A 72,089-nucleotide genomic window follows, 5' to 3' on the forward strand; every position below is an offset into this window, starting at 1 on the left:
TAAATTCCTTAAAGCCTTCCAGTTAAAGAGCTGCCACACCAGCCCTAACCAGCCAATTTCCCTGTTTCACCATTCTAATGACTGAAATAATCTCTAAATCCACTCCAAATAAGCTGTATAATTCCCTCCTTTCACAGAAAACCTTTATATTTGCTGCCGACTCCCTCAATGTTTTCTCATAGCTTTTTTTTTTTTTTTTTTTTTTTTTTTTTGTGTGTGTGTGTGTGTGTCTTTCTAATATTCTCATTTGGCTTCTGTCTAACTGGTCTGCTTGCTATTTTAAACACCCCATGCAAAACTGGCTACATATTGAGGTCTCATCTGAGTGAGGAAGAAATATCTCCTATGTGGTGGTTGACATTGCATTAATGTACTTAGCATCGAGGCTTGCTGTTTTGTCTGTACTACTGTGTGCTTGATCTGTATCCTCTTTGTGGTAAAAACGTAAGTCTCTCTCTCTCTTTTTTATTTTTTTTTAAATTTATTTTTATTTTTTTTATTGTGGCATCACCAGTTACTTCCCATTTTGTAGTTGTATTTTCATTTTCTCTTTACCCTGTGTAGCACGTCAAACTTGCCTTTATTGAATCGCATCCTGTTGATTTAAAACTCTCTTTCCAATTTATCTGGTTCATTTTGGATTCTGATCTTAACCCTTAGCCTGCTCGAACCCTCCTCTCTTCATCTGCTGATTTTGTAAGTACACACGCTGGTATACCATCCAAGTCACTAATGAAATATTGAATAGAATTTGGCAGCTGTAGGATGATGGGTAGCCAGAGATGAGTAAGGCCAGAGATTTTGGACCCAAAAATGGGGCATGATTTTCTAACTACAGTAGAGAGCCATTACTTTGCTATTTCCTTTTATTTATTTATTTATTTTCCCCAGAGTGATGGAGACAGTGCAATCATTAGTTATGATGCAAAATGCTTTGATTTTATATGGTGCTTTGTATCCCAAGTTAATTTTAAAAAGCAATAAACACCTTTATCTCCATTTTATAGGCAGAGGACAAGGTAAAGCAACAGGCCAGAGGCAAAACCAGTGCTGGAGTGCAAATTTCCATGAGTAGTACTGGGGAATCCTGTTCTGATCTGCCTTGCTTCTCATAATGACTGCCTTCCCTGTGTTTCTGTCTACCCCACAGAAAAGTTGGTGTGGTAAAACAAACTAGCAACATCAAAATAGGCATGCTCTCCACCTTGAATAGTGTCTGTAAAATGCCAGAGAGTTGGTTAGTGATACTGATATTGTGAGCAGAAGAAAGACAAGGGTTACAAAGGAAAATCATATAGACTTACCACAGTGGTGCATATAACCCTGTAATTCCTTCTGTCTGTTCCCCAGCTGTAAATGGGTGATGTATTGCACCACTGTGGATGCAAGCTGTGTGCCCAGCTCTTCCCTGCTATTTATTGCAAATAGGTGAGTGCCCTGTACCGCTGATGTCATTACTATTGATTCAAGATAAGTGAATATGTCACAGCATGTGGATTTATCTGTTGTCTTTCAGCTCCCCCACTCATTGAAACAGGAAATATATTACGGGGTTGAGTTCAATGGGAAGTGCTAGGTTTTCAGGCATGTAGGGGGAGATACTTTCAAACCAAGTGAAATTAAAGACTTTGGTGTCTCCTCTCTGCCTAAAGCTGTTTGTGGAGTTCTGATGTTCTACTCTTGAATAAGGAGGGAAAAAAAAAAAAAAAAAAAAAGCAAGATCTATCTATCTATTCTGTTTGCTTTGCGCTAAAATTATCACCCTTTTTACCTGAAAAACAGTACTTGGAACCTCAAAGTAAAACGCACTTCAGGAATTATTTAACTGGCTGTTAAGCGAGAGTGGATGTTATTATTTAAGTCAGAATTAGAAAAGATTGAAATAGAATTGATCTTGGTGTTTTCACATACAAATACATTGCAACAGATGTTAAGATACCTCATAACTCCTAAACTCCACTGAGACACAAGTAGGCTTAGTATGAAAAAAAACAGTGATCTGGTGTAAGTCTTCCAAGATTTCTTGTTTCTTAGGCTATGAAGGGTAAAGATTAACCCTGATCCTAAAACTAATCCCAGGTATTAAAATCTGTGGCAGAGTTTGCATTCATCGATGCCAGGGAAACCTCCATAATCCCCCCCCCAAAAGGTTAGAGCAGTGAGGACCTGCTTAGAAATACAGTTAAGAGAAAGAAAAATGAGTTGCCCTTCATGCAACCTCACTGCAGTAGTCTGCAGATGCTAAATTACAATTCTTGCGTTTTTCAGCCAAAGGTTAAATGCAGAGCAGTTGTTGTGGTATCCTCAGCCAGAGACCCCATGAAGGGACACTGCTCAGGATGGCGCAGCATCCACCCACTTCTCAGTGGTGGAGCCAAGCAGAGTTGCTCTATAGCTCTGATCTGCAATTTTGGGGCTGACCTTTTTCGAGGAAGATCACAACAGGATGGCTAAAACGCTGACCCTCTCTTCTTTCTCACTGTGGTTTATTTATTGGAGGACTGCTGGGAGTTTCTTCAGCCCTGGCAGAGCATACTGCTGGCAGAGTTGACCTTAACAGAGGCGTGGACCTACTTTTTATAGGGATCTGTGCACGTGCAGCTGTCAGTAAGTTCAACAGGGATTTCCAGACTTTAATGTGTATTTTGAACTGCAATATTGAGGTCAGTGATGACCTTTCTTACTGCTGTCTCTAATATAAAGTAAGTGCTTGCTATGGGGAGATGGATGCAATATCCCTACTCCCATTGAGCTTGGATCTTTATAACTATTACAGCCATTTATTGTAGGGAATGGTAGGGTGCAAAACACCTAGTCCTCCTCATTATGGAAATATTTTTCCCTTAAGATATGCTTCTATTATGGGAAATAACTTTGTGACGATGATGTTGTGGGGCTTCAGGTGGACAGAAATTGTTTCTGTTACTAGAATATAACTGCAAAATTATTTTAGCTGAGAACTTGCTAATTTACTTCAGCTTAGTTATTTGAGCCTGAAGTTGAACCACCAAATCCTTCCTATCAGCTCTACAAACAGCCTGGCACTCAGCAGACTGGCTGCTTTCTGATTTATGGATTATGGATGGTAGAAAAGGTTTGGTAAGTCAAATGTTGTCCCAAGGTGAGGCTGTCATTTCACTTCTTCCATTCTACCTGACATGCTGCTAAGAGAGAGGGGAACACTGAGGACACTGCTGCTGAGGAAGCATGTGCCAAAGGGAAAGGGAGTCTTCTGTTTATTCCCCAGTTGCTAGCATTAAATATGGCCCTGAACTGCAGGGTGGAAAATGTCACTGTTTCACTGTCCCTTCTCAGAGCTTACCAAAACTGTTTGATAAACAACATTTTCTGCCTGCACCTAGTTTTCACAAACCTTATTATTTGGTTGTTTTACCAACCTAATTTCAACTTTCTCCTCCCAATAGAAAACAAAGCTGTTTATTTCCACACTGCCCACTGCTGCTCTCTCTGACTACCAAGGAGGCTGGTATGTTCAGCACACTTGAGGGTAGTCAGTGGCCAATCCCACCTTCTTGCTGTAGTTCTGGCCACCTTCCTTCCTAACAAGGGAAATGCCTACCATAAAACTGGAGTGTTTGGGGTATCCACATTAAATGAAAAGCAGCAACATTTGCAGGAAAATTAGAGAACTGTCCATGCTTCACTGTTCACTTTATTATTTATTGTTGTTGTTTTGGTTTTGGTAGCACTTCAGCTGCGAAGTAGCCCTGCCATGTCTTTAGAAAATAAACTTTCTTGGGTAAATATCTTAACATTCATTGCTGCTCTACTAAGCTGAATTAGTATTAAATTTTGCGTGCTCCACATTGAGGGGTAGCAAAGGATGTATGAAGCTTGGGTGAAACAAAATACTTCCTCTGTCAGCTCTTTTATTTTGGGGAACCAATGCCAATGCCATTTTCGAAGCAGTGGCCGGCAACAAAGAGGACACTCTTTATTGCCGGCAGATGCAATCTTTGATTGCATCTGTGCTAAGCTTGTCATAGTGCTGAGTGACAAGTAGGTTATGAGAATGTCCTCTATGCAATATTTGAATATTGTTAATCGAGGGGATTACACCAATCGTTGTTCCTGGTTAATGCTGCTGTTGTGTGTGGAGATCGGATATGTGATGCTGTTCAGTGTTGTAAGAAGCACAGCCCACGGAAGATCATAACACTTGGTAACGTGTTGGAGTAACTAGATGGTTACACAGTGCTATGTTTTTCACATAATGTCAGATCACAGGAAATAATAAACCACATGTAGAGCTCTGTTTGCAAAGCACTTGGTCTGTAGCTTCAAACAGGTTGCCAGAATCTAGGTCAATACATTGATGGTACTGAAGGTGGCTGTATTAGGCTGTTCAGATGAATGAGGCAAGCTGATGTCTTGCCTCAGAATATTTTGAACTGACCAAATGTGCAAGTTTTAACTCTCCTTCACATAGTCGTCCCTCACCCATTTTGTAGCAATATGTCTTGTTATCCACAGCTGCATTAGAGAGGTCATTCAGGGTGTTCAGAGAGTTAAACAGCTTTTAGACTTTTTCTCCAGCCCATTAGGCACAGGCTCTCTGCTGTCAGTGTCACATGACTGTCTTTTTGACTTTTTTCCTTTTTTTTTTTTTTTTTTTTTTTTCTGAAAATACACTTTTTTTGTGGGTACTGCAAGGAAAATTATAGTCCCTGCTAATGTTTAAAACCTGTTTGATGGCATCACAAAATCATGACTGTTTGGTACCTGCAGTATGTCTTTTTCTTTAGGAACACTCAAACGATAAGGGGAAGATAGTGGAGTTTATGACTCTGCTCCATCAGAAGTTTCCTCTCCTCTGTCCCTCTGTGCAGAGGTAGACTTATTTTACTGTTGCTGGTGATGATTCAGAATGACACAAACAGTTTTTTCTTCTAGCCATGTAGGTCTTCCCCTTTTTATTCATGTAAATCCTCCTGATTTAACAGGAGTAGGAAAAGCTGGGGTGAGTTTATTTCTGTATTATTTGAAATGAAAACATTTTATGCAGAACAAGGACATGTGATGATAATCTTATCAGGCAACATGACTGCTGAAGGGTAGAAGTTAGTTGAAAATACAGTCTTCCAAGAATCCCTGGAGTGCCCTCATTTGCTTTTGTTTCAGCCTGTTAGAAGACTTACAGAAGCCACCTCTCTGCTCCATCTAAGAAATTTTTAAGCTTGCTAGTAGGCTGATGCCTACTGTTGCCTACTACAATTGAGGTGGGGAATACAGAGAAAATAACTTATGTAACAAGAATAATAATCTTTTAGAATAAACACATTATCGACGCTGCTTCATATAACTTAGCTGTAATTTTTTTCATCTCAGTGGCTGTTTTACCTGTGTGCACTCTTCTGTGTATCAGTGGAACGTTGTGTCCTGTTGGACACTGGGTAATGTGAAATTCCCTGGTGAAGTTTAATTTCTTCCACCATTGCTACTATGGTTGTTTAACAGTGTACATCATGTTCACGTTGTGTGGCTGGCATGGTCACTGTTAGCTTCCCAAGTTATCGCTCTACAATCTGATTTTAATTCAGTTCTCCCTACTGAGAATGATTTCAAAAATAATTAAGTGTAAGAGCTAATAAAAGTCATGAGAAGCCAAATTCCTTTAATTTCAGTACTGTTCATTCTCACTTTTAATAATTCCCTAAATAGGAGATTGCTTACATAAGAGGGAATGAGAATAAATCCCTTTATAAAAAAAAATAGTAGAAAAAAATGTATTTTTCAGAGGCTGAGTATAGTGTGATTTTTTTTTTTTCACACTATACGATTTTTTTTTCGTCATTTTTTCTTTGCTCTATTACCACTTTGGAGTTTTGTCTTTGTGCTTTTCTTGGAGAACAGTGGCTTTTATTATGCAGTTCTCCTTGTTCTGACTGGCAGCGATTTGAAGTTCTCAGAAATATAAAGATCTGTGGGCTATCCAGCTCTTTTATTTCTTCCAGAGGTGATAATATCCACTGCTGAAGTACAGCGTGCTCTGTCTTGATGCTGTTCTTATTCACCAGGACTCATCTGTATCTTCACGCTATTGTGTTTCCCCAGAACCTCTGGGAGGGGGTTTGTCTGCAGATGAAAGTCTCTGAGGGGGGAGATTTCACTTCACTCCAATATTTTTAGACATGCTTCTTCAACTCATCTATTGATGCCTGATGGGTTGGAGTGGGGTGGAATATATGGTCTCCCAGTGGCAGTCATTAGGTTTCCCTGATCTTCTGCAAGCAACCTGAACTGCTATTTGCCAAAAATAATCCCAAGTGCCAAGTCGAAATCTAACACTGAGTTAGGGTTAGTGCACTTAACTGAAAGAAAGCCTACAATAGGCTAAATGTGCCCTTCTAACAGTATTCCTCCTCTTCCCCACTCCAAAATTAATTTGCAGTTATTTTCTATAGTGGATGACACTTCTGTAGCACATAAAATAGCTTTGATGCTTGTATGCTAAGGTATTTTGCAAAATAATGAATTAAAGCACCTTTGTAGGTAGGAGTGAGATTTAGCAAACAAGTCATTGAAGTAACTTTTGACTGATGACACATCACAGCATAATTTCCCATGGATTCTGCCAAGCTAGGCAACAACTGGCCTCAACAAGAATCACATATTTTTACTTAATTACATTAATGCTTTATGGGTCCAAGGGATATTTTTCCAGCACTAAAATATTAACTCTCAGATTCAGGCACACATGTATTTTTGGTGAAACTCTATTAGCATATGTAGAAATTCAGGCAAGTGTGCTACATGCAGCTCTGCACTGAGGACTGACATTCTGTACTAAACTATATTTTTCCTTCTGAATCTGACTATAAACAAATTTTCTGTTTTTCAGTGAAGAAAGAAGGATTCTTTTAGTATTTTTTTATTTTTATTAAACTATATGTTTAATTTTACTTGACTAGGTTTATAATAGCGATGGCAATATAGCACAAAATCAGTTTCAAATGAAAAACAGTATTGAAATGAGACACGTGATTTTTTTCAATGTAAAAACAAGCCATTACAGGATTTTTTTTTGGTGACTAAAGTCCTATTTTGTAGAATATAAATTTGTTGAATTTATCTCCATAACCTGATTAAAAACAATCAACGACAAACATTCTTTTGAAAACTCCTTGACCAATGCCTGTTCAGCATGCCAAAACAGAAGCATATGCTCCTTTTGTTCAGAGCTTGGTTCTTAAATTTTAAGAAGGAAGAGATCCAGTGGGATCTATTAGGTTTTCTCATATTGGATAAACTCTTTTAAATCTGACCCTCATTTGTAGGAGCTGAGTGCCTAGAATTGTGGCTCTGAGCTAAGCTCCTTCAGGTTATAATTCTTGCTTCATCTTCTGTCACTTCATACAGAAACATCTGCTCCTTTTTGGCAAGTTTCCATGTAATTTTCCTTCATTTCATAAAAGAGAATTTGATAAGGTTCTCCAGATTTTTACATATTTCCATTTTCTTTTGGGGTTAAAACATTATTTAACTTCTGAAACCTTCTGTATGTTAGAAAATACTCCATACATAAACACATTTAATCATTTAATTGCTCTTGAAAATTGTTGTATCTTCTTTACTCCTTAATTTTTCCAGGCATATTACTCCAAAATCATCATTATTCTCCAGCTCCATTTTTGTGATATTGAAGCACAGTTTAGAGTTGTATATAGATGATTTGTATAGATGAACTGTTGGAGAGTGTCCAGAGGAGGGCTACGAAGATGGTGAAAGGCCTGGAGGGGAAGACGTACGAAGAACGGCTGAGGTCACTGGGCCTGTTCAGCCTGGAGAAGAGGAGGCTGAGGGGAGACCTCATCACAGTCTACAACTTCCTCGTAAGGGGGTGTCGAGAGGCAGGAGACCTTTTCTCCATTAACACCAGTGACAGGACCCGCGGGAACGGGGTTAAGCTGAGGCATGGGAAATTTAGGCTTGACATCAGGAGGGGGTTCTTCACAGAGAGGGTGGTTGCACACTGGAACAGGCTCCCCAGGGAAGTGGTCACTGCACCGAGCCTGTCTGAATTTAGGAAGAGATTGGACTGTGCACTTAGTCACATGGTCTGAACTTTTGGGTAGACCTGTGCGGTGTCAAGAGTTGGACTTGATGATCCCTAAGGGTCCCTTCCAACTCAGGATATTCTATGATTCTATGATTTCAGTTTCAAACCAATGTATCTCATTTAAAGGCAGTAGTCAGTAGAAACTTCTTTGTTCTGATTAATGGTGTGCAGATCTGGATTGGTGTCTTTATCTTGTCAATGTCCATGTGGAGATCACTGACAAGTGGTGTCCCTCGGGGGTCCATACTGGGACCAGTACTGTTTAATATCTTTGTTGGTGACGTGGACTATCAGCAGGTTTGTGGATGATGCCAAGATGAGTGGTGTAGTTAACGCTTCAGAGGGAAAGGGATGCCATCCAGAGGGACCTGGACAGGTATGAGAGGTGGGCCCTTGTGAACCTCATGAAGTTCAACAAGGCCAAGTATGAGGCCCTGCACCTGGTTCAGGGTGATCCCAAACATCTGTACAGACTGGGTAACAAATCAACTGAAAACATCACTGCAGAAAAGGACTTAGGGTTACTGGTGGATAAAAAATCGGACGAGCCAACAGTGTGTGCTTGCAGCCCAGAAGGTCAAGTGCATTCTGGGCTGCATCAAAGAAGGATGGCAAACAGGCTGAGGACTTGATTGTCCATCTCTGTTCCACCCTTGTGAGACCCCACCTGGGGTCTGCATCAAGGTCTGGGCCCCCAGCTTTATAGAGACATGGACCTGTTAGAGTGGGTCCAGAGGAGGGCCACAAAAATGAACAGAAGTCTGGAAGAGTTATCCTGTGAAGAAAGGCTGAGACAGCTAGGGTTGTTTAGCCTAGAGAAGAAAGGGGTTTGAGAGGACCTTATAGTGGCCTTCTAATACTTAGTAAGGGTCTACAGTAGAGCTGGAGAGGGACTCTTTATCAGGGATTGTAGTGACAGGAAAAGGGGTACTGGTTTTAAACTAACAGAAGGTAGGTTTAGATTAGATATAAGGAAGAAATTTCTCATTATGAGGGTAGTGAGTCACTGGCACAGGCTGCCCAGAGAAGCTATGGATGCCCCCTCCCTGGAAGTGTTCAAGGCCAGGCTGGATGGGGCTTTGAGCAGCCTGGTCTGGTGGTAGGTGTCCCTGCCCATGGCAGGGGGTTGGAACTAGGTAGTCTTTAAGGTCTCTTCCAACTCAAATTGTATGATTTTATGATATACCTTATGCTGCTGCATGTGCAGAAAACTTTTTCAGCATTTTGGTCTAGGTTCTAGTCACAAACACTAGTTGTGTATAGAATACAGAGCACAAAAGAATTCTTTGCCCCAAAGCATCCTGAATCGGACAGATGCATTTTCTAGGGGTGCAAAACATTAACCTAAGTAATGGCTCTGTGGTGGAGGCCGGCCACCTCGGAGCCGGGGCAGCCGCAGCGCCCGACGCCGCGTTACGGGAGGATTGGGGCCGTGCCTCGCCAGGGGCGGCCCCGGAGAGCGGCGCGACCAGGCCGAGGCCGCCCGCACTCGCGCGAGAGGCTGACAGGAGGGGGCGCTGCCAGAGCCACGGGGGCACAGGGTTCTGTCCCTCCTCCCTTCCGAGTCTGCCCTGTTTGCTGGCGGTCCCTGTGACCGCAGTTTTTATCATGGTCTCCCCCAGGCAGAGAGCTTGCCCCAAAAAGGCTGTGGCGACCCAAAGGGAGGGGCTGTCCAGAATCACATAATTGTCGGGGTGGAAGGGACCTCAAGAGATCATCGGGTCCAACTCCCCTGCCAAAGCAGGTTCCCTAGAGCAGGCTGCCTAGGTAGGCGTCCAGATGGGCCTTGAGTATCTCAGAAGGAGACTCCACAACTTCCCTGGGCAGCCTGTTCCAGTGCTCCATCACCCTCACCGTGAAGGAAGTTCTTTCACATGTTGGTGTGGAACTTCCTGTGCTCCATTTTGTGGCCACTGCCCCTTTTCCTGTCAGCACGACCCCTTGAAAAGAGGTTGCCCAAATCCCTCTGTCTCCTACACTTAAGATACTTGTAATCATCAGTAAGATCCCCTTTCAGTCTTCTTTTCTCAAGGCTGAATGGACCCAGGTCTCTCAGCCTTTCTTCATAGGGAAAATGCTCCAGGCCCTGTATCATCTTTGTGGCCCTCCACTGGACTCTTTCGAGGAGATCCCTGTCTTTTTTGTGCTGGGGAGCCCAGAACTGTACACAGTACTCCAGCTGAGGCCTGACCAGGGCAGAGTAGAGGGGGAGGATCACCTCCCTTGACTGCTGGCCATGCTCCTTTTAATGCATGCCAGAATCCCATTAGTCCTCTTGGCCACGGGGACACAAAGTCAACCTGTCGTCCACCAGGACCCCAAGTTCCTTCTCCGCAGAGCTCCTCTCCAGGAGTTCGTCCCCCAGCCTGTACTCATACACAGGGTTGTTCCTTCCCCGGTGCAGGACTCTAGACTTGCCCTTGTTAAACTTTGTTTGGTTTCTTGACTATGAAATTGTACAGTTTTCTATCCTTTGTGATGTCAGAAGGGTAACTAGCAAAACTGTTGTCTTGAACTTCCTGAGGGCAGACTCCAACCTATTCAGGGCACTTGTTGCAGGGGTCCCTTGGGAGTCATTCCTGAAGAGCAAAGGAGCCCAGGAAGCCTTGACACTCCTCAAGAAGGAAATCCCGAAGGCACAGGAGCAGGCTGTTCCCAAGTCCCATAAGGCAAGCCGGAGAGGAAGAACACTGGTGTGGATGAACTGGGAACATTTGTTGAGACTCTGGGAGAAAAAGAGAGTGTACGTCTGCTGGAAGAAGAGACTGGCTACTTGGGACAACTACAAGGAAGTTGCTAAGAGATGCAGAGAGGAAGTTAGAAAGGCAAAAAGCTCAGCTTAAACTCAGATTGGCCACTGCAGTAAAAGAGAACAAGAAATTCTTTTACAAATATATTAACAGCAAGAGAAGAACCAAGGAAAATTTCCATCCTTTACTTGATGCAGCAGGGAATGTGATCACTGAGGATAAGGCTGAGGTTCTCAATGCCTTCTTTACATCTGTCTTTAGTAGTCAGATCAGTTATCCTCAGGGCACTTTACTCCCTGACCTGACACCCGCTGTGATTCAGGTAGAGAATCACCCCCTGTGACCTATGAACAGTTAGAAACCTGCTCCTCCACCTGGAATGTCACAAGTCCGTGGGACCAGACAAACTCCACCCTTGGGTGCTGAGAGAGCTGGCAGAGGTAATTGCCAAGCCGCTTTCCACCACCTATCAGCATTCCCGGTTATCTGGAGAGGTCCCAGAGGTTTGGAGGCTTGCCAATGTGACTCCCATCTACAAGAAGGGCCATGAGGAGGACCTGGGGAACTACAGGCCTGTCAGCCCGAACTTGGTTCCAGGGAAAGTTATGGAGCAAATCATCTTGGGTGAAATCACCCAGCACTTGCATGGCATCCAGGGGATCAGGCCCAGCCAGCACGGGTTCACAAAATGCAGGTTGTGCTTGTCCAACCTCATCTCCTTCTATGATTGTGTGACCAGACTGGTAGATGAGGGAAAGGCTGTTGATGTAGTCTACTTAGACTTCAGCAAAGCCTTTGAGACAGTCTCCTACAGTATTCTCCCAGGGAAACTGGCTGCCTGTGGCCTGGACAGGTACACTCTTCTCTGGATAAAGGACTGGCCAGAGGGCCATGCCCAGTGGGTAGTGGTTAGTGGAGTTAAGTCCAGCTGGTTGGTACTGGGGCCTATCTTGTTCAATATCTTTATTGATGACCTGGACGAGGGGATTGAGTGTTCCCTCAGTAAGTTTGCAGACAACACCAAGGTGGGAGGTAGTGTTGATCTGAGGGTAGGGTGGCCCTTCAGAGGGATCTGGATAGGCTGGACTGCTGGGCTGAGGTGAATGGGATGAGGGTTAACAAGGCCAAGTGCTGGGTCCTGCACTTTGGCCACATCCCATGCAACGCTATAGGCTTGGGGCAGAGTGGCTAGAAGATTTTGAAAAGGAAAGGGACCTGGGAGTGTTGATGGATGCTTGACTGAACGTGAGCCTGCAGTGTGCCCAGGTGGCCGAGATGGCCAATGGCACCTTATTAGAAATAGTGTAGCCAGTAGGAGCAGGAAGGTGATTGTCCCCCTGTACTTGGCTCTGGTGAGGCCGCACCTCGAGTACTGTGTTCAGTTTTGGGCCTCTCACTACAAGAAGGACATTGAAGCCCTGGAGCATGTCCAGAGCTGGTCAACAGAACTGGTGAGGGGTCTGGAGCACAACTCTTATGGGGAGCAGCTGAGGGAGATGGGGTTGTTTAGTCTGGAGAAGAGGAGACTCAGGGGAGACCTCATTGCACTCTACAACATCCTGAAGGGAAGTTGTGATGAGGAGGGGAGCGGTCTCTTCTCTCAGACAACTAATGATAAGACTCAGGGAAATGGCCGCAAGATGAGCCTGGGGAGATTTAGATTAGATACCAGGAAAAACTTTTTCTCTTAAAGAGTGGTCAGGCACTGGGATGGCCTGCCCAGGGAGGTGGTGGAGTCATCATCCCTCGCAGTGTTCAAGAAGCACCTGGACAAGGTGCTACAAGATCTGATTTAGTAGGGTAGTATTGGTGATAGGAGGATGGTTGGACTAGATGATCTTGTAGGTCCTTTCCAACCTTTTGTTTCTATGATTCTATGATTCTAATAAGGCTGAGTTTTCAAGATACCAAATATTATAAAAACTTCTGCACGATAAATACACTAAGTAGGAATTTAAATCCGGAAAGGTCACTTGATTTAAACAATTAAAACAATTTTATCCCATGCAAATTCTAAATTAAAACAGAAGGCATTTGTAAGGAGACTGAAGCTGTCCTAATTTCCACTGTATTATCCAACTATGTAATCTCTAACTATGTAACTAAAAATATAGAAGTGTACTTTCAGGCAATTCTTGATTTTTTTATTATTTTTATTTTTGGTGTTTTGCCCATTCAGACTGTCTGTTTATTGGTTTATGGTGTAGTCTGCAACCTCAACAAATTGAGAATGATACTCAGATTTAAATGAATACCCTTCACTGGTTTTAAGGGGTAATGCTCCTAGGATTTGAAGACTTGTGCTATGCATATTAAGGAAATTAATATTTTGGTCTTGGTGTGTTATTACAATTGAAAGTGTTTCTAGATTACAGCTGAAGGCACACATGATACTTTAAACCTGCAGTTAGAGACCCCTTGTGATCCACTGGAATTTTATTTTCGATGAAAAAATAAAACAATGCCACCACAATCAAAATCCTACTATTTATAGATAGTAAAACAGTCTCATTGAGAGGAGAAAATACTACCTTTACTCCTTAATCCTGCCATAGCCTGATCATTTGCTTCCCTTGGTGTCTCAAGAAGCATGCACAGCTTTTTGAGATTTCAGCTGGGATCGGTTAGTTTTCAGAGGCTGCCTTTATACCTGTTGCCTGGATAAATTGCTATTGAATTATAAAGAAGACAGACATTGCTGCAGTATATCTGCCAGGAGATGTAATTTTCTGGCAGGACTTTCTGCCTGTCCGCTAACTCTATATGGTAGTGTGCTTTGATACTTGTCAAAGATGTATGGTTGATCATAGTTCAGGGGCAACATCAAAAGGCTACTTCAGTCAGGATGAGACATTGTTCTCTGGGAGGGAATTTTCATAAACATATTGCTCTAAGCTATGTGAGCCTCATATCTGTTTTCCTATGGCCCCCCAGTCTCTCCCTCGGCTGCTATTAAAACATACAGGCTGTATGTATCCAGACATGTTCAAGGGAATGAATCTCGGGTAAAGGGATAAATGTTTCCATGGCAATACATTCAGGGTGCAGGGAGTAGGAGCAAAGATTGGTCTTATTGTTACTGTCACATCAAGTGCTATCAAGTCAGATTCAGTGTTTTGTATAGTAATTGAAAAAGTCAATTAAACCAGCAGAAACCTTTATTCACATGCCAAGGCTAATCAAAAGACTGCTATTTAAGTCATCACTTAATGAACGCTTGCATCATAGACCCATTGCCGGTTGATCTTATTTATTTGCTAACGGCTTTTTTAGGAATTCCTTGAAGGAAAAGATAAAAGTGTTTAATCACTGCTACCCTTAATTTTCTTATCAAATAAAACGGTATTCTGTCATAGGATCTAGCAACGACCACACTGGAGACCTTCACATACTTCAGTACCAAAGGTGAAGAGGGATTCTCTCCTGAAATTTAAAGTAGAAAAAAAAACAAAAAACCTAGTCAAGAAAGAAAGTGGAAAAGAATCTTTGACGAGTACGATGCCTTTAGCTTGATTTATATTTACATGAAAAATATTGTTTTGGAGAGGGTCCAGGAGTTATTATTTATCCCAGTGCCTTTTCTGTGCTAGTAGCTAGTATTGGATGCTTATGGCAATAATGTAAGTACTAACAAGTGCAGTCTCGTATTTGTTTGCGGTTTACACATTCAGTCTGAAGTGCCAGAACTTCATAGAGTTATACATGCTCTTTTAATAGACCTTGACAGACTTCCATTAATTTATCTGATCAGTTTTTAAGCTTACATATTTTTTACATAAATCCATGCTTTATAATTTATCCCTTTATGCTTCCATCATCTTATGGCAATGAATTCCATGATATAATTATGTCTTTTCTGAAAAAAAATCCTACCTACTGAAGTCGGGATACAGTGTTGGCATAAATGCAAGTGGTTGTAAATTCACATGAGTATATTTAGGTTAGAAATAAGAATAACAGTCAGACTGTCAGGGGCAAAAAGTCAAACTGGTCCAAAGAAGGAACATGAAAAGATCATCAGAACAGTTATAAAAACACATTTGTAGGTGACCGAACTTAATCACCCAAGTACTTTCTTACTGTGAGATCCTCTTTTTCTTTAACTTTTAAATCACTGATGGTACATCTTTCTTCCTGCAAAGCATGAAAAATTAGGGAGCACAGCTCCTGTCAACATTAATTACAGTTGTTATGAAGTCAGAAGACTGTTGGGAAAAAGGCTCTTAAAAAGCATTTGTAACTTGTAAAACAAGGACTGATCTATTGTTGCCACTATGAGCCTCAAATTTCAGAAGGCACCATAAATCTTATGACTTGTGGAGCCCTGTTCTATACAAAACATCATTTTGGCACCCTGGAAAATCACCATGCCTTTCAGTCTTCAGCTGTGGGCACCAGAATAGAGTCATAAATTATCTTCGGGCATTTTTATTTCCTGCCTCATCAGGATGAGTCCTCTGCTGTATTTAGCCTTTCGATTGCCTAATTTGTAAACACTTTTCATGAACTCTGTAATTAATTGGCAGGCAAGATTACACACTGGCTGGAAGTAATTGTAGATTGCTCTTAATTGTAAGAGCATACTTTTGGTGGCTCGTTTAAAATACATATGCAGATTAAAGACAAATATAAACAGTAATTAAGGTCTGAATGCAAACAGTGTGCTGGTTTGGAAGGTGTGCCATCAGAGTTCATCCTGTTTTCCTGAGCCTCCTTACTCCCTGCCTGCCTTCAGGCTGGGCTACAGCAGCATGGCTGCTGCACCCAAGCACAGGCTCAGAGCACCGAGGAGGGAGAGGAAGGGGAGACTTAAGAACAAGGTAACCCACACACTAAGGGCATTCCCCACCTGACAGCTACCCAGTCAAGTTGCACCTCTCACAGAACAGTCCGTCTCCTCTTATCGCCAGCTGAAATAAATCAAATGCTGGAATGAGTCAGCAGAGCTAAGTTAATGCTTCTTTGCAGGTTTGCAGCAACTGTTCATCTGTCTGGGTGCGCAAAGGCACCCAGCCTCCTTGTCAGGAAGATGGATTATTATGTAGATATAATGAGATTCTGACTTAAACTTGTATAAATGAAATCAGAATTGGTCTCTCTAAAGTTGGCTGGTTGAAACTGTCGCTTTTTATGTTCTATTACTTTACATGTTTTCCTGCTGCATTTCCTGTATTAGATAGGTGATTATATTAGGCTAGGAATTGGAGGATTTTTACATCTTCTTAGTCGAGCAAGCAGGCCTAAGACTGAAACTATAAATCTGACATGCTGATGCTAGTCAAACAATTGACTATGGAAAATGTAATTTTCCTGTACAAATATGAATATTGCACAGGTACCTTCAGAGATAGGTTTGAATATTTGATTCTTGCTGCTGGAGCCATTATTATTTTAGCAGGCTGCAGATGCTTATGCTGAAGCAGTCTGATTTTTGATGTTTTGCCCATTCAGACTGTTTATTTATTGGTTTATGGAGTTGTCTGCAACCTCAACAAATTGCTTTGATTAAAAATCCTAGATAGCTTCTTTCTATTTGAAAATCTTAATAGGGCTAAAAATGATTCATGCTGTGCATTAAATTCAGCATTTCTGCAAGCATACAAGCATGGACACAGTGCTGTAGTCGTTTCTTTTTTTTTGGTCATAATTTTTTTTTTTTTTTTTTTTTTTTTTTTTTTGTAAGTTTGGTTCCCCCTGGAATTGCTTATATAAATGATTGAAATATTATCTAAGTAATCATATTTTAAATATTTAAATGATACCTACTTGAGTCAAATCATCTTGTCAATACATTGAAAGATATTTCTGTGCAAGCTCAGCAAAAATGAGCATCAGGATATTCTGGTTATTGTGTGTGATATTTGATGCAGATAAATTGGTAGATTTTTGGCTTAATTCTTTCTATAAAATTCCTTACATGTTCTCTATTCTGTTTGAATCAAAGCTTGCATTGATTTTTTATGATTTACTTTCTTTATTTGTTAAGAATGAGAATCAAAATCAGAACTCTGGAAAAACTGGAAAAACTTTCTGGAAAAATATTGCAAGAGTACATACATTGGGTAAAATTTCCCAACTTGTTCGATGTAAATAAAAGCTTTATTTTTGATTTCTGTGAGATAATAGGTGCTATGTAAGGAGAATGTATTTTCAAGGTTCTTGCAGTTTTTATGTTCTGGTAGAAGAGAAGGGATGAAGGAATATTAATTGTTTCTGCAACTTAATGAACAAAAAGTATGTGTTCGGACTAGAAAAGAAAGCAGGACACCCAAATAAAAACAGGGAGCTATGCCTGGCGTTATGTATATGACGATAAATTCTGCAAAAAGAAAGTAATTTGAAGAGTCTTTGAAGTAACTTTCTCTCCACTATCAACACTGAAATGAATTCTGGTTTCAAACAAAGAGAGGAAAAATGTAGCTCTTCACTTCCAATTCGGTGGAAATCTTAAAATTGATCAGAATTATTTGGATTACTGCAGTACAGTAGTCTGTTTATTGGAGTCGTAAAATTTGAAAATATGTATTTTTTCCTATTTTTTTTTCCTAACTCTTACTTTCCCATGAAAATTTTATTGCCAGGCAGAAGTTACATATCTGTATACCAATGGATATTTTTATAGAGTTGTGCTTGTATTAAAAACTGCTTTAATTACAGAAGAAGTATTCTGATTTTACCAAATCAGGAAGGATGTAGTTAGGCTGGAGACAGGTTGAAAAGAAGAAAACTTTACAGCATGTTGAACCCAAAATATGAATTCCATAAACCAACTTTTTTTTTCCTATTTTTTTCTTTTTACTTTTTTATTTTTTTTTTTTTATTTTTAACAGAAAGATATATGTTTTGTGGATTACCACTTTTTCCCCCGCTCATGTAATGTTTTATATATAAAATGACTTCATAAGTAATTAACTGACCAAACCATACTGAGATCAAACAATTAGAAACCAGATGTATTAAAGAACATGAGTCACATTTAAATGGCAGCACTTCAACAGTTTTGGTAGAGTAGTTGCTTGTATATATGTCATTTGTGCTTGAAAACATTTTAGAATACAAAAAATGTGTGATATCACCTTGTCTCCAGCTACCCTGTTGCTGTGGAGCCTTAATGGCAAAGTGAATTTTTAGATTTGTATTCGATTTTGGGCCACTGTTACTAGATTATAAAAAATTACAACTCGTTCCATTAAAAACTTGGATCGCCATCAACAAGGTGCTCATTAAAAACTGTTTTGTTAGGAAATTTAATAAGAAGACATTTGAAAATCTATAGTGGTGTTTAGATACAAAATATGAGGACTGAAAGATAAATTGCCTGAGTTACTTGTTCACTGAACTAAATGTAGTAATTGACTATTTTTTAATTGGCTCTTGCCCTGTCTTTTGCTCAGATACATAAAGAGCTTGATTCTAATCACATTTATGGATGTTTTGTCAGTTAGAGTATAATTTTACGGCACCTGTCACATTGGATAATCTATTAAAATATATTTTACTTAAACACATTTCCTCTCTGGACTGGCTGTGAAATACTTGTTGTGAGTACTCCTTTGAGTATATTATATCTGAAATTCAAAACCCAGGTTATTTGCATGAACTGGACTACTTCATTTCTCTGATCTTGTTGCCACAACTCTTTAAATTTAGTAGTGGTGTATGGATGTATTTATTTACAAATATCCAGGACTCAAAATACATGTACGTATGGTACTCAATGGAGTTTGAAACTAAGATGTCATCTGAGTGAATTCACATGAGTAAGGCAAGGCTCGAACAGGCTTCGTTCGAATCCTGGAATGCAAAAGCTTTCAACAAAAATGCACATACACCAATCCAATAGCTTTTAGGTAACTTTTCATTACCACAGTCCTTCTCACCTCCTTGTTCCCCAGTTTCTGAAGGAAGGAAACCTACATTGTAAAGGTCTGTGTATGTCAAATACTGTACCTGTCTTATTCAAAGTGCTTTATTTGAAGCATCTGTTTTTTTCTACATGCAAGTGTCATAGCTCTAGTGGCTTTATGTGTTATCCTTACAGGCTGCACAGAGACAGAGGGCTGCTTTTCCTACACAGGATGTCTAATGCTGCACCATTTGCTGGAGACTCGTATTTATCTCTTGATATATTTGCTTTCCAAATGCAGAAATAACTTGTAGCTGCACGCATTGGTTTGGTTTGAAATGATGTTCAGTAAGTAGCGATATTAATGGATAGGAATACTTCTGCAAGTTCGCTAAGATGACAATATTGGGCATTAGTGTGCAAGTTAGGATGCCTGGACCCTATTTGCAGGTCTGTCACTCACCAGCACTGGGGAATTGAGAATGTTACTTATTGCCAATTTTTTTTTTTTTCATTCTTCTCCCTTTTCTCATTATTTTGCTATCCAGCCAGAGATCTCTGTGTTACATTTGGGCAGTCTTAAATTCTCTGGCATCTTGTCCCCTGAGTCATGAGGTGCAAATAATGGTCCTTGCTCTTGTTTGAAGATGCTTTAGCATTCAGAATTAGCCAGATTCCTTTCTAATACTATTTCATTTTTAGTTTTTGGTAATGCACAAAATACTCTATCAAGGTTGAGAATTTTTGCAGAAATAGGTAAGACACTAATAAGATTTTGGATTCCAAACCTGCTTGTCTGCAGGAAATGAACAACATTCTTGGCTTACTCAGACCATTTGCGTCAATAAGAAATTAAACAATCCATCAGCAGTGAAGTTGGCACAAGACTGTCCCAGTTCCAAAAGAGTGTTCCAACACTTTATTTTAACAGTATAAAAGAGCTATCTTATTCCTACTTGTGTACTACACAGGCATATAATTTAGTACACTCACTTCTGAGAAGCTCAAAGTAGATGTTTTATTTTATTTTATTGATTTTTTGTCTTTTGTAAATTATAGAAAAGCAATATTGCTTCCCACAATTATAAATTATTTGAAAATTTCAAGTTTTCATTTGTAGTGCTGGGAGAGGGGAATTTAATCTCATGATTTAACTTTGAAGTCTCTGTTTTTCTCTTGAGGTTGCATTAGCGCTGCTAGTATTTTCAAAATTCGCAGAACGTATTTTGACAGCTTCAGAGATTCTGACAAATTTTTTCTTGGACTGCCCAGCACACCATGATCTGCACACCATAGATGTCAGTCTCACTCTCCTCCCATTTCAAAGTTAGAAGTAAAACCGATGGCATGCAAATTACAGACCGTTTGAAAATGTTTCTGTATACATCACTTCTCTGGTCAATGTTCATATAAAATGAAAGCCAGAAAATACATGAGCTTAATTTAGAGGATTACATGGCTTTCATGGAATAATTTGTTACGTGGATTTCATTCTCTGTCCTATGATTTTCTTTTTTCCTCCTTCCCCTCTGACCAGGGGCTGCAAACAGCTTTCTCTTAGTCTTGATTGCAGTTCAAAATGCCAGGCTGATTATGTTTTTCATTTTAAAGAAAGAGCTGAAATGAATGGTGATTATGGGTCAGATCCACATATTCTGGAAAGCTGAAGTTCATAAAAATAGGGTTAACCTATGACTGCTGTTTCAAATTATTGTGATGACTGACTATATCTGATAGATCAGCCTGCTCCTGGATCAGGTGAGCAGATGTCTAGTTACAGCCAGTTACCTACAGCATCTTGAGTTAAAAAGTTCATTGGATAGAGGGCAAGAGGAAAACAGAAGAATGTAGCTTAAGCAAGTTCATTGTCATTAAGATCATAAACATTTTTTAGGGAAAGGCTATCATTTTTGTAAATACTTCACTGTTTTTAAAATATTAGCACTGGAAATCAGCCCTATCACTGGAGATCACTGAAAAACAAAAATGATTAACCCTAAAAAGCTGCACATTTAAAAAAATGTAGTAATCATTACTGTGACACTGAATACTGTCTACCTATAGAGACCCCATTCAAAATTGCAATTAGTCAAACCTTTTTGTCATCAGTCTTTGTTTCTGAAGCTATTTTTATAACCAGAAGGATTAAATCAGAATAAAATATAGTTATTAAAAAAAAAAAAAAAAGAAAAAAAGCTGGGAATCCAAAACACAGAATATTATTTTGGCAATGTTTGTTGGCAGAACTGTCAACAGCTCTTCCCAATCCTTTTCTAGGCTACTGATATTTAAATTTTTTTTTTGCTGACTGATTCTGCTAGTGACCAAAAAAATTTATTAAGTTTTTCAAAGAAGACTTAGTTTCTTATGCACACATTTAGGGCTTCTAGCAAATGGACAAACAAGATTGCAGTTCAGCCCTTTCCACAGAACTCTGATGTTATCATGGTACTGGGAAATGTTTTGGGTTAAAATCAAAATAAACTGAAAATGCTCACTGTGTTAGATTCTCTTTCCTGAATTATCCGGAACATTGAATGTGTATTTCCTGGACAGCAGATGATTAGCTGTGGATGGTGCTTGAACTCTCAGAAGCAACTTTACTATTTCTTCCCATTTCCATTTTGAGTTGCACCTTTAAACTGTAAAAACAAGGGATTTAGGCATTTTTCTTGTGTATATTAAGGTAGGTGAAATACAACAAACATGCAGCCACATCCTTCAGCTGCTCCTGCCTGGGACTGTGCCTATGTGTCTGCTGGAGCCCAGCCTGGTGCCCAGGGCCCTGGGGTCTGGTTTGGGAACACACATCGCACCAGCCCCAGTGTTTGGGAGGTCTGCTCTTGTGATACTCTCCCGCCTGAGAAGTCCTCCATTAGTCAACCCTGCTCATTCTCGTCTGCTCTCATAAATTAGTGTGAGTGACTTGGTTCCCATCACTGCCTCCCATTCTTCTTATCCCTGCTGCCTCGGAAAAGGTCCTTGACCAGATACACTTGCAGGAACATCCACTGTCCTTCTACATACCCTTCCAGCATATAATGTATTTCTTGTGATGAAGTCGATACCTTAGGATGAAGTCTTACCTGGTAGATGCTCTACAGATGGTATAGAATGCATGGGTGTGATTTTTGCCGTACTGCTTTCATTGATCCCTGCAAAAGTTACCTGTTATCACCATCAGATGCCATGTGAACTGCTCTCAACTCCAAACCACTTTTCTTTTGTACTTTTAAAGCATCTCAATTCCAGGCTTTTCTTATTCAAGAATGGGCAACCTGTCCTCTTAATCAATGTGATTACCTTCACCATTCCCATGTAGGAAATTTCTACTGAGGTGCATTTCTGAAATTGAATTTGAAAGATAGCGACACCCCCCTTTTTTAGTGGTTTGACCTTATCGCAGCTTTCAATTTAATGAAAACCCAATTAATTTTAATCTACATAGGCCTATACTCCCACGTAATAGATCACTCACATTCCAGAGCACATTGTAGAGTTAACATTAATGAAAGTATACTTTAAGTGTGTATGTAGGGAAGCAATCAATTGAATCTCTTTTGACTTGAGGTTTTCCATTTCTTGTGCTATGGTGCTGAATTCAAATATCCAGACTTTCTTCTTCCTACTGGGCCAAAGGAAGGAATGAAATCAGGCTTTCTACATAGAATACAGATTGATAAACCAATGACATGGTGGTATAAAATAAATTGCCTATAATTCATGGAATTTTTAGTTATTCCTTGCTTCCATTCTCCTTCCTTCTTTGTTTTAAAATAAAGAGGCTAAGACAGGATGCTATTCAGATCCTCATCTGACGTTCACACAAACCAGAAAGGGTCTTTCCAGTGGACTCTGTATTATACATGCAAATACCTGCAGCACAAATTTGACTAAGATATATGGTACAGAATATACATGTACAAAATACATGTGAAAGACTGCTTTTGAACTTTGTAGCAAAAGTACCAAGTTCAGTAGGGCCAGGCTTTCAACACAGATTTTTGTTATATTTAACACTTTCACTATCCTTCCTGTCAAAAAAAACTTGTTGTGTTAAAATCACATTTTTGATAAAATATTAAGGTTAACAATACATTGAATAAATTTTATTTTATTTATTTATTTGTTCTTCTTGTCATGAAAGGGAGAGAATTCAGTTCTTGATCACTAATTATTATTTCTAAGGCAACTCCAGATTTTTCTTTATTTAATTGCCAGACTGTATTTTTGAACTAATAAGACCCAAGTGTGATGTGAACACACCTCTAAGAAGCTTTTGTTATTTAAGGATTTGTGTTTCTCTTCTGATTGGAGAGATCTGTAGCTGACAGCAAAGTTAGAAAGAAGTTCATTGGTGGATTTCTCTACTTAGTAGTAACTGGAATCAGTGAAGTTTATGTTGACTTGAAGTTGTTTGCTTTGTATCTTGAATATCCAAATGCATCTTCCCATATAGAGATTTTGGTACTGAGCAATATGTTCAGTACTGAAATTTCCTAGAAACTTGCTCCTCCCAGCACCTTATAAAATAATTGAAAGACAAAAGATTTAAAGTCTTATCTATGACTACCAATTTACCGTTCAGTATCTAGTTGGTGTATATGAGTATAAATAGTGTATTGCATGATGATAAACTGAATGGAGTATTGTATGACAACGAACTGTCTCTATTCTAATGTTATTCTTCATGTCCTGTTTTTGTGTTTCTGTTTCTATAGGGTGATTTCTTTCTTCTTTATATCTTGTTTAAAGTTTGTCTTTATTGTAAGTTCATATTTTTACATCCTCGTGTTTTGTGTAAAATGAAAGAAAAAAAGTAAAAGGCTGCAGTTAGGCAACATTTTTTTTTTTTTTTAAGTTTCCCTCTTTTCTAATGATATTAGAGCTATCCATTTAATTGTCTTCTATTCATTTTCATTCTCCGTATCTGTACTCTCATGCAGCATATAAAGATTTTCATCACAATCCTCTCTTTTAGATTGATGATTTTAGGAAACTATCTAGTCTTCTCATCTTCTATTTTAATCTGTGTAGAAAGACATTTTGACATCAGTCTTTTCAGTCTTTTTCACACTCTTTTCCTAAGTGTGGAAAATTAGAACAATGTTTCATAACTATCTGAATTTCTTCAAATTTGAAGTTAAGCACTAGTTTTCCTCAACAAGTGATGTGGTTCGAAATGAAGGAGGGAAAGACTGGACAGAGGTTTCTGGAAAGGATATACTTTTTTTGTTTCACTTGGCATTCGTTGTAGATAACCACTGAAATTAAGTTTTATGCACTAGTGATATTGCTTGACTTGTATTATGAATGGGTGTGATAAACTGTGTAACTTGAACTGTAGCTATGAGCATCAGTAAAAATACAAGGATAGATGGAAGACATAGCAAAATTAAAGGTTTGGCAATAAACAGGCATGGGGGGAGTAGATAGGATTTGAAATCTGTGGCATAGGATAGCAAAAAGACCCCTTTTTTCTCTGAATTCTCCTTAAAGTGCATGCAAGGCATCCTTTTGTCTGTGATGTACACTTGCAGCGGAGAATTAATCATACTGGGCCAAGAAGCTGTGCTGATGGAGGAGAATCTAGAGCTAATTATATCCATGGAAACTGATCTTAGACACCACAGATCTGACAGCTGCTGCAGAATCTTTCTGCTTAAAAAAAAAAAAAAGAAAGAAAAGAAGGGAGGGTGGGCAGGGTGTCTTATACTGCATGTTGCTCATGTTGCTGTTAAATATAAAAATTCAGACCTCAACATTAGGCATTAGGTTTTAAATTAGCTTTGGAATAGATAAGTAGTTAGTATGAAACAATCGAATTAGTGATGTGAATGAGAAGTCTCTTGCAGTTCAGTATGGTATATTTAAGGTAATTTGTATGGTCTATTTTGTTCCTTTTTTTTTTTTTTTTTTTTTTTTTTTTTTTTTTAACAGTTGTAGTGTTCAAGATGGGGGAAAGAAATAAAAAGGGGGGGGGGACTGCAAGATTTACATTGATCTAATTCACTACTTGGACCCAATTTAAAGTGATGAACAAAATTAATGACATTTGTCTTTCAGGTTTTAGATGAAAAGCTTGTAGCAGCTATTATCTGGATATGTAATTCATCTTTTAAACTGAGAGAAGTCAGGCGAGATTCTGAAAGGTTGCAAATTCCCCATCCCACAAAAATAAAACCAAGCAAACAAATATAAAATAAAACAACAACAAACCACAACCTTACTCAATGAGAGCCTTTATTTCCTTCAGCTGCATCTTAACCACTTCCCTCCCTCCTCAGCTTCCTTTCCTCTCCTCCCATTCCCCCCAGGCATTTTCCTTTGAGCATGAAAATGTTGGAAGTGGTGCAGGCTCTTTCTCAAACATGTTTCACAGCTCTTTCTCTCCATTTGGCACAAGTGATCAAAACTGGTAGGTCTCATTTTTCTGAGTACTTTGTAAAGATTTCTTCTGGATTAAACTGAGTTGTGACTGATGCAAATTGAAGGACAGTGTTTTTCCTGCACTCTTGTCACACCCAGAAGTGTCCCTACAGGTGCAACTCCATTGCTAAATGAAAGAAGGCAGACAGTAGTTCTTGGTTTCAGGGCTGAGCGGTGTTGACAGGCTTAGGATAATGCAGCTTAGAGCATTCTTCCTGGATAGCAAACTCTAGAGACCTCTTTGGTGCATTTTAAAACATATCTAAAATTGAACTAACAATGAAACAATGCAAATAGGCAAAGGTCTGGTACTCAAATTTGCTCTGTGTCTGCCTTTTTATTTAGCGCTACAGACATGCCTTAAGAGTTCACAAGCCCCTGTTATGGTGTGTATGGCCAACAGACCCTAAAGGGGATCCCATGCTTCCATTATACCATAGCCTGAATAGCAGGAAGAAATGGACTTGTCTTTTGTCTGAGATTAAAACACCAAGGGGAACTGTTAATGAGCTCTGCAGGGATAAATGATGCTATTTCCAAAAGAGTAGTTTAATAATATCTGCACTAGAATTGAGTATTTTGAAATGTTTGGAAATGTCTATTTTCTCAAGGATCGAAAACTATTTATTCAAAAAGTTTGTTGAGTGAAACCAAACCTCTCACTGATGGTGGTGGTGATGATGATAGCTGTGCAGGAATCTCTGCGCATCACCACTCATCTGTGAGCAGCCTGCGCTGTGACTCACTGCTGCCCGAGATGATGGGCTGTTGAAAATTGCTTGGAAAATAGATGAAATGGTGTCTTTGATGTTCATTGATGTGTCCTATGTATGCAGTCTAGCCAAACCACCATGATTAAAATGGCCTTATAACCCAAGCACCACGAGGCACGTTAAACAGTTTCATTCTTCACAGAAAGCAGAATTTTGGGGATTGTTAGATCCCAGACAAGGGAACATTTGGTACAGTGCACAATTTGTATTAACTGTGTTACCATCTAAGTCTTTGTGAGTCATTCTATTCATCCCCAATGACTCAGCAGCGTATTTTTGAGATTTTCTTCTTTAAATTATAAATAAAGTTTATAAATATTAATATACTGAAAAGAAGGTTAAGAAGTAACTACTGATGCCTAAACTCTCTTGTGCGAGGGAAAGCTACCTGACTCTGGAAATTTCTTTATGAAACAAAGACCTACAAAGATCAGCCAGATGAGAAAAAAAAAAACAGAAAAGTGTATACAGTTCCCTGGGCAAAATCCTGAAATGGAACTGGATACTTTTGGACAGATACACGTACCAGTTCATGTGTGAATTATTTTGAGTCAACATGGAAACAAGTGGTGACTTTCTATGGTTGTTGGTGTTCTGCAGCTCAGCTAGATCATTTTGGTTCCTTCTATCTTTAGAATCTAGAAGGAGAAGCTTGTCCTCATGAAGCCAATGAGAGAATTATTGACAGTCTCAGTATAGCTGGGAATGTGCCACATGAGTGGGTGATAACATATATGTGACTAGTGCATAAATGTACTATTTTGATGGGAAACAGTTTTTGTTGCATGCTGGAACTTTAAGATTTTTAACATTCACCATTTTTTCCCTAGAAAGCTTTGTAAATGTTTCTGTTGCATTTACTTCCTGAGAAAACTTAGTGACTTGGTTGTTTTTGTCAAAAGACAGAACATTGCATTAACTAGCTGTGCTGGTTTGGAGAACATTTTGCATAAGGAAGTTTTCTCTATAATGCTGAGTTCCAGAGGTAAAGAGAGAAATTGCAGGAGAGAAAAACCTGTGTGTATACTTGCAGGAGGAAGTGAAATATAATACTAAATAGGAAACACAAACTACTACAAACGTGACACCCCTTAAAATGTTGTTTTTACAGTTTGCTGGAGAGTGTTGATGTAGAGAATTTGAGTGTCAGAAACAGTGTTTGAAAGAACATCTCTTGCAAGTGTTGTCTTTGATCATTGTGAAGCTTTATATGTGTTTGGACTGCAGTATGTTAGCATGACTCTTTATGGTTTGTAGATCCTACTTGAATCAGAAACCTCTTCAGGAGACAGATCTGATGTGTCTGAGGGGGAAAAGTTGAAGGATCTTAACAGCAGTATTTATTATTGAGCTCACTGAAGCTAGCATTTTATAAATTGTTTTATAGCTAATTTTGAATGTCTTTTGGAAAAATATAGCTGGATTTTATTTTTAGTTCCTTCTCTAGACCTCAAGGGTGTCTGAGTAGTGAGAAGATGGAAATCTATGGAAAAATGTGTAGAGGCTATAGATAGGATGAATGCCTTCCAAGGGAAAGAGAAAAGAAAAAACCAAGCAGAGAGAGGCTTTGGAAGAGCTCTCGGTATGATTAAGAGATGTCTTGTGCTGTTGTTATATGTACCTTATGTACCTTTTGGTGTTCTGTTTTACAAACTGAAGTCATCGTGCTGTGTATGTGTAAGCAGCCACATTTGCCTTTACCAATTTCATGCCATCACAGTACTTCAAACACACGCTAAATGGAGTGAGAATTTGCTGGCTGAAGGTTGATAAAATTGCAACTTTTTTGAGGATTATTGTTTCTTCATAAATTTACCTCACAGCTGCCTCCCTACACCCCTGGCAGGGATGGAGGAACAGCCTGCTACCATGTAAAATGTAGATTAAAGTCAGCAACATTCAGAAAAGAATTGGGACTATCCAATAACCAGCTTCAGCTGCAGTGATACCTGCCACTCTCTTCACCATAATTTATTGATTCCTCAGCACTTTGGCAAAGCAATTACTTGGAGAGAGCAGTTTACAAATGAAAGAATGAGTTTCTGGGCTAACGGAGTCATTGTGGCAAAACGTGAGCAACTAGGCTTCAAGTTGCTGGGGGTGGTTATTGCCTGTTTTTTTAATTTGTTACACCTATTTTACTCCCAGTTAAACAGCTCATGGACTGGTTTGTATGTGGGCATGGTCACATTAAACACTGAGACTTAGCTCTATGAGTCACCAAGGTTTCCATGTTATTTATGGTCTAGCAAAAAGAGGTGTTAAAGCATAGGACTGACTTTAGTTTATCTTATTTCTGCAGATCAGGTGTGTGGTTGATAGTATGGTGTCAACACCTCCTTTCACAATTTTGTCATCCATAAACTTTTGTAGCAGATCAACTTTACCCAGGTCTTTGCAGTGGCCTTTGAGTTATCAGGGTTGAAGGGATAATTGCTACATCAAAGAGATCCTGGAAGATGCCCAGTATTCTCCTAATGTGGCATTTTGATGTAAGGGACATATCAGTCACCAGCCCAGCAGTGAGGGGAGAAGGCATTTGTTGGGCTTGTCCTGCCTAAGGAGGCAATTATATTGGATGATGACTTTCATGATATTTTTTTGGCAGAAAAAAATAATAAAAAAATTATATCTTCATACGAGAAAAGTTTGAAATTTTGTGAGAGGATAAATATTTATCTGATCACGGAGGGAGCTGTGGCCAATCTAGTATTTTCTCATCCAGATGACTATATGCTAACTAAAATGCTCCATTGCAATGACCTGTGCTCTTGGTGGCTGATGAGGACAGCTGGTAGTTGGTTGCAGTTGGGTATGAGCAGAGAAGACTGACAATACTTCCTAGGTAGCACTGAATAACCAGGATTTGATGGAGTATCCTGGCATGGCCAGGAAGATGGTGCTTTGTTGTGGGGTATCGGGGTGGGAACTGGCATCAGCCTGGCATCAAATAGCAATTAATTAATTAATAGTTATGTCTTGTAGGCACTTATTCTATAGAGGGGTCTGATGACCTAACAGTTCAAACATTTGAGGAGGTGCCTCCTTATATGACTTGTGAGAATGTTTGCAGGGGGACAGAGGGGTCCTAGCAGAAGGCTTGATTGGGCCTGAGGTAGGATGGGAGGAATGACAACAGTTCAAACAGCTGGAAATTATAAAAGAGGAATAATTGCCACCTTCTGCATGGTATATTTATTGCCAGGTGGTTCCCAAAGGAGTTATTAACATTGCAGTCTCATTAGGGAATGTCCCTTACATCTTCTCTGTCTTACAGGGTGGACAAGATAGCAGGTTAAGTTTGTGCTGTAGGGCTGTGAAGAGACTGAAAAATAATTCATCCATTTCATGAATTGTTCAGAGCTAAAGCCAATGATCAAGAATTGCAATGTTAACATAGCAGATGGCATGACTTCTTAAAAGCCCGTTTGACACATTTTTGGCACAACTACATTTCTAGCTGAGAAATTTTTGAAGCTCTGGAAGCGTTAGAGCTGTCAGATGGATTAAATCGCTGTTTAATATTTTTTTATAGAATAGAGCTTTATCATAGAGATGCCTTTCCCTCCCTCTGCTTAATGATAAGCGATTTGTGTTTCTATAATAGTTTGCTCATATTCCTTGCAGTTTCAAAATATTCATCAATGAGTTTTGGTTGAAAATTAGGTGATGTGCTCTGTCTTTTAACTTAACCTCTATATTAGGAAAAACTTCTTTACCAAAAAGGTTGCTAGGCATTGGATGGTCTGCCCAGGGAAGTGGTTGAGTCACCATCCCTGGAGGACTTTAAAAGACATTTAGAGTTTAGTGATACGGTTTAGTGGAGGACTTGTTAGTGTTAGGTCAGGGGTTGGACTTGGTGATCCTGGAGGTCTTTTCCAACGTAGATGATTCTGTGATTCTATAGTGTTCAAGGATGTGATAACCAAATTATATGTTCAAACACTCTTTGAATCTGTAATTTTTGCTCCTTTGGTCATCTCAGTCTACCTTTAGTTACCATCATATTCTGAATTGTCACTCAGCTGGCACCTACATCCATAACCAGTGTCCTATGTAGCAGCAGCGTCTCCTCCATCTCCATTTATTTCTGGTTAGACCTTGATGTAGTTGATATTTCCAGGCTTTCAAAATAATATTAAGCCCTTCGTAAATATAATTATTTGTCCTTAGTTGCTATGATTTGAAGTAAGATCTCATGTATGCTGGGTGAATGATGTAACTAGTAGGCTACCGGTTATTCTGTAGTGTTTTTCCTTCTTTTGGTCTTTTCTTAGCTTTTCAGATGGACTATGCAAATTGATCTGGGTGGCCTAAGCAACTGAGTTATATATGCAACCAACTTCAGGAAAGCGCTCATACCAAGCCTGCTTGTCATATGCCAAATTAGGCTCTCCATGCCACCTATTTTCTGTATCTTTCCCAGCTGGTTAGGTCATGAAGTTTCCCAGCTCCATCCTGACACTACTTTTTGTCTTCCCATGCAATATGTGAAGAGGTTGGGCACCCATTTTGGATCTGAAGGTAACATAGGTAGGATGCCTGCACATTAGATATTACATGCCCAGGTAAAGCATAAGCTTATGGTCATGATAGCACATGCATCAAGGATTCATAAGTGGGTACCCAAAGTTTATAAATGAAATAATTTGGTTTACAATAATTCATGAGTCATCTTCTGCAGATTTTTCTATATTTTGCATTTGATTTTGAGGGAGAGAACGCATCATATGTAGGACCTGTTACTGCTTTTTCTTTCCAGGAAATTTTCAAAAGCTTTCTTTCTCCAGTTTCAGTGAGGTCTGTTTCTCATGCAGTTTTTTTTCCCTCCCTCTCCTGCTGCCACCTCCTGTAAGCTTTAAGACACCCAATCTTGTGGCTGCTCTGAATCCTGTGAGGTGTGCAGTGGACTTCTCTGTTGTCCTTCGACTGCTAGTATCTTCTTTCTTTGGTATTGACTGCTAGTTTCTCCTTTATTTTAGATGCTGTTTTTTTTTTTTTTTTGGGGGGGGGGGGGGGGGGGGGGAAGACCTAACAGGCCTCCTCTTACAGTCAGTCAGTGCTGGGGCTGGATGGTCATCTGTATCCCCAAAAGTACTACATACTTGTGCCATCAGGATGATCAGGCATCTCAGCTGTGTGTGCCTTCTCTTATCTCAGCATATGGAAGGGTGATCTGAAAGGGCTTGACCCTGCAGTGCCAAAATTGTTTTCTGTTAATGACATGAAGTACTTCAGCTTTAAAGAAAGACATTTCAGTTAACAATGACAAGAGGGAAAAAAAAAAAAAAAGTAAAGAAAAAGGCCATGGAAGTAGAACTGCTGAATGGAATTAGTATTGTTAAAATCTTATTACAACTGCTGCTGAAAAGCAGGTCCAAGTTTTCAAATGTGCTTGATATGCTCTAGGAGCATGCTCAAGTTGGTCAATTTAGATTTGGAGGATTTTAACAGTCTGCTTTGAAAAAAGGGGAAAAATCCATGGTTGAGAAAACTTGGAAGGATTTAACACTGTTAGGAAGCTGGCGACGCTCCCACTCTGATCAGGAGCTGTGCTTTCAGTGAAACGAGCAAAAGAGGATGCCAGCCTATGTACGTATTATTTCTGACTACACTGTGAAAGTACTTGGAGTCTTTGTTTTTTTGGCTTCAGTGTGAGGGTGGAAAAAAAAAAAAAAAGAAGGTAGCAGATGAGCATGCCAAAGGGCTTGGGACTCATTTTTCAGTGTAAGCTAGGTTCAATACTCTGTAGCTTGCCTCAGACTGAGGCACTGAATTCTTGCATGGTCTGCTCATCTTTCAAGATTATAGATGATTTCATATTATCAATTTCCATGCCGTTGATACTGAAAGGAAAAAAGCCTCTTCTGTGAGCTTTAACGATATGCCTTTTAATAGCACTTCAAGCTGAATCATTCCAGTAGATGTCACTGTGGACTCCTGAGTTACAGCCATCCCACTTTTAGCTGTTTGCTTTGGTGTCATACACCTGCTATCAGCAACACTCAAACATCTTTGTAACGATGGTTCCGAATTACAGCTGTCTCGGCATTGCTAATTTCAGTTCTTTACTGGGCAATGTGAGGACACATCATCTCTTGATCTTGGCAAAAACTGTGAAGCCTGGAGGCAGCATAAGTAGTGAACGCCTGTGCAAGAACGTGTGAGGATGAGCATCTTTGTGCAATGTGGGAGATAGGTGTAGGCTATTTTAAGCTGGGTTATAAACAGTCCTGAGCAAATTCATCGAGTCTTATGGTAACAGAAGAGAAAAACAGATTTGCTGAATATAACTAGCAGAGCCTAGAAGCCTAAATATAGAACTTAAACAGTAGGGTTAGGCTGATGTTCAGACCCTCATCAGGGCCCTCTTTATCCTTTTTAAATATCTATAAGAGATATATACTCTGTCCTCTATCCTGGGACTAATGCAGAAGCGAGAGAGCTCTGCATAGCCCAAGGAGAAGCTATAACCTTTGGTGGACTTTTCATCTATGATTTCTTTCATTTGTTGGTCCACAAAGTAATGCTCTGAAAGGTGTTTTTATTAATAATCTTAGTTGCAAAGAGTCTGTCTGAAGGAAAGAGTTTGAAGTTTAAGGTGTAGGGCTCTGGTCTAGATATGGTATATTTGCCATAAACAACTGGTAATTACAACTTCAGAATCTAGGGCCAGAATGAAGCTGAAGTTGTGTTACTTCAGCACACCCTTTGTTGCAGACCTGCCCTTTTGGTATGAGATGAAAACATCTGGGTGGCTAATAAGATTATCTTCAGTCTTTCAGGATAGCACTTATTTTCACTTTCTGGAGGTTTAGATCACTTAAAGGACAAGCAGCAAAAAAGATAAAAACTTAAAAGGCACTGACACAGGAAATCATATATTGTGTATTTCTCCAGATGTAACAAATGGCTATCCTGTTCTTGATATCTAATTGTTATCACAAAAATTAACATTGAGATCTGCAGTTGTTAGATAGAGATAGGTTGTGTACTTGCAAATTAACTGGAGATAGTTTCAGAATTACCTGTTTTTGCCTACATAGATATACTTTTTTATTATTATTATTATTTTTTAGCTTTTGCTAGGTTTGTATTGAGACTCTTTTGTAGAAATTGGTATATTATGTAGCTGAAAACAAAGGATTTGATTTTTGTGCTCTCTTGCTTTCAGCAGCACTTGTACGTGGTCCTCCTCAACCTGCTGGCCACTCCTCTGTTGATGGAGTCTGGGATGCAGATTGGCCTTCTGGACTGCAAGTGGAAACTGCTAGTTCCTGTTGAAATTTTTGTCCACCAGAACCCCAAGTCCTTCTCAGCAGGGCTGCTATCGATGAAGTCTGAACCCAGTCTGTCCTCATGTCTGGGATTGCCTCAACCTATGTGAACACTTTGCCTTGGCCTTGTTGAATCTCATTAGGTTCACATGGGACCACTTTTCTAGTTTGTCTAGGTCCCTCTGGATGGCATCCATTCCTTCTTGTGTATCAACTGCACCACTCAGCTTGGTGTCATCTGCAAACCTGTTGAGGGTGCACTCAATCCCACTTCTATGTCATTAATGAAGATGTTAAACATCACTGGTCCCCAGATGGACCCCTGAGAGACACCACTCGTCACCAGCCTCCACCTGGACATACAACTGTTGACCGCAACTCTCTGGCTGCAGCCATCCAGCCGCTCCCGTGTCCACTGAATTTTCCACCTTTCAAATCCTTCTCTCTCCAAGTCACAGACAAGGATGTTGTGTGGGACTGTGTCAAAGGCCTTTGAAAAGTCCAGGTGGTTGATATCTGTTGGTCTTCCCTTGTTGATTCATGCAGTTATTCCATGATAGAAGGCCACTGAATTGGTCAGGCATGATTTACCTTTGGTGAAGCCATGCCAGCTGTCTCAAATCACCTCCTTGTCTTGCATGTGCCTTAACTTGGTTTCCAGGAGGATCTTTTCCATGATATTGCCAGGCACAGAGGTGAGGCTCACCGATCTATAGCTCCCCAGGTCCTTCTTAAAAATGGGAGTGATATTTCCTTTTTTTTTTTTTTTTTTTTTTTTTTTTTTTTTTTTTTTTTCAGTCACTGGGGACTTCACCTGACTGCCAGGACTTCTCAAATATGATGGAGAGAGGCTTGGCAGCTACATCAGCCTGTTCCCTCAGGACCCTGGGATGCATGGCATCAGGCCCCATAGACTTATACCTTCCATTAGATCATGATTATTGTCACTAAGAGCATGAGAAAACAAGGCTTGTTTCATCCTTAGCAGTGTTCGCCATTGTATTTTGTTAATGTTTTCTTCTACCTTTTAAAAACATTCCCAGATTTGATTACACTGCTTCCCTGCACACACCCCTCTGAGATAAGCAAGAAAAAGAAAGCTTCAGGCTTTGACTTTCCTGGCCTGCTTCTGCACCTTCTAACTCATCCACTTAATGACTATAGTAACATATTGTCTATTACACCAGATTTTCAGCTGATCTAAATCAGCAAAGCTGCAGTGACTTTAATGGTGATAGGACATTTTGTAGCAGCTGGAGATGAGGCTCAGTGTATTACCTAGACCAGACTTCCATCATAATTATCTAATTTATGCCATTGAAAGTGTGCTATAAGCAAGGTGTCTGAGCTAATGGTGAAGAAGTAATCATAACACTTGAATTTAATGTTTTTGAATACTACCAGTCTCATCTAGCTGTTTTATGGCTCCCATTGCCAGTATCTCAGAACTCTAGCCTGTCTTGTGTTATTGCTGGACTTAGCTTGCTCTAGAAGTGATCAGGGCTCCCATAGGATGCCAGATTTTCATTTTGAAAAACACTGAGCTATGCTGATTTAGACAGTGCAATTCTAGGAGCTTTACTCATACACTTTGTCATAGAAAGCTTTTGCAGGAGGTTCTCAAACAGAAAGCCCTTGAGTAAAGCTATAATCCTGCCTTGGAGCAAGAGGCAATAGACCTGTCAGTAATACGGTGGCATGGGAAATGATGCTGTAATTAAAGTTTGCTCAGCTTTTTCTTAATAAATTTCTAAAATAGAGGCTTTTTATGCTAATATAGCTGTTTTAATTTATGTTGTTATGAAACTACACAATCAGATTGTCAGCTTTACTATGATCATTTCTCCATAAATGTATTTTGCAAAAGTATTCTTATGTGATGTTGTAAAATAAGAAGGATTTTTAAAACTGCCAAACAATTTCTTTGGGAAGCCTCTAAGCTCAGGTGCAAAACTATGGAGACTGCACATAACCACCTGTATGTTTGCAGGTTGTTATTCTTTAAAATGCATAAAAGACCTTTAAGTTGGAGGTTATAAACAATACTGGATTCTAAGTAACTGCTAGTACATGGACTAGCATAAGATCCTATTGAAGTCAGTTACTGGGTGGAATTCAATGTAAAACTTCTAACTTTTAATTTCAGCATTATTGTTTACAAAGCATATGTACCTGGCCTTCATGTGGATGTTGTTTGCTTGAATGATTTCTATAATAAAAACCCATAGAGAAATGAAAATCTGCTCACAGTTTGAAGCAGGAGAAAAGGCAAAAATTGCCACACATGTCATTAAAAATTAGTAGTTCTCTTAGCTGTAGGGTTGACCTACTAAATTATGGTATAAAGATTCGCAGCCTCAGAATTTTGCCTCTGGGAAGAAGCAGAGGAATTATTACTCTTTTATTTTTTCTCCCCCTACTCCTTCTTCCTCTGCTTACTACAGTTTGAAATTGTCCTACCTCTTTTTATGTAACATTGGTTAACTCATTCAGAATTATTTTCAAGTTTGTATCTATATTCAGAAACAGCTACAGTTTAAGAAGCACACAATGCTATTTTAAAAGTTGAAGTGGTATTTCAAGGGTGAAATAAATGTGTTAAGTAGTTGGCTACAACCTGCTCAGACCAGACTTAGAGTAAGCAAGCAAAAATTAGCCATATTGATTCAGTTTTGCTGGCAAGTGCTCCTCATGCAGATGGACATAGCTCACTGTCCAGGCATGTATCAAAAAAATCAATATCTGGAAAAAAAAAGTTTTTTTTTTAAAGAAAAAACCTTGAACTCTAAAATATTTTTGTACCTGCAACTATGTTAACTTCAGCCAGATGAAAATATCAGAAAGGGGATCTCCCACCCCCTCCTAATGTAGTTGTATTGTCTAGAGGCAAAGTTTTAACAAATGTGCTTCTTTACTACAGCATTTATTAATGCTAGGTCTGTGATCAACAGTATTGTCTGGAACCACTATTTGCATCCACATCAGTTGGGTGTGTTTTGTTTAACTGTAAATGCGCCAGTTTATTTATCATTTATTTATATTTATCATTAGATAACCCTTCTCATTACCCATGCTCTAGCTCTGGATTTTGGTCCTTCTTCAACCTCTAGATCAATTTTGAAATGCGGGTCATTTTGAAAAGGGAAAATATAAATGAAAAAATGTAATCAAAGCATGTAGTTATGTGTTTTCTCCCTGTTATGTCACCAAATATACTGTTGCAATTTGACTAATATGGAAAGCAGATCACTCTCAAAATGATAGTCTTTGGTGAATGCATGGTTCAGGGAAATGCACGATTCAGGTTTAGCACTCAGGTTCAGGTATAACTTTTACATACAGAGCTCTGCAGTATTTTGAACTTCAGATGAAATTCTGATTAACTTGTATGGAGATCAGCATAGTAAAGACTGGGTTCTTGACCTAGGTTATTTAATTTCAGCGAGGAAGGATTGTTTGAATGTAAAACGCTTTCAGCAAGGTTTACAGCTCAGACATTGCAGCATAGTGCTCGTACAGACCAAGGAGTTAACCAGCAATGGTTGCTTACCCATTGCAGGAAATGTGTATGACCCTACAACATACACTTTGGGGAGTATTATTAAGATGTCTTACCTGTACACTGTTGGCGATAAACTTAATTAGTTCTTTTCAGCTCAGCAGGAAGTAGGAACAGGTATTTTAAACTGTTCCTCCTTAATCCGATTTTGAGTTCAGAGATGATGAAATGGAGCAATTTCTTATATGATATTTTCCACTAGAACCAAAGAATAGGAATGAATAGAAGGTAGAATGTAGTGATCAAACAGATGGAAGAAAACCATGGATTTGTGTCCCTCCTTCAGTTCCTCTCTTTTGATGGTAAACATCACTATTTTGAAGATCACTATCACCACCAACTGGTGGGCAGCACTGCTTATTAAAGTGAGTAAACGAAGAATTCTTACTTTACCAGCAGAGTTAATTTTGTAAGTGGAGTAACAAGATCTCACCTCAGTACCTATTCTGGTGGGTATGAGCACCAGGTATCCTTGCATAAAAGCAGGTTGACAACTAGGTGAAATGTTGGCAAAATCATTTTTACTGCTCAACTGCTTTCAGGTTTTTTACACCCTTTCTTACTCCAGTGCCAATGTATGGGAATGAGCTGTTCTCTTTGTCACCTTGCCCTCTGATTCCCTCCTTCAGTGTGGCTTCGGCTCTCTGTAGAGTGAACTGGTATTTTAAATTTTGCTGCATTGACCATAGTAATCTGATCTTGGATTAGCAGAGAAACTAACTGGCATGAGATAAAATGAGCTATTTCATGCTAGCATAACTAGCGTGAGATAAAATTCTGGTGTACAGGATAGATATTGAAGCTTTCACGTGTCAAGATCTGTAAGACAGTCTAGAAGTTTGATGTCCTGTTGGTGTTAAATAGCACCACATTATTAGCACTTTAGCTAACTTGAGGTATGTTTAGCTTTTTTTTCTCCTAATGAGTCAAGACTTCTTGTTATGCTATGATAGCAAAACAAACTTGTGCAATTTGTTTTTAGAAGCAGATCTGTGATCTAGAAGTGCCTTTAACTTCTTGTGCATTCTCTCATGACACATTGCTGAAACCATATGAAATGTTTTGAAATAAGTTGATGCTTAAGTATTAATACCGTTTGGTTTCTCTTTGCAAATTTTTCATAAGAGATTCACTGAGTTTATTAAAAATATATAATGCACAACTGACCTTGCAGCTGAACAATAGTTTGTCTGCTACTACTATATACTAATTCTTCCTTCAATAGTTTATATAAGTAAATCAATTTAGTTTATCAGACTAAGTAGATAAAAAGTTTGTTTATTACCATTAACTCAATAAAACCACTGAATTTTACATTCACCTTGGTACTTGTTAAACCTAGTTGATGGATATGGAAATTATTCCTTAGCAATGGTAGTTTTTAATCACATTAAGGCTATTCACAAACTGTTTATTTGCTTTTAGCTTTAACAAAGCTCAAGCATCAGCTGTTTGAGATTCTTCACCACATTACTCTTCCAGCACCTAAGATTCACCATATATTAATAGAACGTATAATTAAAAGCTACTTACTACTACTTTAAACTGGTCAAAGTGCTGGAGTTAAACCATAACTGACCTGAAATTTAGGTGAAGGAAAGACTTATCCTGTATTGAAGGGAAGGTCTGAAGTGAGTGGCTTGCTGCCTACTCACAAATGGAATAACAAGGAAATGGTTTGTCCTCACTGCAAAACTGAGAAATCGGGTTGAGATTGTAGCTTTTGATAAATCCTTTCCCCTTTTTCACGTTAAATAATTCATAGTCTCGCCTCCAGATATCATTGAGAGATTTAGTCATGTTGTAGTAATCATAGCAATGATGAAGTAAGAGCTACACTGACATTAAAGAACAGTTATGGTCTTCACCATTCTGTGGATTGGGGAAGAGTTGATGCAAAAGATCATAGGGTGGTTCAAAGAGCTGGTAGTGGAATAAATGCTTTTCCTCAACCAAGCTGAAACATCTCCTCTTTACTCCAAATCAGTACCAGGCACAGAAATGATAGAAATGGGACAAGGAAGGAGGGGCAATTTTCAGCTGTTTCTGGAACTCCATGAAGTTCTGGGTTAATAGTTAAACTGGAGAAACAGACTGTATTTTAGAGCTAAGCTGTCTCACTTTTTACAATTAGAGGTATGACCCTAAGATTTTAGAAAATATATATTATAAAATATGTATGTTTCACTGACTGCTAGTGCCTATACTCCTATGGAGTTATGTGCAGATTATTTTTTTACCCTCTATTGATAAAATTGACCAAAAAAATATTCCAAAATTGAACTCTTGGAGACAGCTATGACAGAAGAAATACCCTTTTTTATGACTGAGGGATGAAGCTGTGTCCAAAGCTAATCAAAAAGAGGTTTTTGATTGCATTCTGTTTCAGGTAGGAATGATCCACAGCATGTATCTGATATTTACTGTGCAAGTACTTTATTTTACTACAGCAAGTGTATTATTCTCTATCACTCCTCTTATTTTCTGTCATAAAGGTCAATATTTCCCCTATTGGAAATCACATAGCACCTCTGTGATAGTTCTAGCTGTTAGGAAAGTGCAATGTTAAAGTAATACCTGTACTGTTAGAGACTGTCTTGGCAGCTGTTAGTTCAGGACAGTCAGTAACCGGGGGGAAACCACAACACGTTGTCTTCATATGACTGTTCCAAGTTCTTTTGATAGCAATAGGAATTTTTACCCTTCTTTGCTGTCCAAGAGAAAAAATGCAGCTGCCACTGAAAGTTCAATAGCATGTGAAACTGCTAATTTTGAAATCCTGCAATCTGTTCATTAAAAATCACATTTTTAAAGGTAGAAAAAAACAGTAATTATATGATTTGAATATTTTTGGAATTTTCAAGCTGAACATTTTCTTCAAACCCTTCAAAATTTTGGGTAGAAAAGGTCTGATGTGATTAGTGGGAATATTATTTGAAAATGCTTTTATGTGTCAAATCATACTTAGTAAAATTGGAATAAAACAAGTTCAATGGTGTATGCCGTGGCTCTCTTTGAAAAATATTAACCACCTTTATGCTATATAAGTGCAAATTATTATTCTGGAGTATATTATTATACCACACTGCTCCTGTAGCTATAACAGTACTCAGTGTACTGTAAATGATAGGGAAATGCTTCTCTACACAATAAGAATTGCACCATGGTTTTAATTAAGTGATCCATTTCAGCAGAATATGGATTTCAACTGGATAATAGTCCCTATCAGCAAGATAAATGCTAATTCATAGATGGGAAATTATAGAAAATAAGCATCCATGCAAAGTGGTAAACCATTAGCTAGTCACAATGCTCCGTGTCACTGACATTTTTGCTGCTGTATCTAACAGTTCATGTAGAAATAACATAATAAATAAAAGATTAAAGTAGCAGGTGGACCCCATGTTTCAGTAAAGGACTTGTAGCAGCTTTGAGAACATAAAAAGATCCCTTTTTGGTTTGGCCTGAAATCAAATGCCTGCTAATTCTGAGGCAGCTAGAAACCATCCTCTGGTAAAATTCTACCAAATTCTGGTACACCTAATATTAGTCTAAACATGTGAGAAAAGTACAGTGTCCTAACAAGCTATATGGATCCTTCAGTTGCTTTCTGAATAACGGTTACAGGCCTATAAAAGAGTAATTACAATGAAGCATCAAACCAAAACAGCACATTCAGGGAATGTAGTCAGTGTGGGGACAGAAAGAAATGGAGTAGTGTTACATACATGTAAACAGGAAAGAAACCAGTCCAGATTGTTTGTAGTAGCAGGTGCTGACATATATTTCCATTTACAAATGTGGTAGCAAGTCAGATGAGCTGTCTTAATTCTCTATGAACAGAGAGAAAGATGGCTGAAATAAGGCTGTGCAGATGAATCTCTCCCATTTCCTACCTAGTCTGTGCCTGACTTTGAGAGCAACGGTATCTTGGGTTTGTTCAATTTAAGGCAGTAAGGCCTGTCATCACCTGCCCCTCACCATGTACATTTGGCAGTTTCTTCATTACCTTTGGTGCAGTGTGGTGCCAGCAAGGCAGACTTCAGCGCTGTGTCTCCTGCAGCTGTTTGTAAACAATTTGCAGTTAAGAAATAACCATGTATAGAAAGCTAAGACCAAAGGCTGTTTGTGTGGAAAACTTACTAATTGCAGGCATATTTTCTGCTTCTTACTAGAAAATGACTGGGCGATCCTTCCTTTCTTGTGTTTTGGATAGTAGCAGACTGCACTGCTTTAGTATCATATTTAGTAATGGATTCTGGAGAGGGAGAGTAGTGATAAAATTGCTTATTATGCAATAAGTCTGTTAAACTCTTCCCTGACTAAACTCAGAAATAGATCTGCAGCCATTACCAATATGTGTAAGATGATTTTTTGCAAATTTGGAAATACAAAAATATATATATTTTTTAAAAAGGCCATTTGTTAATAATAGAAAATATTTTAATTCCATCTTAGGTACACAATTTCAGTTGTAAAAAGATTAGCAAACCTATGTAGATATTATTGAAGCATGCCAATATACCTTGTTCTTGGATCTAGACCTCTGTGAAAGTGTACGCAAATTATGTTTAATTCTGGAAGGGAAATGCAATGCCACCAGCAGTAATCATACTTTGTTTCATGACTCAAGCAAGAAGAATTGTGTCATATAATAATGAGAAATGTGAACCTTATTGAATCTACTCTTGTCCAATAAATATTTAAAGAAATGACATACTGTTAAGCGTATGGTTAATTTAGGGAACAACAGGCACATTGACGTTTCAGTTCTTCATTTGAGTTGTCCTTCAAGTCCATTTGTAGGGTATTAAGTCTGTCAAGTGATTTTTCTCTTTGTCCCAAATTAAATGCAATGCTTTATGCCTTTAAAAAAGGAAGCTGTTTTTTAGACATAAGCAAAGCCAAGCTCATTGAAGAGGTAGCTGTAAATGCCAAAGAAGGTGAAAGTAATGAAATGTAGGTAGCTTTAGAGAACAGCTGTGTTTATTAAAGACTGCAGTTTGACACATTTAGATTTTTCCTTTCTATCTGCCAACATCTGTTTGAGGGGTTTGCTTTTTTTTTTTTTTTCTTAGCAACTGAGGCCACAAATACACACGATGAAGTAGCTTTTAGTAAACGCTAAGTAAAATGTATAGTACTCTTTCAAATTAAAGAAATGAGGACCTTTGTGAAATACATTCTGAAAAAGGTGCCAAAGCAGTAGCCATGCAGAAGACCTTTTACTGATGTAGGCTGACTTGACTGAAGTAAATTCAATCAATATCAGACAAGCTACACTGCAGTCTAAGGCAATTGGAAATACAATGAGACATGCCAATTCACATGGCAAATTATTTGTATATAGATCACCTCTGTTAACAGGACCAATTGTAATTTCTGTAGTAGTTTTGAGACCTGATTTTGATCTCATGCTATCAGAGTTGCATTAATTCCTTTTTTTTTTTTTTTTTTTTTTTGGGTCTAGGAAAGCTAAATCAAACATACCCCTTATATCTAGAGAAGACAACTATGAGACTCAGTATCAAAACATATCAGAAAACGACACAGGGCAGCTTGTTCACAGCTTTGCATTGGTTGATCTTTATGGAAAATACCGTAGACTAATATTTAGGAAAAAAAAAATAAAATTAAGTATATTCAGGGAATTATCTGGAAAAGGCAATCCACTCATTCAAAGCGTGTTTCTATATGAAGTGAGAGAGTGTGATTTCCACTGCCAGCTCAGAAGATAGAGGACATTTAGCATCTCTTTATGCTCTTTCCTCAGTATAATATCCAGTCAGTCCTGAAGAGTATCTGAAAAAATAAAACACCTCTTTTGATTGGTAAAATGTAATAAGAGCTGTGGTAAAGTATAATAAGATTTATGTAGCAAGCAAAAAAATATGTTCTGGGTTGGCAAGACAGAAATATGTTTTCTTGTTGTTGCTTTCACCGTGACAAGAAGTGCAGATCATATCTTCTACCTGTCTTCGTATGCATTAAGACCTGCACACCAGGTGTTTAACTGGAGTATAAATTATCAATAAATAGATTGGCTATTAGTGGTCTCATTTTTAGTATAGGGTGACACAGGATAGGGTGTCTCAACAGGTTTCTCCTCTACCTTTGCAGGAATGTAAGTGTTTAATTTAACTTTCTGAGATGAACCCATATATCTTTTGTGAGATAAAGGAAGGGTTAATTTGCCTGAAAGATATTATATCTGATAATATGCTTCCGAGACCTTAGGGAATATATAGTTGCATAAAGCTGGCAAACGCAATTCAGAAACAGTTCTCGCTTATCGATATTCCTGAGGGCATGTGTTGCCCAAAGCTATGGCACATGAGATAAGGTAAGATTTTGCTTAGCCTATCAGAGCATCAGTGATGCTTGTATTTAGGGATGTTCCTTTCTATTAAAGTGTCTCGTTCTGGTTTGTATATTTGAATTGCCTCTAAGCTATATTTATGGTTTAATATAAATGTTTTCACATAAATTTGTCAGCTAGCTATGGTAAAATCAATGCACTCCAGTGATTGCTATCACCTCCCCATAAAACCTTTATTTTTTTTGCCTTCACTCTTAATTGCAATTATGTAGGTTTGAGTCTTCTTGAAAACTTGGAATATTACTGGAATATTAGAGTAATTATTTTATCTTTCACACAAAATTATTTATGTGAATGAAGGCTTCTTAAATAGAAACATCTCTGAAAACCTCTAAGTCCAAACCCCAAACCTTGAAATTACTTTAAAATATGTTCATATTTCAAATAGCTTTTTTTGTCAGTAAATATAACCATACTTCAAACATTACCGTACAATTTTCAAATTTTATCCTGAATTCTTACTCAAATGCAGCTATGCTTATTGTAAATATAACTTTGATATATTTCACTTATTTCAGAAAGAATGGTTTAATTTTTCTTTTGAGTATATTTTTATGGGACTTCATTTAAAAACTGTAACAGCATTTTAGTTGTATTATTTTGTGTGGATTTGTGGCTTAAATCATTTTTTTTTTTCTGTCACAATTAAACTGTAGATTTAATTAAACTGTGAATGAACTTAAAGGAGAATTTATTGCAGAAATTTGTGCCACAGTTGTTGACTGCTTTTTGATGCAAACAGTGGTCCTCTGCTTAGTGACTGAAGCTGGTCTTCTGCCAAGCCTGTTTTCAGCTATGGGTCTGACTTCCCTCTTCTTGATAGTGTTCTCTTTTTCCAAAATATAAATAGTTTTGATTACTGATGCCACAACAAGTGATAACTAACTGTCAAACTGGTGTGGCTGCCAGGCTAGTTTAATTGACCTGACCAGTCTGTGTTGGAAATTCCTAGTAACAAATCAAGGTTTGATGAATTATATTCTAGTAGTAGTATTATAAAAACATTTAGGAAGAAGGTGACAGTTTTTTTTTTTTTTTTTTTTGTCTTATAACTGTGAAAGACTTCTAAAAATATATTTATTTATTTATAATATTTGATGTTCACATTGTTGTAAGGCAGCTGGACTTAGCTGAAACAGCTAGCAGGTATACATTGAGCTTTTGCTCTGGTGCATAGCTTAGCCTGCTGAGTAGGAGCTCTGTAGGCCAGGTCACTGGAAACACCAAGCCTAGCAGCTCAAGAGGAATTTCAACTGCCAGTGTGTAAGCTTTGTAGAATTTTCTGTGTATGAGTGGGAGCTCAGGTCGACTAGAATAACAGCAGTGAAATTTTATGTAATGCCAGTGATCAGCAATGAATCTGGTTCTCAGAGGCTTATGGTTGCATAATCCTGTATGTTTACTCACGGGTAATTTATGAAGGAGTTAGAACCACATCAGAGGGAAGCAGGTCTGGTGAATTAAAGACTTACACATTCTGATTTACCTGTGTCTCAATAAGCTTGACAAATAGCACTGAAGTCTGTTTGTTTCTTGGGAGACTTGTTTGGTTTGTTTCCCATCAGATTTGTAAGCTTTAACCAGATTTGTAATAGTTCAGCAAATACAATCTAGCATTTGAAGAATATACATAGAACAGAGTCCTCTGAACTCTTCTGGCAGAAAATTGCTATCTTGGAGCTTTTAGCTTGTGTCTTTCATGCACTTATGCTTTTCTATGCCCTTATTTGCCCGTAGACTATTATCGTGTAAAGTCTGTCATTTCCACTCTGTCCATCAGGCCCCTCCAGTCAGTGAACCTAGGGGTAAAATACTAAAAGTTGGCTAAACCAGGTGAACTTGAACTGAAGAACTTGTGAGAGTACAGTGTGTTTAAGAGCATAGTCTCACTTTAGGCTGAGAATTTGGGCTAACTGTAATGAGGCAATTAAATGACTGAATGTGAAGATAAAGGACCTACTGGGATTTTCAAAATGATTACACTAGCTAGCTTTAAGTACCTTTGCAAATCAGGTCCTCAAATTTGCATTTAGGTGCCTAATTGCCATGGAAATCAATGGAGTCTGGATATGAGCATAGATAACAATGGATGTCCACTCCAATGTTCAGGTTTTATTATATATACATATATATATATATTTATTTTTTTTTTCCTGTTATTGCTATTAAAAACCAACAATATACTTAAAAATAAAAATAGCTGCCTAAACACTTAGAAGGTATTGATGTGAGTTGTTATAGGCTACACGAGACATCTAGCTTGTGTGCAGGAGTAGTCCATAAAAGCAATAAAGGAAACTTAAATGTTTATCTCCAGTCCATTGATTCACACTAGTTATAAATGAAGTAGGCCAGTGACAGTTGCCCTTTCTGTCCTGTTCCCCTGAGTGCTGACTCTTACCATGGAAGATAGCAACATTTCATTTCAGCTTTCGTTTTCAGACAATGCAGATCTTTTGATTCCTGAATCTGTATTTAGGTCCTTGCATTTAAGCAGGTTGTTAAGAAATACTGAACAATTTCACTTTTTAAAGCAGTTCTGGATGAATTTTCTAAGATGCTACACAGCTGCCACAGTATGCTATGGGGTAACAAAAAGAAAAGGTGTATTCTGCTTTGGCTGGGTGTTCTTCCATAACAGATGAATCTTTTTCCTTTGTTGTTGTTTTTATTGTTGTTAATATTTTGCTTTGTGGAGCATAATGGGAGAGAAAAATCATTTTCAGGCTTTCTCTATTAAGCTAAAATAACTATTGGATGTCTGACTGGCTTGATTAAAAGAAGTGAGACAATCTATAGCACAAAAGAAAACAGGAAATTGCTTCATAATGTTATTGTAATAGTGAGTGCAACACTTTACTTAGATTAATGAAAAAGGATTTTTACATCTTATTTATTTTACTTTGTTTTCTGATTGAAATAAATGAAGTTAACTTTATTTTATTTTAAAAGACAACTATATATTTGTTGGACGGTAAGATATTTCTTTTTATTTTATTTGATATTTAGTGGGCAACGTATTGGAATATAAATGTTTTTCTTTGATTAAAACTGGTGCTTCAGTGTATGATAAAAACTTCATTTGGGGTAGTATCTGAATAATGTGTCAAATGTACAACAAATGCTGGCTATAAGAACCCTTGGTATAAGTTGATGCAGTTCTATTGACTTCATTGGTTGTGTCGTGGTTCTGCTCGAGTGGGCAGCCGAGCTCCACCACAGCCGCTCTCTCACTCCCCCTCCTCAAAGAGGAATGGGGAGAAAATATGTGAAAAGGGCTCAAGGATTGAGATAAGGACGAGAAAATCACGCAGTAATTATTGTAACGGGCAAAACAGACTCGGCATAAGGAGATAGTAAGATTTATTGCCTACAACTAACAAGCGAGAGAAGTGAGAAAACAAAGGAATAAAGCAAACCAAAAGCACCTTCCCCCCCATCCGCCCTCTTCCACCTCCTACCCCCGAGCGGCGCAGGGGAACGGGGGAATGGGGGTTATGGTCAGTCTACAGCACTTCTTCTCTCCCGATCCTTCTCGGTCACTCTTGTCCCCTGTGCTGTGGGGTCCCACCCACGGGATGCAGTCCTTGATGAACTGATCCGGCGTGGGCTTCCCACAGGCAGCAGCTCTTCCAGAACTGCTCCAGATATGGGTCCATACCACGGGGTCCATCCCTCAGGAGAAAACTGCTCCAACCTGGCTCCCCTACAGGCAGCAGCTCCTGCCGGGTCACCTGCTCCTGCGTGGGCTCCTCTCAACGGGCTACAGGTCCGGCCCGGAATCTGCTCCGGCAGGGGTCTTCCACAGGCGGCAGCCTCCGTCGGTGCAGGGCCACCTGCTCCACCGTGGTCTCCTCCACGGGCTGCAGTGTGGAACCCTGCTCCACCGTGGTACTCCATGGGCTGCAGGGGGACATCCTGCTTCACCATGGTCCTCACCACAGGCCACAGGGGACTTCTGCTCCGGCGCCTGGAGCACCTTTCCCCCTCCCTCTACACTGACCTTGGCACCTGCAGGCTGTTTCTCACTCCCTTGACTCTCCCAGCTGCTGTCTGGCGCAGCGTTTTTTTCCCTGTCTTAAATATGCTCTCACAGAGGCGCAAACAACATCGCTTATTGGCTCAGATCTGGAAAACAATGGGGCCCTTCCCAAACATGGGGCAGCTTCTAGATCTTTCTCACAGAAACCACCCCTATAGCCCCCTGCTACCAAAACCTTTCCACGTAAACCCACTACAGGTTGTAACAAAGATGGTATCAGCTGACAATATAGAGAAAAATGGTAAAGAATATGTCCAAGAAAACGAGCAAAAGATTTTGGTTATGAACTGATGATTAGACAAGTGGATTAGATGAAGGGGTTGGGTTTTAGCAAGCTTTGGAATTTTGGGGAGTGGATTCCAAGACAGAGGAGGAAGGATATATACTTTGGATCCTTTATTTCAATAGATGACAAGTGTTTAGGGTAGAACTAGAGGGAAAAGACAACACATGGACACATTTATTGTAAAATTAGCATGAGGTATGTGAGAACAGCCTTGACACCAGAAGACAAAGGAGGAAGGATTTGTTGATTGGCAAAATGCTAATGGGAAGGATTGAGATAATGTCAACTGAGAATTGAAATCCTCATTTGTGAGCTTAAATGCAACTTAAATTATATGACAGAGACTTAGAACAGACGTGACTGGAGTGTTGAAATCCACCGTGTAGAAAGGATCAGGTAGGCAAGCAGTCAGACTGTTGCTTTTTGTCATGTATCACTCAGAAGCAAGTGATCTTGGCAACTTAGAATTGAATCACAGCAAGTGAAATGTGGTGTAAGACTACATCATGCGGGCAGTAGATCAGCAGATAGTTGTTACAGAAAGCATTTATACTAGATCTATGCTTCATATATAGGAATCTGTCCTTGACTAGTACTGTAGGTGTCATGTGGAACACATTTTACCAGTTCTATGATATCTGTGTAGCTTTAGAAAATGATTGAAGAAAGTGACTTAACTCCCCCCAATGTAATTTCAGCTATGGGAAACTGTGTACTAAAATGGCTTTCCAATATATTTACATTTATTTATTTATTTTTAATAATTTTAGAACACACCAAGAATTCCAGAAGCAGAGGTAAAGCTAAGGTTTTGTCACAGGATAAATGGGCTTACTGTCATGTAACTGTCCATCCACCACAAGTAAAGTTAGTGAGTGGTTGATGTGTGACTCGACTGATAAAGTGTTTAAGAAGTGGATTGTAATGAATGCTAATTTCTCACAAATTCATAAAAATAGACTTTAATAAGTTAAACATCACTTTTTAAAGGTTATATATTTGGTTGATAAAGGCACTGATGCAAAGTCTGCAACAGATATCTCTAAAGCTTTAGAACTTGATAGTCCCTGCCATTTTGATTAAAAACTAGTCTTACCATGGCCCATACTAAATTTATTAAAACAGGCTAATGCATCACAAAATACAATTATAAACATATAATCATTTTTATACTTACGTATTTCTGGTGGAGTCCCTAGAGGGACTGTTTACCAGCCTTATAGTGTTTTATTTTTCAGTTTTAATCTGCAAGACCAAGTGGAAAATCATCACAAATTTAAGTTTGCAGATGACTAACATTTGTAAGAAGCTGGTCAGTGATGAAGAGAACAAACCGGCAGACCCTGAGTAATGCTGAATCACTTGGTAAGGAGACAAGGAGACAGCATTCAATGTGGCCAAGTGTAAAATCAGGCTTGTAGCAAGGAGCACTGAGCACATTAAGGCATAGGAATTTCTATCCTGTGGAAAAAATGAAGGGTACAGACCATCTCAAAATGACTTGCAGGATGACCTTGAAGGCTCATGTAGCAGTCAGACTTAAGAGCAGATGAATACAGGACTGAAGTGGAGAAAGTCACAGTGCTTAACATGCTGCAATTAGAGTAAAAAACTATGTAAAGCAAAAGCTGTGCAAATAAGTAAAGCAAGGAATTCATTTGCTACTTCCCATTGGCAGGCAGTTGTTCAGACACTCCCAGGAAAGCAGGGCTCATCACGTGTAGTGGTTTCTTGGAAAGACAAATGTCATCGCTCCAAACATTCCCATGTTCTTCCTACTTTCTCTCCAACTTTTATTGCTAAGTGTGACACCACATGGTATGCAATACCCCTTTCACTGTTCTGAGTCAGCTGTCCTGGTTCTGTCCCCTCCCAGCTTCTTGGGCACCCCCAGCCTGCCTGCTGGCAGGGCAGCATGAAAAGCTGAACAGTCCTTGGCTCTGTGCAAGCATTGCTTAAAACCACTGGTGTGTTATCACCACTATTTTCATCAAAAATCCCAAACACAGTGTCATATGAGTCTCTCCTTGGAAAATTAACTCTATCCCAGCCCAAACCAGGGTGCTTAAAAGCATGAATTGATTGTCCTGCTACATCTCCTAAGAGTGTGATTTTTGGTACCAAAATTTACATGATACATCAGATGAAATCTCTGTCTACAGCATGGAAATATTATCATATGTGGAGACAGGGAAATCCTAATTCTTGTGCTGTTCTTTGATTGTCTTTCCAACGTTCACTTCTTTCTGATGCTCTACCTCATTCTCTCCTCATAAACTCTTAGACGCGTCCTGGTTTTTGGCTGGGATGGAGTTAATCTTCTTCATAGTAGCTGGTATCATGCCACGTCTTGGATTTACAAGGAAAATAATGTTGATAACACACCAATATTTTAGTACAAACACTGCTTATACTAAGCCAAGGACTTTTCTGCTTCTCATAGTGCCCTGACAGTGAAGAGGCTGGTGGTGCACAAGAAGCTGGGAGGGGACACAACCAGGATAGCTGAGTCAAAATGACCAAAGGAATATTCCATGTACCATACAGTGTCATACTCAACAAAAAACTGAGGGTAGTTGGCTTGTGGTTGGGGTGGGAATGTTCCTCAGGACTGGCTGAGAGCATCAGTTGGCTGGTGGTGAGCAATTGTGTTGTGCATCACTTGCTTTATGTATTTTGTTTGTTTCCTATCCCCCCTGCCCCCCCCCCCCCCCCCCCCCCCCTTTTTTTTTTTCCTATTAAACTGTCTTTATCTCAACCCACATGTTTTACTTTTTTCTTCCTGGTTCTCTCCCTCATCCCACTGGGGTGGAAGATGAGTGAACTGCTGTGTGGTGCTGAGCTGCCTGCTGTGTTAAACCACAACAAGATGTCATGCAGAAATAATTTCTTATATCTAGTCAAAGAGCTGTGTCATGCCTATCATAGGCAGCTGACTCTCTGCTTTCCTTCCTGTTTATTGTGATCTTCAAACTGTATTCATCTATTTGTCATGACTAATTGCATTCAGCTGAAGTAACTCTAATTTGCTACAAATTCAGTTTGTTTTCAGCTCCTCACTTAGCAACTTCTTTTGCCATGTCTTCAGTATGGAAATGAGTGCTTTCTGTTAATAATACTGAGGATTTTAGTATGAAGTGTTGCAAAACCTTTTAGGAATTTAGGATTATTACCTTTGAACCCTTGTGATCAGATAATGTGTGAATACTGAAACACTTTTGAATGGGTTTTAAAATACACTAGGTATTTCATGTAAAGGTTTGTTCAAATCTTTTTGTGTCATAGTGCCACAATTATGTTTAGAATGAGAAAATACATGTATATGAATTGAGAATGATAATGCTGATAAGATCTATGTGGGGATTTATATTCATGTAAAAATCTCAAAAGCATCCACAACTAAGTATGCATTTATGGAAAATGGAATGTGTTGAATGGAGCGTGCAACAATCTGAAATGGTAAGAAATTAGCACTGCTATCTGATGAGGCTAATGGATTCAAGATTTTGTTCTGTTAACATCTTTGGTCCCCTTCTGAGCTTCTTAAGAAAGAAAGCAAGCATCTGGTTTCACATCTTTCATGAGAAGAGTAGAGTATTGATTTCTTTTTCCTTAGACTCTATCTTTTCACTGGTTTTGGTTGATGAAAATACTAGCCAAGGCAGGATTTTTCAAACTTCTTATGTGTCTCTTGGCATCTTATGTTAGGGGAAATATATACCTCTAACCAAACAAATCAAGAAATGGACATAAAGAATAATTGTAGATTGAAAATTATACATATAAGAATAATATAGTAATTTGGGTCAGGAGTTGGACTTGATGGTCTTTGTTGCTCCTTTCCAACTCAGGGTATTCTATGAAATGCTGATACTTTTTGTGTGACCATCAATATTTATCGTCATTAACCATATCCATCCCCTTGAATTGGTATCTTTTAAATTTCAGTGAGTACACATTGAATGGGTATCTTTCAAATTTCATTAAAGATATATAATCTAATTCAAGTTCTTGTTAAGGGAAAGGTACGTAACATGATTTTGTCCTGCAAAAGTTGTCATTGACAACATGTTACAAGAAGCACTCATTTAGGAATACATGTATGTTGTTTTCTGATGGGAAAGGTAAGATAGGAGCTGTCTGCACATTTATGCTCATTCATTACATTGGTTAAAGTAAAACAATATGAATAATTGTGGACAGACATAGTTTGATAGAAAGATTTCTCCTAAGTGAATTGACCCATACAGATAGTCTAGGTTTAATGGAAATAAGAGGTTCTATATATACTTATATATATATTTTCTATATGTATTTTTTTTTGCAGTAATTAAACTTATGTAGTTTAAAAGTTAACAGAAATAAATTATAGTATAGACATTTATAAATTTGAACTAAAAAAGCCTAGGAGAAGCCTGATGAAGGTTTCATTGAGTGGTATCTGCAAACTCTGCCTTTTCTGAATATTTTGTGCTACTTTTACGAAACACAAACAATAGAGATTTCTTTCTACAAATGTAGAAAGTCTAACAAACTATACACATGTAGTAATCAGATTCCCCTAACTCTGCCAGCCTTGTAATTCTATGAAAAAGTATTGTATTTACAGAGGCATGAAGAAACTTAAGTGTGAAACTTGCTACTTTCAACAACAGTAATAAGAGTGATAGAAATTCAAGTATGTGCTCTGAAATACTGATTCCAGTAACTTGTTGCATGTGAGAGGCAACCTGTGATGCCAGCAGAAGATCCTGGTGATACAAGAGGATGTCAGAGTAAAGCAGTCATTTTTGGTTAGCAGTGTGCACCTAGGAATATGGTGAAAGATAGCATATAAGGATTTCTTAAAAATGCATAGAAAACACACAACATAAATTTAGATTTGGACAGCATTTGAATATGTGCAATATAAATAATATAATATCAGTAACATTATATACTTTACAGAATAATATATTCTTATACCGGTTCAGAACAACTTTTGAGCACATTCTCAAAAGTGAACCTAAACATGGAGGGAGGAGCTCCTGTGACAGGAGCAGTTCAAATATACACTGAGCTCTTTCAGTCAGTTACTTAGTCAAGATTACAGCTGTCAGTTTTATAGTTTAAAAATACATTACTGAAGCTTTAATGCCATCCTTGGTTTTAATCATTTTCACCAAAGCAAATCCCACTCCAGAGGTTTGTCTGTTCTAACAACGCATTTGATACAAACTTCCCTAAGGCACAAAGCAAGATGGGCAACCAATTGGAAATTATAATAATCTAGTCAAGGTTAAGATTGCCTTGTTCTGCTGGGATATTATAAATTTTGAACCATGTACATATATCTAAAATAAATTAGCTGTAAGTGGTTGCTGGAGCTTTATCACTCTAGGGAACTCATTCCTTAAATTTGAGATACATTGGACTCCTATTATTTGGTAATGCATTAATTTCAGAGGCATATATTTTTAGATTAGTGTTGGCTCCAAAATTATTTGAGTATTTGGGATAAAATGGGGTCAGAAGAAGACAGCTTGAAAGACAAAGAATATAATTATTATTTTAGAGTCTGTGACCCCTGGCAATGAGATACTTGCATCTCCCCTCTATTAAAAATACATGCTACACTGGAGGCTAAATGCCTCATCCACTCAGTTGGCCAATGCTGGTGGTCTCTGTTTGCCATTCCTAAATAATTTTAAACAATATGCAATACATTATAAACTATATATATATTCTCTTTTGCTCTAGATATTTGGTTATTTAAAGCCCCATATTGCCCAAGTTGGTACATGTAGTCAGTTTCCTATGTCTCTGCTAAATTCCACCATGGGGCTGCAGAAGAACCCGTTCCCACAAACCCTGGAGCAGGTTCAAGGCTCAAATTAGACACAGCAAAAAAGCAGACAACAGTCTGAAGGACTTGGCAACCAGGTGTAATATTTTACAAATGTTCTTTTCATTGTGTATACACAGAGAGAGGTATACTTGAAGGACTGGTTAATGCCATGGTGTTATATTAATCCAAAGGGAACATGAAAGCTTTGATATATGCTCAGATCACAACCAAGTCAACCTGCAGATACACGTGTTGGTGTGATCCAGGCTGATGTTCTCTTTCTCCTGCTGTTCCTATCTCTTCCTGTGGAAAGGAAAAAATAACATCAGTATGTAGTGGCTATAAAATCAGGATACAGCTAGGACATGGATATAGCATGCTGGATTGGAAGTGCTCTGGATGTCCTGGTTGAAAGAAAAACCTCTTCAACTACCTGGTCCTGTGAGGTGTGACGACTCCTGGAAGAGAAGGACATAGAAGAGTACTTAGTGTTTGTCCTTAGAAAGTGCTAACCCCTTTCTGGGGTCTATCAGGTAGCTGTTGGATTATTGGAGGATTTCAGGCTATTTCAATGTTACAAAATCCAGTCATTGAATTATATCAAGATTTATGGTAACAGATAAAAGGAAGCAAAGGAGAAAGATGGAGGGACACAGAGATAGGCAGCATAATAAATAACCTGTTTTGGGGGACAAACAGAAGGGAGTAAGTGTTTAGAGAAGTGAGACTGAGTAAGTGTTGTCTTCCTGATCAGTTGTTTTTGTTTAACGTTGCCCAAACCAAATTATCGTTGAATGTACTGACAAAGAACATTTAAAGGTTAGAGAGTGGAGGAACAAAAAAAAAGAGAGGAAGTCAGGTAAAGAAAGGAGCACAAATATGAAGAAAAAGGTGCCTCCATGTATTAAAACTAGGTGCCAAAAGACAAAATTAAACATCAAACATAATCACAATGTTTTGCTGGGTATTTGTTTGCTTTTCAGGCAACTAACAAAGTGCTGTGGAGCATGAGAAGGAGCTGATGATGGAAAGGGGTAAGGTGTAGGCAGGAGTCAGTGGGGCTAATGACCTAAGAAACTACAGAGAGAGGAAACAAAAGATATTTGGAAGTAAAAGAGACAGGATGAGATATGAGTTGAGGAACTCTGAAAGAAGGTGCAGGTGTGAAATTTCTCAGGAAGTGCTCAGCAGCTGGCTGAGGAATGGTCACAACGGCAGCCGGTGAGAAATGAAGTACATCTTAGGTCCTAGGTGTGTGTTTAGAGTATGTGTGATAAATTACCTTCATTTGTCCAACCATCCTATCTCACAAAGGGCAGCACAGTCATTTTCTCTTGTTGTTAACTGTGTATTTCTCACTGGCATGTCTCAGAGGAAGGGAGTCAGTATGGCTTTTGCTAGCTCCCCAAACAACCAACTGGTCAAATGAGATCAGCCTAATCCCCTTTCTGCTAAAAACACTAACAGGTTTTTGTGACGAATTTTCAAGTAGCCCTGTTTTTCAAAAAAGAACTTCTCAAAGAATGTAAAAATAATGTTTTTATGCATTTGGTGTAGTTACTCTTTGTGTTTTTTAATCTCTGCAGCAAGGTAATTTTAGATATAAAGTACTGTGGTTGTAAATCTTTTCCCAGATTATGTAAAATCTTATGCATAATATGATATCTAACAATTTTTGAAGAACTTTTTTCTCTTTATTAATGATCTTAGTCTACATATGAAGTAGATGTAATTAAGTAATCAAACCTGGCCCATGCAGTTGGCTGTCAGAAAGATTTTGTGCATCCAAGAACTATTGTGCGCTGAAATTTCGTGTTTCATACCTGGCATCATGTGCTAATAGAGTTGAGTAGCCTCTGGCACTTGGACCAAATTGCATATCCTTTGTTTTGTGATTTGCTCACTGAAAAGTCTGTGTAACTCTATGTTTCACCTCTCCACAAAGGTGCCTTTAATATAAAGTCTCAATGCAGTGAATTAAATAAAAGCTTGCCCTTGGTGTGCATCTAACCCTCACTGATGGGAGCACTCCATAACTTGCAGCCACTGTAGCAATATGGTCAGATGGAAAACGATATAAGAGCCATACAAATATTTATTAAAGAAAGTTATTTTACATTAACTTTAAAGTATTTTTCATGTTATTTTTCAATACTAGAATCTTTATGTCCACTTGTGCAGAGACAAATTCTTTCCAAAGGGCTGGTGGGCTAATTGGCTCTCAGGCAAGAGTGTGAGCGTACGCTGCAGTGGAAAGGAATAGATGCAAAACATTCAGACTTCTGAACTTGATAAGCCTTATTACGCCTTCCAAGATTAAAAGAGTTTGTCTTCATCTTATAGGAAATAGAACAATGAAGCAGTATTTACAATATGATCTGTATTCAGTATATTGTAAGGTAAATTCACTTCCACTTCATAAAGCCCTCACACTGTGTCGCTATAATCAATAGGAATAGCATATAACAGCAAACACTTTATAAAGGTATTTCTGTGCCTCTCTCAAGTGGCAGTGGGTGTCCCAAATCTTGCTGATTCACTTCCTGGTATAAATGCTGTAAGTTCAAATATTATTTTTGAATCTAAACCACAGGTTCTCAATCAGAGGGATTTGAGCTGCCTGGTCAGCAGTTTCAAGTTTCGGCCCAAGCAGACACAATTTTCTAGAGAGCGACATCAGCTCTGCTCAGAGACCAAGCTCAGGACCAGCTCCTTATGCATGTAGAGCTTTCTTTCTGACAGCCCCTGTGTTTGTGCAGATCTTGAATTACCAAAATGAACAATTAACATGTCTTTTAAAGCCAAAAGAGTAACAGTGACATCAAGATATTGAAATCTTTTTTTTTTTTTTTTTTTTTTTTTTTTTTAGATTTATTTTAGTGCCATTAAAAAATGCATTAGCTGTCTATGAATTTATGTCTAAAAAATCTCCTGATCTTGTTTCATGTTTAAAGAAAAACTGCTAAGAATAATTGTGTTTGGGGTGGTTACAAGTGCTAGGAGGAGTCTGCTTGGAGACTATCGCATTTTCTCTCACAGTACAGAGCTCTACTGACACAACTTGATGTAGAATAAAGTTTGAGCGTAGTGTTAATCCCTGTTTATCCCACCACAATAAAGTTATTGTGAAAGTCAAACAGTTCACTGAAAAGAAAACATACATCATTACAGTGCAGACATAAAAATACCTCCATGTGAACAGAAACAGAAAAGATTCTCTGCTTAGTTCAGGAAGGAGGTTAGGTAGGGGGACAAGGGAGAAGACTAACAATAGCAAGATGTTCAGAGAATAGCTAAGGTAAATACAGTGCCTTTCTTTGTAGCACAGAAACAAGATCAAAAAGTCTTAAAACAGCTGTCTGTATATGACCTCCAGTTCTAAAAACAACAACAATGGGTTGGATGTTTTCATACTTCTGGAGCTTTTTACTTTCATACCCTTCTTTCCTTCCAAGGAGATGTTGACATAAAAATGCCATTTGAACTTCTGAACCTCGAGTTTATACATCGTTAATTTGCTACTGATTTCAATGAGAGCTGTAGGAGATTGGTAAGGCTTCCCCCCCCCCCCCCCCCCCCCAAGAAGTGTTGAACACCAGTCACTTCAAATGACATCCATGGAAATGATCAAGGTCTGGCTTCCCTGAGAAGTTAATCCTTGATTTCTTCTGTAAATCAAGGTTTTATATTCTGGAGTACAATTAATAAGTTATAGAGGACCATTTACTTGATTCATCCAAACTGTTCTGATCATGAATTTTGATTCTCAACAAATCTGATGGAGTTGAGGTACAGGCATGCCTTGCTACCTGTTGAAAAGGTTTTGATTTTGAATATTCTGATGTAGGCATAGCCTTGTGATAGTGCATGAGGTAACGTTTGCTGATTTCTGATCTTATAGTTCTTATAGCTCTTATAAGAACTTATATTCTTATATTAGATCTTACAGTTCTTATAGTTCACATAAAAGGATATTTCAGCCTTTGCTGCCAGTAAACAAAGATTTTGTTGGTCATATATCTTAGATAGCTATTTCACTCTTTCAATGGCAAAACAACAGTGAGAGAATGATACTGATATTCTCAATTCATATGTAACACAAATCACTTATCAGTTATTTGACTTTGAAAGATGAAAGAGGAATTGTGTAAAATCAACAGTAAGTGGTAGATCTTTGTTTTCAAGGACAGTTCTTCCTTTTTTTTTTTTTTTTTTTTTCTTCTTCCTTTTCCTTCAGTATGATCAATGCTGAATGTCTGAGATGAATTTTCTTGTGGTTGTTTGTTTTTCTCATGTGTTACAGGTACCGAGTATTTGAATATTTTGGATTCTGTATTTTTGGACATGCTGTGCCACTATTTTTATTGAGTTTGTATATACTTTATTTATTTATGTATTTATTAATAGATAAGATTAAGAATAGTCTTAGGCTAAAGGTTGAGTCTCTGTGTTGCATTGTTAATGGCATGATTATTGAGAATAGTTTAACATGATTTAAAATCTAACATTTGTGTGTGTGTGTTTAGTTAATTCAAAACCACCAGTCTTGCTGGCGTATGTTGTTCAGTATGCTTTCCCAGACTTTCTATTTCTATTGTAGGGACAGCAGTACTACTTTTTGCACCAGGTTGTGTACTTTGGAGATGGCTACATAACTGCTAGCTGCCTGTGCATCGGGGAAAGCAGTGCATCTGCTCAGCCTGGTTCCTAGTAAGTGTCTACTCTTTCTGGTGGTGGAGTGGAGGGTGTGCAAAGATAGTCCTACTTCATCTGATGAAGCTGGCAAGATGAGACCCTTGATGGGTAATGGCCTCCAAGAAAAACGTGTGCTTTAAGAAGGACATCACTTCCATACTCCTTGAGTGTGCTGTGCACCTCACTGCAACAAGATGGTAACAAAAACAGGTCCTGACCTTGTGCAGCTTGGAGGGTGCAATTTATAGCTCTTAATGTGAACAGAACTATTGGTACTTAGAGTTAGGGCAGCCACATGTGGTGATTTCCTGAGTCAGCTGAAATTAATAGCAAAAAGAAACAGTTTTTAACTGAATAGCCCAGAAGGTTTCATTTCTTTTTGATGACACCCAAAGGAAGGGGAAGGAAGGAGGGGAAAATAGATGGGGAAGATGATATTTTCCTTCTGTGTCCCCATTTCAGCTACAGACTGGAGCCGGAAACTTGCTCTATTCTGTGGTGGATAATTTGCAGTAGGATTAGTCTTTTAACTACTGTGAGTAGCTAACTGTTTTCTCTGTGTTTTGAAGTGCTCTTAATGGAGAGGAGCACAGTTGCAATATTTGTGCTCCACAACACTTGCTTTGCCAGCAGGTTTAGTGGTGCCTGTGAAGTTCTGTTTTGCTTGTGAGTCTACCCACTCTGAGTGTTCCCCACTCATCTTATTCTCCTGTTCTGATCTTGAATTATAACATGTCTTTTAAGTGACCTACTGGCATGTAAAATGTGTTTCCTTACTCTTGTAAATCTTAAGTGTTCAGTGGCAAGTCTGATTTGAAAATCTTGTTACAATGGAGAGTGAATGTCTTTATTTGTGGATAATTTTTGCATTTTATTCCTGCTGCAATTTATGAGACAGAACCCCAATTACAGCAGTGCAGCTGTAGCCAATCAATATTCTTAAAATCTGCATGGTTTATCATTCAACATCCACTATTATTTGCTTATTTACATACACTTGTAATAGAATGAAAAAATGGATTAGTAAAAAAAGTATTTAATCTTACGCTTTTTTTTTTTTTTTTATTTAAGATACAGAGAGGCCTTGAAATCTCTTGAAATAAATGCACAATACTTTTATCCAGCACATTTGCAGAATGGTTTTTCATCTTGCTATACAAAGCAGTGTTGTGCAAAAGGCTGAAAACAGAACTAGCAGCTCCCACACTTTCCAAACCTTCCAGAAAATAAAGTCTAGTACCAGAGAAAGCTAGAAACGTATGCATAAGAATTTTCATCACACTGCTTACTGTGCTAAGTCACACTGTTCTGGCATGTCGTATTATATTGTTTCTGATTTGAAACAGCATACCCATAAATAACAAAAGGAAAATAATACCATGTGGTTAGAAACCCTTATAGTCTTTGAAGAGTATTTTTTTTTTTTGTCATTTACTTTTTTTTAGTTTTATTAAAATTTAATGACTCTACTAAATATATATATATATATATTTTGGTTGGGCTATCAGAGAAAGCCTTGCAATGCCTCCCAGACCTGTGGTGACTTCATTTTGAATACAGCTTGTGATAGCACTTCTGGGAGTTTGTACCAGCTGTGACATACTGACTAACCAATGTGGACTGCAGACAGACTGCACACCTAAATGGCACCAAAAAAAGCCAAAGCTAAAAGCACAAACCTCTCCTCACCTCCCTAAAGTCTTATTGCCCTAGTGCTCATTTGCTCATTTTTCTTGCAAAGGGTCTGCTGCACTTGTGGGCATCCTTCACCCTCTGGAAAATTTACGTAGTTCCTGCAAAGTGGAGCCAAGTGCAAACTGAAGCTCAAAGATACAGCTATGACTATGTCTTGATCATGCACTTCCATAGAATGGGTTTGCATTTCTGTAATCCTATCATTTTACCTGTTTTATTTTTTTTCCTCTCAGTTTTGTTTCATTCTCCAGAATTAAAACCTGAGTACCTGATAAGCTCTAACTAAAACCAATTTGCAAAGGGTTTTATTGATTCCTAACCAATGTTCTCAGTTCAACAGTAATTGTGCCTATAAGTGGAAATTGTATCTTACTGATGGAAACATGTTTAATTTTGTTCAAAAATAAATGTTTTATTCAGGATGTTTTCTTAGTTACCTCTAAACCTTGTAATGACAAGAGGTGAATGGGAAGGTTTAATTTCATTTTGAGTTAATGATTGGTTGACACATATATTTCTAAAGCCTTGTGGTCGGGGAAAAAAAGTAAGTGAATTTAGGATATTAAATTAGATACCAGGAAAAAAAAAAATAGAAGAATATAGTGTCACATGATCACTGCTGAAATAAATGAAATTCATATTGAGAGGTTTAAGTGATGATAGTCTTTCTTTTTTCTTGCTATCTGGCAAGTAGCCAGTTATCTACATAGTAGCCAGTTATTATTTGTATTGCACCTGACAGGCAGCAGCATTAGGAGCGTTATCATGTTAGAAACTGCATCTACACATTGTAAGGGGTTTCTGGACATAAAGAGTTTATATTCTAACGTAACATGACAAGAAAGAGTTTTTTTGTTTGTTTGTTTGTTTTTTTGAGATTCCTGTTTGCAAGAAGAATGAGTGATGCTCAGAGTATCACATGACTTTCCCAGATGTCATTGTAATGATGCTGTCAGACATGTGAACTGTGCCCAGATGAACTGATCTAAATGTTTTGAAAACAATTCGGTGAACATCTTTCTGGTTTTAGGGGAGCTCTGTCCTTGAGGGGAGTTGGCACTTCAGCGCAACTTTAGACCTCCCAGACCTCCCATGTTTTTGACTGAAGGAAAAAATGGGATTTGTATCATAACAGATTGTATAAAAAGAATGTATTCTCAAGCCTTTTTTTTTTTTTTTTTTTTTTTTTTAATGAAGTAATGCAGAATTGAGCTCTTGGCCTAACATATGTGCTAGAGTTTCTAAAGAGATGTGTGATTTTTTTTGGCTTATATCTGTTTTTTTTTTTTTTTTTTTTTTTTTTTTTTTTTTTTTTTCCTACAAGGTACATATTTAAACAACTTGGTTCAGAAATACTTTCACCCATCCCACTTTATTGAATTTAGATGCAAATCCAAGCACCCTGATACAAGTCAATGGGAGATATTTACCTGTGTCAATATTTTATTTCTTGGCTGAAACTGCAGGCAAAAGAGGTAATTGTGATGGCTTCTGGAGCTGCTTTTGGAGTCTGTCACACAGTTGATGTAATGATGAGCTGATTGGGCTGCCTTGTCCTCATGGACACAGTTTGGCTTTGATTCTTCATTAAATCTGTAGGAAAACAAGCTGCTGTGCCAGTCCCATTCAGCAAGAGACTATCACAGATGACTGTTCTTCATCAAAAGGAAATGGTGTTTTCTCATGGCCATATGCTCTTTGGGATTTCTTCTTCTGCAACTCTTTGTTGCCCTTTGATACGGTGTATATATGGCAGTTGAACATTGGAAATTTGTTGAATTTAGAAAGGGACTGAAAAACTAATGGAAGTGTGACAAAAGAACTGCTTATTCTAAAAACAAAAAGAATTGCATATTGATAACCTGGAAATGAAATAATAAAAAATTCATGATCATATTGTGGATGAAGTTCATATCTTTGTGACTGAACCAAATATGAAATTGGAGCTTAGAATATTCTGTTTCTGACAGAAGTAGTTTTCTCTTTTTGTTTTACTGATAACAGAGACGTATTCTAGTGTCTATATAGCACATGAAAGTATTTTAAATGTGTATTAACTTTTATTATTAAATAAAATTTTATAATTAAAATGCTTAAAACAAAATGCCACAGGGACGGTACAAATGCAAAAGGGAAAAATCATTTGTGATTGCAATGTAAGGGTCAAACGTAAGTGACAAGATCTTGTTATGTACAAATCCTGCATTAATTCTTGGATGTGGATGGAAGTATTGAAATTTAGCTAACAGGCAAGGTGGTTGATACATAGTGGAATGTTTTGAGAAATAAATCAGAGAGGAATAGTGAATTTTGTTTCTGACTAAAATCTATCTAGTTACATTAGGGTTTACATGTCTTTAAGGATTATGAATATTGGAGATCCAGACTTCTAAGGCTATACACGTAATTTTCACAGTGAATTCATAGAATCACAGAATATCACTAGTTGGAATGGACCCACAAGTATCATTGAGTCCAATTCCTGGGTCCCCAAAACACCACCCAAAAAATCAGATTATGTGTGTGAGAGCATTGTCCAAATGCTTCTTGAACTCCAGCAGGCTTGGTGCCGTGACCACTTCCCTGGGGAGCCTGTCCAATGCCTGCCACCCTCTTGGTGAATTGGGAAACGCGCTTTGCAAATCCTTGCAATAAAATCTTTATTCCTCTTTCTCTTTCCCAAAAAACACTTGGAAATATATTAAAATACACATTCCATTAATCCAGAATTAAAACACATTGAGTTATGCAGTCACATTTAGCAAAATGCTTCACGCGTGTGAAATGCCCTCTAATGAAGATTTCAGTTATGTTTCATCATGTATGGGCATTTTGTGAATTCTAGTCTGAGAAAGAACTGGAGGATTTGGCTCACCATATAATTCACTCATTGAAAGTAGTCTCTTCTAGTGTTTAACAGTACATGGGCAGCTTAGAACAGGCAGAAGAGTATCTGATCAAAGTGAATTGCAAAGGGAATTTAGGAGGCAAGAGGCAATTACCTGAACTGGAATTTGGCCAGGAGATAGGAACTAACACTGCAGTGCTTATTAAACACTGTGAGTAATGAAGAGCTATCTTACTGGTGTATTTCTTCTGCCAGATAGTAATGGATGCTGTTGAGCTTGGAATGACTTGATATGATTCACATTTTTTCTGGAAAAAAAAAAAAAAAAAAGACTGACATTGTCAATAACTATGAAGCACTCACTGGATAAAGCTTTTATTGTGTCTAGTGGGTTTCTCTCTGGCAAACTCATTTTCTTCTATAAAAAACATGTTTAGATTACTGATAAGACTGTAAAGAGCATTCTACTTGATTTGCTAGGTGAATAGCCTAATTCTTTATGGCCAAGAACTTGTTGGGTATTGTCATTGTTTATTTCTGAAAATTGACAATAAGGGAGTCTGCAGATTTTCAGTTTTGATTATTATCCTATTATTAATCCTTTATTATAGTATTTTTGCTTTTCAACATGAAATGTACGATATGTACAATATTTTTTTTTTTTTTAATATTTCATCAAGATTCTGATTCCTACTTTGTATTTAACTTACAGGTTGACATGATATTTTATTATCATCTGCCTCCTTTATTTTAAAATTCTTTCAAAAAATTCAAAAAACTCTTGCCCAAGGCATAATGCAAGCTACTGATTTTCTGTTTGTTTTCAAGTAGAGATGAAATAGAAATATTTCAAAAGCTTACATTTCTTGGAGGAACATTGAGTTCCTACTGGCTTCGTGGAATTCTTTAGGAGACCGTGAGAAATCTCAATTAGCATTGTCTGTATCTTCTACCCAAATGCAGCTGGAATAACTAGTGAAATAACTAGTGAAATTTGCCTGCAGGTGCAATATGTTTTTCTTGATAACCTAAAAATCAGATGTCTTGGTTTCTGCTCCAGTTCAATTTCCCTGTCTATATCTCTTCTCTCTTATTTTTGCTTCTTTTGTTTAATTAGACTGCCAGACCTTTGGTCTGTTTTACTGTTTTTATATACTGCATAATGTAATTATCTTAACAGTATGTGAGATTCTCAGCACTTTATAGAATAAGTTTCAAGTACTTCAAAACAATACAAAATTACCACTTTCACCAAGACTCTCATTCAGCAAATGTGGTTCACTTTTAGCCTATGAATTCCACTTGATTATTATTGAGACCCTATTCAGACTTGAATATAAACACCTACTGATGTGCTTTCTGATGAAATATATGCTATGGCAAAGTTACTCAGAAATGTATTTAACACAATAATTTAATTCATCTCCACTCTATCCCTCTTCTGAGACAGACTGATGCTCCTAAGTGTCTTCAAATCAGACTTGAAGAATCTCAGTAAAAATGAATATATATATATTTTTTTTTTCCTGAAAGTTTGTAAAGTATGCCCTTTATATAAACACATGGCTGAGGGATGTATTTAATTGCAGTGAATTTTACTAGCCTAGAACAAGTCCTTTAAGCTATGATCATTCAGATTCTTCATGTTTTAGTCTACTAGACCACGAGTTTTTGCGACCTATTTTTGAATGATGAGATAATCATTTAGGCTGGCATTGAAATCAAAGTCTTACTGATTTTCTTTATTTTTTAAAGTGCAGGTGAATGTGTTCGTTTGTAAGAAAAATAAGGAAATAAATGTGAAACCAAGAACAAAGTAGTTGTTTGTAATCCATATAATGACTGGGAACTTGATGTATTTAAAGCAGGCACCTTCAGGCAAGAAACAAACAAAAAAACACACAAACAAAACCCAAGAAAAATAATAAAAACACCACAAAATCAACAACAAAACAAATCAAAATAAAATGAGAATTTCAGTAAAACAAAATAGTCAGGGCTTACTTTGATAAACTCATTTGATGTTGAAGAATGCTTCAGTCTGTGGGTGTACTCTGCTCCTCCTCAGTAAATTGTCTCCCATGCCACACAGCTGTATGGGTGAGTACTACAGACAATGCATATCACTTACTGTAACCTCTCAAACAAACATCCCCGCATCGCCACTTCACATATATTCACATATATTCACCCCTTTCACTCAAGGGTTATGGAATCTGTAGCTAGATGTGGAAAGCCCCACCTCCCAAGCCCTGAGGAAAACAATTAATATTTGAGAATCAATAGCAAAGAAAGATGAGCCATCTTTCCTTGATGGTGAATAGCAGAGCTGCAAGCAGAATGGGGAGCTCTGACTTATGGCCAAGTATTTTAAGCATTTCGGGCTTGATCTAAAACCTATTAAAGTCAGTTCTGTAGTTTCATTTTTCCCACTGCTTTAATAGTTTTTGGATGGTGTATTGAAGTCAATAGAAAAGCACAAGCCGAATCTGAATCCTCTGGATTTAGCCAGTCTTGCTTTCACTTCAACACTGCTTATAGACTTCCCTGTCCAGTCAGCCAGCTATGGTTTAAGGTCTTTGCAATATATATTTTTTTTTTCCCTTGCTGCTGAACAATTTTATTTTGAAGATGGTTTGCCTGGAATAAAGCTTCATTCTCAACAGTTTTCTTTAGATACAGAAAATTATCATGAGGATGTGTTAAATTTTATTGCAGCATTTCATAAATGGATGCTACTCATTCATGAAAACCCACTTCAGCCAGCTAAGTGAAAATAAATAGATATGTATTATTTACAAGACAAAATGTGAGTAAGTAGGCTACATACACAAATAGCAGATGAAAAACAAGCAGATAAAAAGCTTGTCTTCAGGCACACATGCTGTATATATACTATAAAATATAGTCTATGCTAAAAAACTGATATAAAACAATTTAAACAATAATTGTCACCTACAGACTTTACTATGAGAAACTGGTGACACTGGCATTCGCTTCCTCCAGCAGTAAGACTACATCTTGATTACAATCTTCTTTATGTAAATGGAAGAAAGAGATTAACCTGTTTAATTAGGAGATTGCTTTCCTTGCTGCCTAAGCCTTTTGCTTGATTTTTCTGGAAGCTATTTTCATCTGCCCCAGAAAATTATAACCAGCCAGCATGGTGTGCATAATTCTGGCAATTGGGGTTCATACAGGCAAACCCTTCCTTACACCCATGTACTGAACACATTAAATAATGTGCTATTTTCTTGCCTGTTGCAGTGTCAATTCCAATCAAAGTGACATAATTTCTTGATACAGAAGAAGCACATGGGGCAGCACATGTCCTCCTTGAAAAAGGGACAGAACCACAGTGCATGGTCAAGAAGAGCAGAGCAGGACCACTGATGGCTGCCAGGGTCAACCAAGAGTTCAGACCCTCAGTCCACAATGATGAGGCAGAACCACACCAGCCCAAGAAGGCAAGTCAGTGAGTCAGGACAGCAAGGCGCAAGGCTGAGCACGTGCCTTGCTTAGGTAATTGCCTGAGTGGTTCCTGAACTAAGATAGGTGGGAGACCCAGTAAAACTTTCTAAAAGTCTTTTCATAGCAGTCTGGTCCCAAGTTATACACTGCCATAGCAGAGCTGCCTTGAGGGCAGACAGCCACACCCTAGGGATGTACAGAGCAAGAATGCAAAGGAGTTTGCAAAGCCTAGTCTTTGACAGTGACTCTTCAAGTATTCCCATTTTCTGAAGCTCTCCTGACTGTACCAGAACTTTCTCAATTGGTAGAAAGAACCTTGCAGACAGGAGTCACAAGAACTGTTATACTCATGACTCCTGGATACTCCCGATGTGACTGATGACAGATTTTGCATTATTAGCTGTTTTAGGCTTTCTATGAGGAAGTAGAAAACTTAAAATTAAGAAGATGGGACATAATGTTAAAAATACTGAATAAAATGTCAATATTTATTTTACTAAAAACAATTTTACCCATTATCTGACAATGGGAAAGATTTGGTTATATCTTTGCCCTGTAAGCGTGACCTAAAGCTATGATCTGCCACTGATTTTGTATCATGCCAGAGTGGCCCAAGAGAAAGAAGAGATCTGGCTATGCTTGTGAAGAAAACATTTCTCTGCACATATCTGAATAAACTCATGGTTTCTGTTGATAAATACATTGTAGCTGCTGTGAAGAACCTTTATAATGTCATAAATATAAATGAGTTGTGGGACGAAGAGATGCTATCTTGGAAAATGAATTGGGAACACTTATTCATACACATGGGAAAACTATATGTCTTAGCTAATTCATAATAAGAAGTTCTTATAGTCTCCTTCCACGTCTAAACTACATGTTGAAGCTAGGGACTGAGGAAACTGCTTGATAAGAATTGGAACTCTTTAACTCAGTACTCCGATTACATTGTGAGATGGTAAAATGATAATTCATTAACAAAAACAAAAACAACAACAAGAAAAAAACACACCTAAAACTAACCAACCAAAAAACCAGCCCTACACTAGTCGTAAAGTTTATAAAAGAATCTTCCTTATTAATATATAAGCTATTGTTAGAATGGCTGTTTATCTTAGTAAGTGATGATTTGTGAATTAACTTCTCATTTTTGATAGGAAAGTTCAAAATAAGCACCTCAAACTCTTTGGCGTGTAGAAATAGTGAATATTTCAAATGTTGATTGTTTGTTTTTACTCAGTAGTGCAAAATAAGGAACTCTGCAAAAAGCTACAACAATGCAATTTAAGCGGTTTTAGCATAGTATGTCAGCCCTATTTGTTGTACTGCATTATATTCTGCATTGACTTGCCTTCTCTTTTGACATTGAAAATACTGTTGAAGTGTCAGAGATTCCCTTGAGACTGAAATTTGGCTTTCTATGTAACTTTAAATGGATCTGCATCTCTTCCCATACTGGTTTGATTTCTTAATTTTTAATGCAATTACTCTTGATTTATACCACTAAATGAGAAGGTGTTTTTTTAAACCAACAAACATGAGCCACCTGGGTTTTCTTAATTGCCTGAATGAGTTGTTCACATATGCCTACTTTGTATGTGATAGAATTATTCTGTTTAATACCCACGTTTCTATTCAAGAGGAGAAGTAGTGCATATTTGCAGGGCTAATGCCAGCTAAAGTGATTTATCAGTGTACTGCTGTGCAGTGTTGCATGGATTTTCTCTCTGCTAATAAGCCATACCTTTTACTGGCATCTTTAAAAGCTGGTATATTTGTGCCTTCCTTTCATCTGCTTTTCAACTGGCATGAGTGGGTGCCTCTGCACTCTCAGTGAAGACATATTATGGGTAATTCTGTTTCACTTGAGTGCTTAAACTGCACTTTAGAATTTAGTGTTGGAACAGATGCAAGAGATTCTGCCATAGAGAAGGCAGAGTGGCTAGAAGAAATCTCTCAACAGTTTTCCATTTCAAGGTCCAGTATTTTCATGTTAATCCAGGAAGTCTGGGAAATGAGAAATTACAAATGAGACATTTTAGAGACAAAAAATTCTTGCTTTGTATTTATTTCAATGACCATTTTACAGTGACTGTTGCTCTGGAAGATGAGGGTAAGTAAACCAGAGCACTTTAAGCACATTCTGTATGTTCATAACTATTTTGTCCTTACTAACAAAAGAGGATCTAATTAAAATACTATTTTAGGCTTATTTCACTGACTTGCACTAACTTTAGTCTTGTACATACATCCTGAATGAATGTAAAATTAGACAGGTGATCTATATCCCACTCATTTTACATTCAGTGTAATAATTAATTCATTAGCAAGATGGGAGTAGAAAGAGCTTACTTCTTGCTATTCCTTCTTGTTCTTGTCCTATTTATTGCCATTAAGAAGTTTTTGATGGTTTCTATATAATATCTACAAAAATATTTAAATACTTATTTATACTATATACTTATATACTTTATATACTTATATGCTTATATACTTAAATACTTTAAATATTTAAAAAGAAAGGTATACGTTGCACATAAACATCACACTGTTCACTTTCTGTATGGTTAAATTCAAGGTTTAATAGCCACAGCAATCACAGATTTATATTGATACAGGTGACTGACAGTGATTGAGCCAACAGGGCAGGTCTGGCTTCTGTTGAGGACAGCTCATTGAGCTAGGTGTGAAAGTGTTAAGTTGGAAGGCTAGAAATACTGGCAAGTAAGATATCAAAATCTCTGTAAAGTTATAAAGACTGAATCTACCTTCTACTATAGACATAGTCACTGCTGAAGGCCAGGCTTTCCCAAGTCTCTTATTTTCTTAGTTGACTGTTACTTTTGGTTTTTCCTTTAATTGACTGTGACTCCAAAATACCACCTCTTCTTTCACCTAGTTATATTGCTATGATTGAAAAATAAGGGGCTTCATTTAATTTAGATTATAGACTTTTACTCTTGTTAATGCAGGCTTTACCTCTGAGGAATGTGCCATTCCCTTTTGATGTAAGCTTGCCTTGAGCAAGTAACCAGGAGAAATTTTTTGTCATACCTTATGCTTCGTGCTACAAGGGATTTTTCTCTTTGCTTTCTAGGATTTCTAGGATTCAGTTGTGTATCTTGTGTGTTATCCATTGTGCACCTCTGCTTTCAGGTGAGAAAACTCTGTCAAGATATTTTACTCCAGCACCACTCCAGGTTATTTTTTGCTGATGTTCACTTATACATTATATGCTACCAGTGCAGCTGTGGTGGTCCACATGGCTGGAATGTCCTGATGTAAAGCCTGTTTCAAGCCAAAGTTTGTGAAAGATTTATTCCTCCTGTTCTCAAGTCCTTGCCATTCCCATCTTTAATAGTAGTTTTCTTTCCTTGTTATTACAGTAATACTTATTGACTACTAGGGAAACAATAGTGATGTATTATTACTTTCCCTTTTCCTTTTGTATATAATTTGTGTGTTGCAACTTTCTAAAACTTGGACTGGACATATCAGTAAATAGCAATTTCTGGAGAAATGAAAGGTTAATAAGTCTTTGTTATGGCTGTCAAGAAAAGTAACACTAATTTAATAATGTGTGATGGTTCACTGATAAAAATCACTGATCCAATCCATAAAACCTAAAACCTATTCAGATGCCTATTCAGGACAAATTAACTTTGATTCCATACTACAGAAACAGACAGGTAAGCTAGTAAGATAATGCTTTAGTAGCTTAAAGGATACCTTAGTTCAGTTTGTCTTGTTTCACTTTATGAATTACTATTAATTTCTTTTAAAGAAATACATATTTTAAAAGTATTAATTATAAAATTTGATTTAGCTGTTAAATTCCTTGGAAATCAAGGGAGAATATTTCCATTAAATTTAATGGAATGAGAAAGGCAATATTAAAACTGTGGAGCATAAACAGACATAGCAAAATATTTGTATATTAAATATTTGTATATTTGTACATAGTTTTTACCATTGGTTGTCTGTAGCTAATGATGCCCCTTTTACCCTTTTTATTTTATTTTTTATTTTTTTTTTAATACAGCTGTAATAGCACAGAATTATAGTAGAATGGTTTGGGTTGGAAAACACCTTTAAAGATCATCTAGTTTCACACCCCCTGCCATGGACAGGCTTATCTTACACTAGACCAGGTTGCTCAAAGCCCTATCCAACCTGACCTTGAACACTTCCAGGGCTAGAACATCCATAAGTTCTCTGGACAACCTATTTCACCACGCTCTGAGTAAAGAATTTATTCACAATGTCAATCTACCACAAATCAATGAAATCTACCATATTTCAGTTTAAAGCCATTACCTCTTTTTCTGTTGTTACACTTCCTGATAAAGAATCACTCCTCATCTTTCTTGTAGGCATACTTTTAAAGTACTGGAAGCCAACTGTAATGTCTCCCCAGAGCCTTCTCTTGGCTGAACAACCCCAGCTCACTAAGCCAGTCTTCAAAATAGAGGTGCTCCAGCCGCCTGATCATTCCACAAAAGTGGAATACAGGGGGAGAATCACTTCTCTTGACCTGTGGGTCATGCTCTGTGGATGCAGATGCAGCCCAGGATACAGCTGGCCTTCTGGGCTACAAGTGCACACTGCTGCCTCATATCCAATTTTTTGTTCACCAGTATCCCCAATTCCTTCTCTGCTGGGCTGCTTTTAATCTTGCCTTCTCCAGTCTGCAGAGATATTTAGGATTTCACTGACCCATGTGCATATTGCACTTGGACTATTTAAACTTTGTGAGATTCATGTGGTCCCACCTCTCAGGCTTGTCTAGGTTCCTCTGGATGGCATCCATTCCTTCTGGTGCCATTCAGCTTGGTGTCATCTGCAAACTTGTTGAGGGTGCACTCAATCCCACTTCTATGTCATTAATAAAGATGTTAAACATCACTGGTTCCCAGATGGGCCTTTGAAGGACACCACTCGTCACCGGCTTCCACCTGGACATGGAACTGTTGACCACAACTCTCTGGCTGCAGCCATCCAGCCACTCCCGTATCCAGAGAAGGATGTTGTGTGGGACTGTGTCAAAGGCCTTTGAGCCTTTGATGATATCAGTTGGTCTTCCCTTGTTGATTCATGCAGTTACTCAATGATAGAAGGCCACTAGATTGGTCAGGCATGATTTGCCCTTGGTGAAGCCATGTGAGCTGTCTTAAATTGCCTCCTTATCTTCTATATACCTTAACATGGTTTCTCTAAGGATCTGTTCTGTGATATTTCCAGGCAGAAGTGAGGCTGATTAGTCTGGAGTTCCCAGGGTCTTCTTTTTTCCCCTTTTAAAAAATTGATATCATGTTTCCCTTTTCCCACTCTCCAGAGACTTCGCCTGTCTGCCCTGTCTTTTCAAATATGATGGAGAGAGGCTTGGCAAGTACATCAGCTAGTTCCCTCAGGACATTGGAACAAATTTCATTAGGCCCCGTAGATTTATGGATGTTCAGGTTCCTCAAGGGGTCTCGAACCTTATCTTCACTCTGTGGCAGGGACTTCACTTCCTCAGTCCCTGTCTTGAGGTTCAGGGACTTGAGAGACATGGGAAGAGTGATTGCCAGTGAAGACTGAGGCACTTTTTTTTTTTTTTTTTTTTTTGAGAACCTCAGTCTTTTCCATGTCTGTTGTCACCAGTTCTCCCACCTTGTTTATTAGAGAGGGGTGCACTCTCTTTAGTCTTTATTTTTTTTTAGCTAATGTACTCTTGTGCTCTATAAGAAGAGTCTTTAAAGAGCTGCCAACTCTAATCAGTTTCCTTATCCCTAAGGACAATTTCCCAGGGGATTTCAGCCACTAATTCTTTAAACAACTGAAATTATGCTCTCCTGAAAGTTAATGGTCCTGACTTTACTCTTCGCTGGGCCCATATTCCTCAAAATCATGAACTTACCAGGGCATAACTCATCAGCTGCCTGTATTGTTTCCTCCTGCAGGACTCCGATGACTCTGCAGGACTCTCAGTTTTTGACTGCTCAATGGTTTGAACTTGCAGCAATACCCCACAAAGCTGATAAAAATTATCTTTTGTAAACAGGGAAACTGAGGAGGGCTTGAATTAACATGACATACTAGAAAATTTCAGGATGTGAAATAAGTGTTTCATAATGTCTTCATTAAGCTAAG

This window comes from Aythya fuligula, chromosome 3 (genome assembly GCF_009819795.1).
Source record: "Aythya fuligula isolate bAytFul2 chromosome 3, bAytFul2.pri, whole genome shotgun sequence".
NCBI classification, from domain to species: Eukaryota; Metazoa; Chordata; class Aves; order Anseriformes; family Anatidae; genus Aythya; species Aythya fuligula.